The sequence below is a fragment of the Impatiens glandulifera genome, chromosome 3 (genome assembly GCF_907164915.1).
Source record: "Impatiens glandulifera chromosome 3, dImpGla2.1, whole genome shotgun sequence".
Lineage (NCBI taxonomy): Eukaryota > Viridiplantae > Streptophyta > Magnoliopsida > Ericales > Balsaminaceae > Impatiens > Impatiens glandulifera.
The window spans coordinates 11899144-11971232 of NC_061864.1; the positions used below are offsets into that span (position 1 = coordinate 11899144).

At 29.7% G+C, this 72089-nt stretch overlaps 8 protein-coding genes across 10 annotated transcripts in view; 4 read left to right on the forward strand and 4 right to left on the reverse strand.

Moving 5' to 3' along the window:
* Positions 1 to 16003: 16003 nt before the first annotated feature.
* Positions 16004 to 18487, forward strand: LOC124931725 (sm-like protein LSM2). The gene is made up of 3 exons (XM_047472271.1): positions 16004 to 16122; positions 16215 to 16373; positions 18155 to 18487. The coding sequence occupies exons 1-3, from the start codon at positions 16120 to 16122 to the stop codon at positions 18272 to 18274; spliced, it is 282 nt and encodes a 93-aa protein (XP_047328227.1). The 5' UTR covers positions 16004 to 16119; the 3' UTR covers positions 18275 to 18487.
* An 815-nt stretch (positions 18488 to 19302) lies between these two features.
* On the forward strand, positions 19303 to 29376 carry LOC124928654 (mediator of RNA polymerase II transcription subunit 33A-like). The gene is made up of 12 exons (XM_047468895.1): positions 19303 to 19682; positions 20596 to 20706; positions 21034 to 21381; positions 21507 to 21826; positions 21934 to 22025; positions 22922 to 23282; positions 23800 to 24010; positions 25323 to 25437; positions 25548 to 25709; positions 26133 to 26799; positions 27870 to 28076; positions 28149 to 29376. The coding sequence occupies exons 1-12, from the start codon at positions 19405 to 19407 to the stop codon at positions 29258 to 29260; spliced, it is 3984 nt and encodes a 1327-aa protein (XP_047324851.1). The 5' UTR covers positions 19303 to 19404; the 3' UTR covers positions 29261 to 29376.
* A 590-nt stretch (positions 29377 to 29966) lies between these two features.
* Positions 29967 to 37996, reverse strand: LOC124931692 (CSC1-like protein At4g02900). The gene is made up of 12 exons (XM_047472219.1): positions 37662 to 37996; positions 37070 to 37406; positions 36849 to 36998; positions 36350 to 36485; positions 36134 to 36235; positions 34702 to 34821; positions 34489 to 34569; positions 33064 to 33404; positions 31863 to 32108; positions 31355 to 31679; positions 30455 to 30688; positions 29967 to 30352 (listed from the first exon to the last, which is right to left on the reverse strand). Exons 2-12 carry the CDS (start codon positions 37381 to 37383, stop codon positions 30125 to 30127), a joined length of 2277 nt encoding a protein of 758 aa, XP_047328175.1. The 5' UTR covers positions 37384 to 37406; positions 37662 to 37996; the 3' UTR covers positions 29967 to 30124.
* A 5214-nt stretch (positions 37997 to 43210) lies between these two features.
* Positions 43211 to 44222, reverse strand: LOC124931893 (EID1-like F-box protein 3). Its single transcript, XM_047472471.1, has one exon. It carries the CDS (start codon positions 44177 to 44179, stop codon positions 43415 to 43417), a length of 765 nt encoding a protein of 254 aa, XP_047328427.1. The 5' UTR covers positions 44180 to 44222; the 3' UTR covers positions 43211 to 43414.
* A 3208-nt stretch (positions 44223 to 47430) lies between these two features.
* LOC124930198 (probable glutathione peroxidase 4) lies at positions 47431 to 48656 on the forward strand. Its single transcript, XM_047470556.1, has 6 exons — positions 47431 to 47615; positions 47693 to 47769; positions 47856 to 47917; positions 48025 to 48143; positions 48226 to 48393; positions 48470 to 48656. The coding sequence occupies exons 1-6, from the start codon at positions 47562 to 47564 to the stop codon at positions 48503 to 48505; spliced, it is 516 nt and encodes a 171-aa protein (XP_047326512.1). The 5' UTR covers positions 47431 to 47561; the 3' UTR covers positions 48506 to 48656.
* A 794-nt stretch (positions 48657 to 49450) lies between these two features.
* On the reverse strand, positions 49451 to 53548 carry LOC124930197. Of its 3 annotated transcripts, none has more exons than XM_047470555.1 (11): positions 53383 to 53548; positions 52999 to 53055; positions 52323 to 52452; positions 51906 to 52166; positions 51647 to 51819; positions 51212 to 51544; positions 50680 to 50853; positions 50470 to 50586; positions 50186 to 50365; positions 50048 to 50094; positions 49451 to 49954 (listed from the first exon to the last, which is right to left on the reverse strand). In XM_047470555.1, the coding sequence occupies exons 2-11, from the start codon at positions 53044 to 53046 to the stop codon at positions 49636 to 49638; spliced, it is 1782 nt and encodes a 593-aa protein (XP_047326511.1). In that variant the 5' UTR covers positions 53047 to 53055; positions 53383 to 53548; the 3' UTR covers positions 49451 to 49635. The 3 variants fall into 3 exon arrangements, with proteins under 3 accessions (XP_047326511.1, XP_047326510.1, XP_047326509.1); XM_047470554.1 differs by having other exon boundaries at positions 51212 to 51478; positions 51545 to 51819; XM_047470553.1 differs by having other exon boundaries at positions 51212 to 51819.
* A 5055-nt stretch (positions 53549 to 58603) lies between these two features.
* On the reverse strand, positions 58604 to 59970 carry LOC124932494 (adenylate isopentenyltransferase 3, chloroplastic-like). The gene has a single exon (XM_047473133.1). It carries the CDS (start codon positions 59934 to 59936, stop codon positions 58923 to 58925), a length of 1014 nt encoding a protein of 337 aa, XP_047329089.1. The 5' UTR covers positions 59937 to 59970; the 3' UTR covers positions 58604 to 58922.
* An 11994-nt stretch (positions 59971 to 71964) lies between these two features.
* The window catches only part of LOC124929727 (TVP38/TMEM64 family membrane protein slr0305), a 1794-nt gene continuing 1669 nt past the window's right edge, over positions 71965 to 72089 (forward strand). Inside the window, exon 1 of the mRNA XM_047470120.1 lies at positions 71965 to 72066. Within this exon, the coding sequence (XP_047326076.1) occupies positions 71965 to 72066 (102 nt within the window). The remainder of the gene's footprint in view (positions 72067 to 72089) is intronic.

The window sequence follows — 72089 nt, forward strand, 5'->3', positions numbered from 1 at the left end:
ATTGTTTAATAAATATTTTAATTAAAAAATATATACTTGTATAATAAATTAATATCTATATATTATCTCACAATTTATTTTCAAAATTTTATATGTAAGTTTTTACTTTTCATAATATAATTTTTATTTATAAAAATAATTACATCATTCTAGATAAGGATTACGTATAATTTTGTTTTTAAATGATTAATAAAATTATTAAAAACTATTTAAATGGAATAAAACAGAAGATAAAAATCTAATAAAGTAAGACAACAAAATCATTTACTTACCGGAACTTGACAGTGGACATTGCTAAGTTCATGCGTCATCATCTCGACCGTTGATTTAGTTGACGAATAACGTAGGTCCCACGGCGCAATGGATGGTCCAGAGAGTAAAGTAAGATGTGGGGCCCAGATCAACTGGGAGTGCGCACTGCGCAGCGCATTGGTGTCTTGCTACTTGCTCAAGCCTCTTCTTAGTTCGGTTTCAACTATTCTTTCTAATTTAATTTAAAAAAACAATTATAATTTCATAATTAATTAAATATTATACTCATTTTATGAAATCAATCATTCTATATCAAATTCTTTAATTTCTTGAATAATTCTATTTTATAAAAATGGTTTTGAATTCGTACAACAGATACATCGAACCCATTTAGAATAAAAATATAATACAAAATTTTGATACAGTAAAATATATATACTTTATTCAAAGAACCTAACCAACCTTATATACAACCATATATATTAATTAATTTTTATCATTCATTAAGATTTTTTCTTAAAATATTAAAATTTATAGGTTGTGTTATAAGTTAATATTTATAGTCTTTAATCTATTAAATATTTTTTTATTTATTATTATATATAATAAATTATTTTAAATATGAGAATCACTATGTATATGAATAAATTATTTTTCTTAAATTGTTGTTGAAGGTTATATTTGTTGAATAATTTAATTAATTATTTATATTTTTTATAGTTATTATTTATTTATTTTCATATTTATTGAATAAAAATCTTATTATTATTATTTATAAAAAATAATTCTCATTAAATTTAAATATTTATATGAAAAATTGATTAGTAAATAATATAAGATAACATTTATAAAATTAAACTAAATTATTAATAATCTAGATATTAAATTGTATTAAAAAATATTACAAAAACAAAACTCTCAATGAAAAAATTCAACGACCAATTTGTTGTAGGTTAATCTAAAGATGAACTCATACGAGTTTTTGAACGATAATTATTGAAATAGAGTAAGACAAACAAATCAACGCGGTTTCAGAAAAAATTTTACAAAATATTTTGAGCGGTAATATAATTTATACTTAATTGAAGATAGGTAAACAAAATTATGTCAAATGAAAACATATCATCTATATATGACTGAAATAGTGAAAAATTCATACAAATCATGAGAATTCATGTAAGAGGTTCTCCATATAAAATATCAAATTTAATAAAAAAAATTTGAAAGTGAAAATTAATTTTAGATCCGATTATTTTATCTCATTTGCTGTTAAGAAAAACACAGACACAGACTCGAGAAAAGATCACGAACACAATCGGAAGGTGTGGTAAACAACTCATCAATGATTATGAGTATTATTCGAATTATAAAAATTTAAAACGGAAATATTGATCCAGATGAACAAAACGCAACATCAACTCCAACCCAACCTGTGTGATGAAAATAAAAACGAAACCTTGTGATGATAAATCATCTAAGGAAACTAGAATAATAAAAAAATCTTATTCAAACAATTATTATTTATTACAATAGTTATATCTTTATTTAATAAGATTTTTTAAAAATATTATATTAAATTTTGTTTAGATATTGTATAACTATTTTAAAATTAGTTTAGAAATATGTTCAAACTACATGTTAACTTAATATATGATATATCTAGTGCTAGTTAAAAATAATTTAATAATAGAGGTTTATAAAAAAAATTTATATTATGACAAATGAAAATTATATTTGAATCCTTATAAAATTCAAATAATTCATGGAGTAAAATTTGTCAAAAAGACCAATTTAATAAGATCAGCTATTAATCTTTGTTATGATTAATATAATATATAATTAGATTGACATTTATTTTGAGACTAATCCAAATTTATCAAACTCAACAAAAAAAATCTAATTAGGATTATTCTAATAACCAGAAAATCAAACATCACTTCACTTCCCTTCTCGTTTATCAAATCACTCAATTCATTCACCAAAAATATTAAAATACATTCTATTTTAAATTATTTTATTTATATATATCAATACCTTTTTAAATCTTTTTATCAAAAAAATATTATCATCTCTTTAAAATCATCACCAATCATCCTATTTTTCTATCTCCATGTTGTTATTTAAATAACCTGGACCGATTCAACGACATAAATTAAGAAAATATTAACTTACTTCCCTCTCATTATCACATCATTAAATTTATTAACCAAAATACTAAAATATTTTTATTTTAAATTATTATTTTTTATCTTATCTTTATATATTAATAACCTTTAACTTATTTTTTTTTTAAATTCTTAAACTCTTCGAAATCATTATTTTTTTAAATAATCAGATTATAACACTAACCCAAATTCAAGCAAGACATAACTAAATGATCTTTCTGAGAAAAAAAAATGTCAAAATTAAAATTAAAATTTGTGTGTTGTCGAGGACGATGAATCCAAAGTTACAGTAATAAGTGCACTGATGAAAGTTTTTTATTATACACGGTCTTTAATGACTTAACTGCGTTGAAATATTTCATTGTCATTTTATTAAGAATTCAGGGACCGAAATCATTTAATTTCCCATGTCCACTGTCCAGTCTTGATCGATCTGTTTTTTTACTCCATAGTTATTTCCAATGTCGAGTCTTCAATTTTTGGTTGGAAACTCCATCTCAACTTTAAATATATATATTTATATATTTAAGAAAAACAACTCAGAGTTATTTTAATAATAAAAATCAAATTAAGAAAAAATCTAATAGAGTTTTACTAAAAAAAAAACGCCAATAAGTGTTACCGTTTGAACAAACGTTATGCGTTGACAAGATATAAATAATTTTTATGTGAGACATTACTACAAGTTGTTCGCTAAAATAATTCCATATAATTTTTGTTGGAAAACACTTTAAGAGTCAAAGATTCTACCTAAAATCTCGCTCTTTAGATGAAACGTTATTAATGGTGTAATTCTAACGGATGATTTGTGAATGAAAAAAATGTTGTATTATGGCTAGTCGTATGTATCACGAAGATGTTGAATCGACGACTCTCTTACTTTTGTATTGTCGAGGGGTGACTAGTATTTGAAGTTTTTTGTGGAGTATAACTGAGATTCATTAGGTGATGTCTGAGTTTTTGGATAGTTGCTGGAAAGTTTAGATTGATGCGACTGATATGACAAACCTAAATATTTGGGTTATCATTTAAATTATTTTTTGGTGAACTATCTGGTTTGAGAGAAATCATTAACTTTCAATGATCATAGTCGTTCGATGTTGTATCATTCATAATACTATTATTATGACGCTTTTTGAGATTCGTTCAGGAAAGTCAGTAGAGTCTGTCGGGGGAGTTAATATTTATTCTCGAAAATTTACGAGCTCGATAACTTATTGAGTATCGTTTTTTTATGTCATTCTTTGTTGTTGCACTTAAACGAGTTTTTTCATTTTTAACATACATATAACTTTATATATAAAAAAAATTCTATATAAATTTAAGTGAAAATAAATTAAACAAACAAAATAATCAAACTTAAGGGGTTCTTAATTGGTCCAAGTATGAGACCACTCTTCCTACTTTTAATATTTTTTTCTAGAATTTAAAATCCTTGACATTTTCAATAAAATTATTTTTCAAACTTTCCAAAATGACTAATATTTATTTTACAAGAATTCTACTTATTTTTTCCACACATTTATAATCAGAAAGTCTCAATTATATAGTAAAAAGTGATTGTATACAAATAAACATAACTTTAAAATTAGTAAATAAGATATGATCTCATTTAATAAATGAGTTTAGAACAAAAATAATGTGTGTTGTCTTTATTCCCTAGACATGGGAAAGAAACATGAAAATATGTTTTTTTCTTTCTTTTTTCTTCCAAAGTACACTACTACTATTACAACCACAACTTTTTATCTACAAGAACCTTAATCTCTTCTTCCAATGAACATTGACAGGCTTTTGCAAAGTATGTTCTTGGGACCAATTTTAAATTATTCCACCAGCTATGGTCGATTCGAGTATTGTCACACTGATGTTCGAATTCTCTTGCTTGTCTATGAAAGAAACAAAAGAACAAAAAGGGTTTTATTCATATATTATCGGATCAAAACGATATAGTTTGAACTCGATTCTGTAATAGTTGCCAAAGAATGGTATTTGAAGACGATAAATCATTTAATTATATATAGATTCATTGTTCGATTGTGTGAGAATATTTGGGTTATGTTATGGAATGTTATTAATTTATATATCTTGTTTTCTAGATTGTGGAAGACTTGGATTGGTTGGTGATTGAAAAACATTATCCCTCAGTTATCATAATCATTTAGTAGACTATTTAGTTTGAAAGAAGATGATAATTTTTTTGGGTTAGAACTTCCCGAGTTCAAATCCTTACTATCTCGATCTTAAATATACTAGCTGAGAATTTTTATGGTTCTTGAGTCTTCTCCATTCTGGCTATCACTTTGACACTTTCGTCTTCAAGAAGTTTATAATCGATTATTTTTTTGATTTTTTTGTTTGATATGTATGTGGTAAAACTTTAAACTTTATCATTTATTTTTTCGTTTTCATGTAATTTCTTTACTGTCCTTTTATGCAAAAATAAATAAATAAATTATGAAAAGAAAAGCTTTATTTCTAAAAGGCAATAAGATCATATGATCTATACAAGCATTTGACACCTTTATTATTCTCCCTTACACACAAAAGAACACAACCAACCATTTTTTATTTTTAGAAAAAACCTTTTCTCTATCTAGTAAGTGCTTTAGCTTTATTAGATTCTAGGGTTAAAAAAAAGAAAGAATCAAAATGAACTATAGTTAAAATGTGACCATGGTTAAGCTTAGCTTTTCATGCTAACCAAAAGTAGGAACAATTAAGGCAAATGGGTTTCAGGTTCCATACTTTTGAATGCCTTTATGGATAGTGTAAAGTCAATAGCATTTCACATGAGAGGCCACTCTTAATTGCCTTCTCCTAAGCCTTGCCAACAAATTGGATGGTCACCACCATTTCATACCTTCATCCACTATACACAATTAAACAATATTATATTTTTTATTAATTTAAACCCAATTTTTAATTAATCCTAATATATATATAATATATTGAAAAGTTCAATCTAGTGATAACAAAATTGCAGTTAAAATGTTTTCTTATAACACAAATAAAGATAAAAGAAAAAAGAGAATAGAGTTTTGGGAGAGATGAGAAGACAATTAGGAATGAGTAAACTTAGGTCAAAAAACTTGATAATGAAAGTTATGACCATTAAATATTAAAGTTAATTATAATTCAAACTTATGTTGTTTTAAAATGTTAATTTTTTTTAATCTTTTATATTTCCATTGTTGTTTAAAACTTTATTATAATTAAGTAATTATAATTTTATAATAAATGCATGAAATTATCAATAGCTAACTATCATATTATTTAAATACGTGACAAAAAAAAAATAACATCAGGTGAAAATAACCTATTTAAATAATATTAAATAAATTCATAAATTTAATTAAAAATATAGAAAGTAACAACTAAATAGTACAAATATTACAACCATCTTAAATAATTAAGTGTGCTTCAACCAGAGTTGAGTAAATAGAACGGGACCCTTAAAAAGTCATTTTGTAGCTCATCTTTTTCTTTTTAAAAAAGTTGATTTTTATTTTAAAATTATGTAGTAAAGTGAGAAAAAAACAATTGAGGTGGAGAGATTAAAAAAGAATAAAGAAGTTAATTTTTAATAAGTTGTTTATTTTAAAGTGTACATAATTTATTAATAATTTGTATATATTTTAAATAGAAAATTAGCATGATTCCACTAGTATAACCTCTATTTCAGTTGACATGATAGCTAAAATAGAGAGCTAAGTACAAGTATTAATAGAATAACACAAATATATTAATATGTTTTTTCGTGTTAACTGTGATCAATTTTTTGATTCATCACATTAATGCATCGATACTCCTGGGAAGGATGTTCTATTTGCTTGTAGCTCTCGTTTAATATTGGATAAATCAAACTTGGTTTTTGTTTTTCTTGTGATAGACTTAGGGCAAATTTATGTATGAGCTCAGTTGGGTTGAAGTCTATCCCAGAAAAAAAAGAAAATTTTTTTAAGGTAAAAATATGACATTACCTCCTAATTTCTTAAAATATTTCAATACAATTAATTATTTGTGTATCCAATTATTAAAAAAATAATAAAACTTAACTTTATCCACTTAATTTTATCAATTTTTTCTCGTAATTCTTTTAAGTCAATTCAAATTTTTTTAACCCACTCTAACTTTGAATTATGGATTTGTGCATGTCTAAAAGAATAAGAACATGTCATTACTTCAACTTATGATGATGGTCTGAGTAGAAAAAATATATATAACTAGGTAAGAAAATTAAATACATCATTAATTTTAAGTCATTTTTATAAATTCAACTAAATATTTTTTTTAAAATAAAAATCAATAAACAAATATAGTTTTTTAAACATACAATCCAAATCAATATAACTTTATTTAATATAAAATAAATAACATGTTAATTAAATAATACCTAAAACTGTTTTAAATTTAAGGACATGTTTTTATTATTATTTAAAAATAATAATATAATTTTAAACTCTGGTAACTTTTCACTTTGATTTAAAGCTTATTAAAAAGGAATTAAACTTAATTTTTATTATTATTTAAACTATAGTATTGAGTTACTTTAAATTACAGAATTCTAACAATTTTGGGGGTTTTTTAAAACAAAAATTGGCACACATCTGTTTAAAATTAAACATGAATATTTGTTCAAATTTACTTGATTCAAAATGAAGTATTATTCTATTTTAAATAACTTCAATATTCTTTTTCAGGGCCCCCAAAAAGAGAGAGAGGAAAGAACAGAACACCTCAAGTTGGATGGTCCAAGTTTTACTTTTGTATTCTCTGAAAGCAAAAGGAGGAATAGTTTAAAATATATATTAATTGGATGATAGTTTAATTTAGAGCATATATATATATATATGATCAGAACAATATTATTGTGGATTGAGCATATTCTCTTTCTTTTCAGCAATTTTATTTTTATCACTTTCTATTACAAGAAAATTAATAAAACCAAGTAAAAATGCCCACCGCACATTTCATTTAGCTAGCTTACATTAATATTTGATTTCAACCTACTCTCAATTCACAAATCAAATATTTATTTGGACCCGATAGCGACGAATACTTCAACCGTCGCTATTGATCAATTAATACTAATTTTATTTAAATTCAGAGAAAGAAACGGCTGGTTTAGTATTAGTGCTTCTAGCTTTAGGGGTACATTGTTTTTGTTTATTGCATGTATACGTGGATCCTTAGTGTTTTGTTTTTGTTTTTATCAATTTTTTGAAATATATTATATAAAAAAGTGTCCATATATTTATTTGTATTATTGTTACATAATAAAGTGGTTTAAATAATGTTAATTATGAATTAAATAATAATATAAAAATATCCTAAAGCAGCCAAAAAGTTATTTTCATTTATCTAGAAAGGCACAAATACCCAAATTTGCTTATTATCTACACAAAATATTGGATGCTGCGGCTGCCTGCCACAATCATTTATCTGGCATACTCAATCATGAATATTGCAAATTGTATTGCTAAATTGCAAAATAGCTGTTTGGTTGAACTACTCTACAAACCAAACCATATCCATTCAATAAATTACTTTTTGATATATTTATATGTTTTTTTAATCTCAAAATGTATTTCTCAAACTCAAAAAAATTAAACAACTTTTAAAAAGATAATTTACTTTACTTGCTGTAATTAAATTGATTTGGGTGTTTTGGTATGTGATCATGTTATCCTATCTAATTTGAATTTGTTCTTTTAAAAGCTTAAATTCAACTTGTGATTCAAATTAAAGTTTTTTTTTAAAAAAAATCAATAAAATAAAGTATTTTTAAATAAACAAAAACTCAACAAAGTATATTATTATATTAATAAGGTTGGTAACCACTAACTTGTCATCCAAAGATGTCATCAGAATTTGGTTAATCTTGTTTTAAGCTTTTCCAATGGATATTATTATGATTTTAAACATGAAAAAAAAAACACGAGAGAAAAAATTATGTAGATAATTTAAAAACGTAACAAATTAAATTAATAAAAAAAATAGTCAACAATATGTAATTTCAACACTTTCTAAAAGTTTAAACAATAAAACGAATTTATTGTATGTCAAGAAATCAAAATTAGTTTTAAAATGCAAGTAAATGAAACAAACTGAAATTGATCATTTTATATTTATTGAACATATTGCTCAGTCTACTCACTAATTTATAAATGAAAAGTTTATAAAAAAAACAATTTATATATAAATAATTTAAACTTATTTTTAGAGAGTTAGTAGGAATCCAATGTAATACCCTGTTTCAACTAAAGTATGTTTTTTTTAGTAGGAATAATATACGTTAACATTGGATCTGATTTATTTATAACTTGTTAATTATTCAATCATTAATAAATATTTGACAAAAACACCTCACTTTTTCATATTCAAATATTTGGCAAGTCTTATTTTTTAAGTAGATTTGAGCTGTTTTTTATTTAATTTTGTATTGAGTTGTTGAGTTTAATAAGGAATAAAATCGACTAATATCGATGGTTGGAGATTTGTAAAAACCTACGCCAATCAATTATGCATATTAGTGTAAAAAACGACTTAACTGAACTTTCTTTATACTCTTACGCCTAATGTGTAGATTTTGTCGTTGTTCAAAATACCCTATTAAGAACGCACAATTCGATAAAAAAAACATTTTGATGTTCCATTGTGCAAGACATTCCTTAGTGTTTTTTTATAAAACTAAGGAGAATTAGCACAACAATCCACAACCCTCTCGGCTTCCGTTTAAAACTTTGGTCTTTTAGGTCGTCGACTCTTTCCACATGATCACCTTAGTGTAAAAGACAAATATAGCAATTTATCGATATATCAGTCCGAATATTTCAGCGATTTTGTTAGATTCAAACATATCCTTCAAAACCCTCTCTTGGAGACTTTAAGCATAACTAGCTCCATGATATGATCATGTCTTATTCGAAATCTTATGTTTGCCTTGAAATCCCCACCAATCTGGTCAATCATTTCTTTAACCGGTTCAAATGGCCGAGTCTAGGAGCTTTGGAAAAGCCGAAGCAAAAGTATTGTTATTAATATTACACCATTTATCATTACAAATAACACTTTGAACTTTGAGTTATCTTTAATTACTTCTACTTATTGTTGATACCTTTCCAAATATGGAAACCATGGGCGCCATTGACTCATTTGGTGGATCGTATTCACTAATCTTCTCTATACTTGTTTCAAATGACCTTCACCAAAGGTTCTCTTTCACTTCATTTGAAATTGATGGAATATATTTTTTTTATAGAAATTAACCTATAACCAGCCATGAAAAATCATTTGATCAACTTCTAAAAACAGAAGCAAAACTAGACACGAAACAAATTGAAAAACTAGACTTTGATTTTATTTTTTTAATTATAAGTGGCAAAGAAAGACAATAAAATGATATCAAATTGTATAATGTGAAATTTGTGATGGTTGGTTGAAATTTGAAAATTGAAGAGTTTTAATTTGAATTGGAAAATGCTTCTCCATTTGTCAATTTTTTTTAAATTTTCTGATTTTGGGATTTATATGGTTGGTTGGAAATTCAATAATTGAGACATATATTATTATTAATTGAAGCATATATATCTCACCCCCTCTAGATGGTTGTATAAATCTAGAAGTGATCATGGGGTTTTTGGCTTCAAATGAACCATAAAGTGATCTTTTGAACAACTTTTATTTAAATCAAAATCAACAATAAAAAGCATGAATCCCATGATCTCTAAAAGAGATGTTTCTTTTCTAAATACTTTCAATATCTTCAACTAACTTTATTTTTATTTTTATTTTTATAAATGATTTTGTAATTCTATAAAATTTATTAAAACTTATGTATATATATATATATATAGCAAGCATATTTAAACATGGTTTATAAGAAAATTCATTGGTGCATTATCTGATTAAAATATATATAATGGAAGAGTTTTTCAAGGAAGAAAATCATAACATGTGAGAACCTTTTGCTCGTCTTATCATTATTTTTTTCTCACTATTTAATTTTGTTCATTTTAGTTTGAGCCCCAACTCTTATTTTATTTTATTTTATTTTTTTTACAATTATCTTGTGTAATATTATTATTGTTACTGTAATTTTTAATACCTACAACGTCTTCTTGAAAGAAAAAATAAGAAAATTTTAATAAACTTCATATGTGCTCTTTTTAATTTTATTTTAGAAATAATTAATTTTTTATGATATTAATAATATTAATTTAAAACATGTGTAAAGTTTTATCTTAAATTCAACAAATTTTAACAATATACATTAATTAACTATAATGATTAAAGTGATGAATATTTAGAGCGATCATACCACAATTCTCATTATTTTAATAATACATTACATACATCTACTTTCATTTAAATACATTATAAGTGATAATTAAATTTGTGATATGATATTTTAGAAGTCATTGTTTCCACTTGAACTACCTCAATTGAGTTGCCCGTCTTAAATAGTATTTGTTATATTAAAAAACATTGTACTATTAAAACTTATTTTGTTTTTAAGTTAATATTTCTGCTCCGTAAATATTTTATTTTCTTAGTTATCGTAAAATTATTACTGTGTCATTATATTTGATTTATTTAATTTTCGTTTTATGGCATATATTCTTTTCTTTTCCTTTTAATTATCTATATAAAATGTTAAGCAAGTTAAATAAATTAGTTTTTTTTTAATTATATATAATATAAAAGAAAAAGATAATTCGTCATCAGTCACAATCTAATTAGGTTATCAATTATTAAAATTAGAAACACATTACACTCAAGGGAGTCCCACAAATACGGTCCCTATTGTTATTTTAATTGATTGTTGTTTTTAATATAATACAAGTTAGCTTGTTCATTTTGACATTCCCTTTCTTCAAACGTACCATTTTTTAATTTATAACATTTGTCCTCTAATTTATTTCATATTTCTAATATATCCTTAAACTAAAGTGATAAAAATCTTTAACATAAGTTTCATTTTAAATAATGTTTATTTCAATTTCATTTAAAATTGTTGTATAAATAAAACAATAAAAGTCCAGAAAAAAAAAAAAGCAATGAATAAAACAAGGAGAAACTGTTAATAAAATCACAAAATAAAAGAAATAGACTTTTATGCCAATTAGTTATGGCACATTCATTAATTACATCTTAGTAGTTAGTAATGTCCAGTTTAAGAAAAGGTAATAAAAATATGATTTTCCATTTAGAATTCTTTAAAAAAAATTACAATGCATCCAATTAAGAGGATCGATATCTATCCTCCATGTTGTACATACCCTTAACATGGGTGGTAATAAATAAAAAATTAAACTTTAAAGAATTATAACTGTCTTTTTATTTTATTTTTGTCAACAAAGATTCTTAAGTTTTTTTTCTAGTTAAATGATCAATTAAATGATAATAGTAGAGAGGCATTGAACAATACAACCCAATATATTCGTACTTTGCCACATCACGGGTCATTTGTGAGGTGCTTACTATTAATATTGCACAGTCCATCTGTTTGTCATGCCTCCTCACACAAAAAATTGTTTGTTTTATTTTTATTTATTTTTAATATAATTCTTGTATATTACATGGAAAAGTTTTCGTGAGCAGTCTAGATTCATTGTGGGGATGATTCTTCGATTAGATTTTGGGACGACATTTGTTATAGTGTTTTAGCTACGACGTATAGTGAGCTTGCTTCCATTGCTATATATAATAATATCACAGTTAAATACATGTTTGATCCTTAGTCTAGGGGTTTTGCTAGCCGAATTAGATATAGAAAGAGATTAAACATTATGGAGAGTTCGTCCCATAATAGAGTTTTACTTTTGGTAAGACGTAAACAAGTGTCACTGTCTGAACAAGACATTATGCATTGGAAAAATATTGATAGTTTCCATGTGGGGCATTGCTACAAGTTGTTCGCTAAGATGATTCCATATAATTTTTATTGAGAAAAATTTTGGGAGTCAAATTCATTCAAGATCTCATTTTTTGAATGTAGCGTTATTCATGGTGGAATTCTAACAGATGATATGTGCATAAAAAAAAGTTGTATTATGTCTAGTCATTGTCGTATGTGTCAAGAAGAGGTTGAATCGACAATTCACTTACTTTTGCATTGTCGAGTGGTGACTAATATATGAAGCCTTTATGGAGTATTACTGAGATTCATTGGGTGATGTTCGAGTCTTTAGGTAGTTGTTGAGAAGGTTGGATTGATGCAACTGATATGACAGACCTACATATTTGGGTTATCATCCCAATTATTCTTTGGTGGACTATCTAGTTGGAAAAAAATCGTCGAATTTTTAATGATCGTAGTCGTCTGATGCGTATCATTCGTAATACTATTATTATGATATTTTTATATATTTGTTCAGGAAAATCAGTAAAGTCTGTCGGAGAATTAATCATTCTTCTCGAGGATTTACGAGTTCGATAACTTTGTAAGTATAGTTTTTTTTATATATATATTTTTCTTTGTTATTTTCATGTAATGTTTTAGTGTTGTGTTTAAACGATTTTTTTCATTTTTAATATAAATGAACATTTTTTAAAAATAAAATTAAAATATAATTCTTGTATGTTCTCAAATTATAGTCAAGAATCTAAATTTTTTTAAACCATTTCAAATTAAATTTTATTATTTAAAATAGTTTGATCGGTTTCTATATATAATATATTCACGTATTAAAACCAAATGTGCCTTTGTTATTAATGTCGCGTCACATATCATGTTTTATTCGTGCAAAGATATCAAGAAATTATAAAATCCGTTGTCTAGTGTTGTACTTATTTATTTTCATTTGTGTTGTGTCGAAAATATAACATGATTAAGTATCCAACTCTAATAATAATTAAAGAGTATATTCTCTTCTGGACAAATTTTTCTTACCCATAACATATCAATTTCACAAAATCTTAAGAAAGACTTTAAGATGATTCATTTAAATAGTTACAATGCTTTACAATCGTTTATTTCTCCTCAAAACATAAATGATATATGATTTATAGGTAAGTTATCGTAGTTATTAATAATATATTATTCTAAAAATATATTCAACGAATAAAAACAAGAATTCCAACTAATAAACTTTTGAGTTTTGTCGGTATGGTTATATAAAACTAGTTCTTGGTTTTTAAACTATTAATATTCTAAGTTATATGATATTCTAATTAAATTATTTTTCAAATTCTCTTATAGGTAGATGACTATAGTTTTAGGTATATTAATTGGGAAATAGATTTCAACATGATATTAAATTGAGCCAAATCACATGTAATATAGAAATATAGAAGTATAAAAACAATACAATCCAAGTCAATATCAGCTGTCTATTATTAATTTTTTTCTCCTTCTGTCATTCTGCATGCCTCTTCTTTCAATGTCCTTGAATTTGATATTTTCTAGATTGTGAATATTCAAGTTTGTATTTAATTATTTGAACCATTAAGTAACCATTGGAGCCCCAAAGGGCATTGACCTATGCCTTAAATGGATTCTTTTTCTTTATTTTTTTCTTCATGAATAGACAATTTATAAAAATACAATCAGAAAAATCTGAAAAAGCTACAACAAAATGATAATAATCTTTTAGCTTTTGAATCATTTTCATTGAATTTTTTTTTACTCTTCTTGGAATTACTGCTGTAAAAAACATAATAGCATGCCTAAGGCCTCCTTTACCAAACCCAAATGGACTTTGATATAGAAAAAGGAGTTGAACAAACTCAAATATTTCTTTTAATTGTTTACTTTTTTTTATTAGGTCTTACATAAATTAATTTATAATAATGATAGTTAACAAATTTTAAATTCAAATTTAAAGTAACACTAAAGTTTTTAATATTGACACTACCTTTAATCTTTTAGATAAAACTTTTACCACTTGACCTAATTTGAAATTTTATTTATTTTATCAAATCATAACTGATAATTTGTATACAAAAATAAATCACTCTGTTATAAATGATTCCTAAGAGTTAGTTGATTCTTTTAACTAGCTGTATTTTGATTCGTATTTGGTCTGGTATTTTGATTTGATTTAATAAAATAACTATTGATTTGTAATATTTTGTTTTACCTGATATATATTTTTTTAAAGGATGTGTTGTAAGTAATATTTAAATACATTAAAAAAATATGTCTTTGATAGGTGATTGATAAATTCTATATTGGGGAATTATTTTATAGAGTTGAACTGCGCATGCCACAAAAGGCTGATAGATGAGATCATATATACTTAATTAAAAATAAAGAGCCTAATTAAGAAGCATTTGTCTCTAAGAGTAACCCAAAAGTAATGTCAACACCAATGAATGTGTCCATAAATATTATTATATTATTTATTGCATACAAAAATTATTATTCCCTGTAAATGGTCAATGAGGCAAGAGCCAAAGGAATCTCCACTAAGTCCCCTATAAGACTTAAAAAATAAATTAATTAAGATAAATATTAATAAACACATAATCTTAACCCTGGACTGGAAAATTGAACCAGACATGGCCTGGACACAAACCATTACATATTTTCACTCAATTGCACGATGTTTAATATGATCATCATTAAAAAAAGGAAATGTAGATTATCTATCATTAAATTAATTTTCTATGACAAGCTAATTATGTTTGTAAGCAATATTAATTAATTGATGCTTACACACCTAAATTTCTAAATTCAAAATGAATAAATTGATAATTGGGCCAAATTAGGCAAGTTCAAATTGTGGTAGCCTAGGCCCTAGACTTTGTAATTTGATCTACAAGGTCCATTTGTTATAAACATAGGCTTAAAGTCCATTTCACATCCCCAAAGGGCCATCTTGGTTTCAATCTCAATCTTGGTGATTTTTCTTTTACAATTCAAATACATTTTTTTTTCAAGTTTTATATTTTAAAAATTAATTAATTTTATAAAATTAAAATTTATTCTTTTGAAGAAATATAATTGCACTCAATAATCTTGATTTTCATTTTTTAATCTCAAATTTATTAAAGAATGAGTAAGAATATTAAAAAGAATGACCTAATATTACACTTAGTTGGAAAAAAGAAAAAGAAACGTGAAGAGATATTAGAAGAGATATTATATATATATATATATATATATATATATATATATATATATATTAACATTCCATAAAATTGCGTCACATTATTCCATTTCCTATTCCTTGCTCCAAATTTATTCTTAGCCTAAGATTTACAAATTCAATTGGGTTCAGCTTATTGTGAAAAGTTAAAATTGTCATCCCCTATAAATGGATATGGACTACATCTATTTTTTTAAACAAAAAAAATAAAAATGAATAATAATTTTATTAAAATAAATAAACAACAATGTTTATGAATGTATTTAAATGAAACAAATTTTATTTATTTAAGAAAAAATCTTATTCTAACTTAAATATGTATAAGAATCACAAATACAATTTCCACTTATCTAACAAAAACCAACTTTTTATTTATCTATTTATCAATTTGGGCTTAAGAATTGAACACTTACAAATAGGGCCAGTCGTAGATATTTTGGGCTCACAGATATGAAGGCCCAATTTCTGTGTAGCCACTTTTGGTTGACTGAAAATACTGACACCGGCAAACTCCAAAAGGAGAGAGAGAAAGAGAAGCGTCTGTTTGCGCGCCGAATAGCAGAGGGGTTTTGAGGACGACGAGCTTGAAAATATAATCGGAGAAAATGGTGATTCTACTTTCAACTTTCTGTATCGTTTTCTCTGTTAGATTTATAGTACACGATTGTGATGATTTCGTCTGGGTTATATTTTGTTGCAGTTGTTCTTCTCATATTTCAAGGACCTCGTGGGAAGAGAAGTGACTGTGGAGCTGAAGAATGATCTCGCTATTAAGGGTACTCTTTACTCCGTTGATCAGTATCTCAACATTAAGCTTGAGAATACTAGAGTTGTAGATCAGGAGAAGTATCCCCATATGGTATTTGTCTTTCTCCCCTTTTCTTTCTCTAGGTTTTATTCGCTTTCTTTTTTCATTTATCATTAGTCATTCCGCTTTGTTATCTCTTTGTCTACCCATCTTTTCATTCTAGGGTTCATGAGAATTATAGATCAATGATATAATTCTTTATTTAAAAGCCCCGTGTTCGCATATAATGTTTTGTGATCTGGGTTTGAGTCTTCCTCATGGTTTATGAATGAGAAAATACCAGAGCTTTAATCGATTTTATAAGGATGTTGCTTCAGATAGGCATTCTCCTTTGAAATTCCTGACTTATATTGAGGGAAAAGGTGAATTTAGGCAATGATCTTAGTGTTTGAGTTGGGGTTTCTTTTGGGCTTTCAAAAGGTGTTTCAGCTTCCTCATTCCAACTATAACTTCCTGAACCTTAATAATGACATTAATGATCTACTGAACTCCCTAATTCCTTGCATAAATCTTCTATGGTATCCAACCAACCTACGAAATTCTGTCAAAGTCTTGATATTAACTGGAGTAGGGCATTTTACTATACATGCCATCTTTTCTGGGCTTATGAGGTGTCCCAAGTATTCCAACTCATCTTGGCCAACAGAACAATGTGGAAAGCTTCAAAGAGTTTGTTTTAATTTTCAGCACAGTTCCCAGGTGTTTTCGATGTTCTTCCATCTCTTACTATATATCAATATGTTATCGAAGTATACCAATACATACTCTCTCAACTAGGTCTGAAAAACTCATTCACTAGAGAATGAAATGTGGCTAGGGCATAACCTTCCTGAATGAGTTCTAAAAGCAGTCTTTTGTACATCCTCATCTCTCACCCTAGTTTGATGATATCCTGCTCTTAAATCCAGTTTTGAAAAACTGCAGGTCCCTGTCTAATTCATCAAGTAATTCATCTACCCCTGGAATATGATTTATAATTATTTCATTTAACTTTCTATAATCCACACAGAAACACCACCTCCCATCTTTTTTTACTAACAAGAGAATGGTTCTAGCATTTCATGGAACAAATTTTCAATTTCAGTTTTCTGCACATGAGATCTGTAAGGCCTTTGATTTTGGTGGTTTACTGCCTGACACGAATGTGATGGAATGATCTGTTCTCCTTTTAGTAGCAACTTGTTTGGTTCTGCAAAGACTTTTGGATATTATTGGATGACTTCTCTCACTGTCCCTTCTTTTGGTATCACTGATTTTGTCTCCTCTGATTTCATTGAGTATATTGACAACAATTATCCCCTTTTCTTCAAACATCAAACTCCCTGCCATTGGTTTGCATTCTTCTGCCTCATCAATCCCTTCTATCATGAATCGGTATACTTCTCATCAAATATAAATCAGAGACCCTTTTCTTCTCTTAGCTTGTATCTCCCCAAATGTAAGGGACTTGTAAGGTGTTATACTGGTCGATCACTTAGGTGAAGGCGAGCGAGACTCTTTCCACTTGAACTACCTGGATGGATTTTAATTGCCTTTAACTACAGCTGAACTGTGGCTTGAACCTTCCACGACTCACCCTCACCTTAGTTACGCCGGACCTCACTAGCCTTATGATCATGTCACAGATTTAAGCAACCAATTTTCCTTGAATGATTCAAATTAAAGCTCCCACGCCCACTTACTAGAAGAGACTAAATTATAGAGTGGTCACATATAAATGTATTATTATGTTGTTATAGACTATTTTGGAATGCCTTGGGCTCAATCATTTTGCTTTTTGACTGTTGGAAATTGGCTGTCTGTTTATATATTTCTTTTGTTATTTATGGCAGCTATCGGTGAGGAACTGTTTCATTAGAGGGTCAGTTGTTCGATACGTTCAGTTGCCTCCAGATGGAGTCGACATTGAACTGCTTCATGACGCCACAAGAAGAGAAGCAAGGGGTGGCTGAAATCCTCATCACTACTATCCTTTTAATACTTTTATTAGATCTAGTTTCAATATCCATTTCCCTGTTTTCATGATGTTTCTCTTCTCTATCAATGCACATCATCTAATGTAATATTTCACTCGTGTTTGGTTTATTTCCTGTTTATTCAATGTTGATTACAAATCTGATTCATATTTATTTACTTTTATTTACAAATCTTCAAATCTTACCTTACATATTGAAGTTTTGCTTAAAAATCAAATGTTTCATGTTTAAATTTAGGGGTCTCAACAAAAATTTAATTCCAATTTTAATTGACAGATTTTTTAATTAATTTTTAAATAGTTCTCCATAGTAAAGTTCACAAATAACCTTATTTCTTTGAAAAGTCTTTTTATTCCTTTATTTGGCTATTGGCGTGAGCTGTGAATTATTTGCCGCCTTGTTTGCTATGGATCTATTTCTAATTAATGATTTTTATTAGTTTTATTCAGAGGTGGAAATAGAGTGAAAATTAATTGATTCTTTTATAGATAATTTTTGTTGGGGAAAGTTTACCCCATTTCTTAGAAAGAAACACCCAAAATAAATAAATAAAAGTTTGCTTTTTTCTACGTTGAAAAGTCATGACTCATAACCGGTCTTCATTGTAGCTTGTTTGATATTCGGTTTTTCACATTATTTTAATTAAATTATTGGTTGATTTTTTTTTTTAATTTATTGTAATAAAATAAAAATATTTTAATAAAAAAATGAAGTGATTTAATAATTTTGGGTATTTTTTTTTCTAACCCTTTAGATCTTTGTTTATTTTGGTTTTTTATCCAACATCCATCATCACTTCATATATCTTATTATTTTTTATCCTTAAAATTTCAAAATTATTCTTTATTCTTTATTTAATTATTTTCTATTCATTCAATATATATATATAGAAAAAAACTGGACATAGTTTTGTCTTCAACAATAATAAAAACTAATTTTTTCTTGAAAATTTAATCAAACTAGGTTTAAAAAAAAAAACAGTACAATCCCATCAAACGAGCACTAAAGCCTTTCTCTCTCTTCTTACACGCAGGAGAGACTAGAGAGAGAGTCACAAACACAGTCTTGTATGAAGGTAAATTAGATCTGCAGGCAGGAAAGCAGCCATGGCGAAATCCATAAAACATTCAAGTATGTGGGACAGCGTCCTTGAACTCACCAAGTCGGCTCAGGATAGTGGAAGTGAATCCCTCCCATGGGCGATTCAACTCTATTCATCGCTAACCTCAGCCGGTGTTCCTCTCCCTTCACCGGAGCTAGCCGACTTGCTTGTCTCTCACATATGCTGGGATAACAATGTTCCTATCGCATGGAAGTTTCTTGATATGGCACTGATGATGAAAATCGTACCGCCGACGATTGTCCTAGCCCTTTTATCAAAGAGGTATGTATGTTCATCTTCCATGCACGTTCTCTCTTTCTATATGCCTTTGTCTGTAAATAGCTGGACTGGAGCTCGGTTTTAACAGAAAAACGTTATTAATTATCATAAACTTATGTTTGAACCTGTGTGCTCCGAACAATTTTGTGAATGATTCTCCATATTTTGGGTGTATGAAGTCTGTTGCATTATGGGTAGGCTAAAGTTTTTCTTTTTTCATGTAATTATTGTATGTTTTGGTATCCTATTTATAAAACATGGGCGGCTCAAGATACGTTATCACTTATTCAATACATCTGCTTACCTCCCTTATATGGATATCTTACAGAATGCGTTCCTTTTAAAGACTTCATAAATTTTCTCATGAAATTTAGGATTTGATATAGTGTGTAGATTAGTTTGATTAGTGCACTATAGTTTCATAGTCAATGCTTTTTCGATGTGAAATTTTCTTAGTAACTGTGGATTTTACATTATACTTGTATATTGCTGGAAGTTCATTACTTCTTCATGAGATTCAGTTTTCTCCAATAAATTCCCAGTACCTGGTTGTTAACCTTCTATGGGAGCAGGTCCGATCAACGTGTAGATACTGGAAAAACACTTCTAAGTAAATTTAAGTTTGCGGATGACATTAAGAGACTTTCATATCCATTTTACTTTGAATGGTGTATACACACATAGATCTAAATATCTTTGGTGGATATAAGAAGGGGTGATCATATATTACGGGAATTTGAAATAAACTAATTAACATACCATAGCTTTAGAAGTATTTAAGACTCGGGTTTTGAAATTAACGACTCCTAGTAACATCCTAACAGATTACCAGTGATACAAGTTAGTTAATTTTTGAAACGCGCCAAGTAGGATACAAGTTAGTTATAACTTCCTCATTTTTCACTTTTGTGTGCAGGGTAGTTCCTGTTCGGAGGCTCCATCCTGCAGCATTCAGGCTTTATATGGAATTGCTTAAAAGACATGCCTTTTCATTGTCACCTTATGTCAACTCTCCTGATTATGAGAAGTGAGTCCAAGTCAATTTTGATTACTGAAATTTGATTTTGTGCTGTCACCATTAGCATGTGATTTTAGCAGTTTAGAAACAACTTTTAATTTTACTTTGTCTGCCAAGTGGCACAGGCTGTTTGGATTATGTTTCCCCTTCTGTGCCTTAGCTTCTATTGATAGTCATGCACAATTAGGTTACTGTTGGTAATGTCTGAATTATCCTCTTGTAAATGTGTTAAGAGTAGCTAAACATTCTGCACCATCTCATTAATGTGTTGTTTAAATCGCAATACCTGGATCTGATGTTAGAGTTTGAATTGATGATGTGTGCTGCAATTTGCAGGATCATGAAATCAATTGATGATGTTCTTCATCTTTCTCAGATCTTTGGTCTTGGGAATCCTGAACCAGGAATACTTTTGGTGTTATTTATCCTTTCTATTGTATGGCAGTTACTTGATGCATCATTGGATGATGAAAGATTGTTAGAACTTACTCCGGAAAAGAAGTCCAGGTGGTTAGCTATGCCAGATGATATGGACGTTGACTGTCATGATAACTTTGATGAGAAGAGGAGTGAAAATCGTGATAGCATGTACAAATCAAATACAATTATGGCTATTCAGTTAGTTGGAGAATATTTAAAAAATAAGGACACTTCAAGAATTCTTTTCCTTGCCCGAAGAAACTTGTATGTTATGGTCCCTTTTCCTAGATGTTATAATATATTCTGCTGCCTAAATTTTTTCATTGGATGAAATTGTTCTATTGGTTAGAAAACAAAGTTGATACTCTAATTTTTTTTTTTCCTTCCAGGCCATCACATTGGGACTATTTTCTATCAAACATAAGAGTGCTTGCTGCAAAGTCATCAATATTAAGGAATATGAAAGATATTACTCCTGAAGGTCTTCTACAATTAACATCTGATACACGTAGGCTACTGCACCGTCTATGCAAAGCAAATCCTCAGCAACAGTTGCATGCAGTACTATCGTTAGGGGGACAAATGATTTCAGCCGGTCAATGCCATGGAATTAGTCGTTCTGCACTTTGGCTTCCTTTTGATATTTTTTTAGAAGATTCTTTGGATGCATCGCAAGTGGCAGCTACCAGTGCTGTTGAAGTTCTTACTGGTACATTTTTTGGTGTTATTGTTGCTCTCCATTGTTTGGGCTCAAATCAAGAGGAGCTTAATTATGCATATTTGCTGGTTTTAACTGATGTATGTATATGTTGGTAGGTTTGGTAAAAGCTCTTCGAGCTATCAATCAAGCCTCTTGGCATGATACATTTCTTGCTTTGTGGATTGCAGCTCTACGGCTTGTTCAAAGGGTGAGCATCTTTGAAAATGTAGTCAATCAGTGACTATAAGCTGTGTATAAAGTATAGATGTTAGGATGCAAAATCTACAATTTGTACAAGCATGGGCGGATCTATGTAGGGGCTTTATTGTGCTTAAGGCCAACCTGAAAAAGAAATATATTTATTATCTGCTAAATATTTATGTATCCAAATAAATCTTAAATAGACTAATAATCTAGTGGTATTTAAGATAAATAATATATATTTTGCCCTAGGTTCGATTCTCCCCAAGTCCATGATATTTTTGATTTTTTTTCTTACATTAAGTTCAAATCCTCCTAATTTTTTTCCTTACATTATGTTCAAGCTCTCCCTAACTCTAGTTTCTAGCCCTGTCCCTATATACAAGCATACTTTTTTTTTTCTAGTTTCATTGTAACATTGTGTAAGAGAGATGATAAAGATTTAGAAGATATGACTTTCCCCAAAACCAACTATACAAAATGCTTTAAAGAGTTTGTTCAATTCCATTAAGAATGTTCTTATTTCATGATAAACTGCATGAAAATGTTAAAACTTCTCCCCCAATGCTTCCGAGTTGACCTATAGGCCACTTGTTCAGACTATTCTTTAGCTATGTAAGGGAGATTATTCCTATTGAAAAAATCTCCCATCCCATATTTTCTTAGATTATTGTCGTTAAACAACTCTCTTTTTGTTACTTTTGCATGCTTTCTTGTCACATGCAGAAGTTAGTCTTTTGATCTTCAAGTTGACTGAAGAATTTCTTTATCAATGTTTTGGTCATTTTATCTATCTGAGTTGTTTAAACGGTGTATTTTTTAGTTTAGCCTATTTATTTCTTTATATAGTTGCTCTGCTTTATCATTATTTTTCCAATGATTTCACATCTTGTTTAAATTTAGGAAAGAGATCCCAGTGAAGGACCTGCACCTCCTCTAGATACATGTTTGTGCATGTTATTGTCTGTGACAACACTAGCAATTTGGCATATTGTCGATGAGGAAGAAACATCCCTGATTAATAATGCTGATTGTAGCTCCACAAATCAAAAGAAAGAGAAACAGGTCCCTGGAAGGTGCAGGAAAGATTTAGTTTCCAGTTTACAGCAACTAGGTGATAATGAAGGCTTGTTGAGTCCACCTCTTTCTGTAGTACAAGTGGCCAATCAGGCTGTCGCAAAAGCAATGATGTGCCTTTCAGGCCCAGCTATTGGAAGTGGATACCTTGATTGTGTTAGCTTAAACGACATGCCAGTCCACTGTTGTGAGTTTGAATTTATTTTCCCTCGAATAATCTGTTCATGATGACTATAAACTTTGTTCATATTCTAGTCTTGACATTCATCATCATCATTGTTTGTAAATAGGTCTTCTGTATTCAACTAAAACATATGTAGTCTTTGAAGTGAGTAACTTGATATTGTTAGTTAGTATTTAGAAATAACTAATTTATGTCACTTATTGCTGTTGTTTGGCCCATTCACTATTCTCAACCTCCCTTTTGTTGGTACGACTTCGAAATACTTCAGGCGCATGAATACATTTTTGATTTTCTTAGATGTTTCATGCTTTAAATTTTAATTTATAGTTTGCAATTGTTAGTTTATGAAATTTTTTAAGCATGAGTTTGAGCTTTATAGCCATGCTCCTTATATTCTTATCAAGTAGTTCATTAGAATCTGGAAATGTCTGCTTTCCAAAAATATAGGAAGACGAGCTTCATGCGATGTCATGACAATCTAGATTCAGGAGTCCTCTGACCAACTTAAATTTTCTTTCAGCTGGAAACATGAGGCATCTCATTGTGGAGGCTTGTATTGCTAGAAATCTTTTGGATACATCAGCATATATGTGGCCTGGTTATGTGAAAGGTCGTGCTAACCAGCTACCTCGCAATCCAGTGGTACAAATGCCTGGTTGGTCATCATTTATGAAGGGGGGCCCTTTAACGCTTGCAATGGTGAATGCCCTAGTTGCATCTCCAGCTTCAAGGTAGGGAGTCACATATAATTTCTGTAACTTATTTATCACTCTATTTTGGTTCCTTTGATGTAATGAAACTCATTAGAACATTTCATAATTTCATTTAATAATCATCCTATTAAATAGGAAAGCTAGTTAAAACAAAAAAAAGGTTAAATAGGAAAGCTAGTTAAAAAAAAGGTTAAATAGGAAAGATAGTCAAACTTTTCATTCAACTTATTATATGTTTTTATACTAGTCTAATCCTAAACTGAAAAAGAAGAATATATCCTTTTAAAAGGACAGGCTGGACAGCTAAATGCTATCCTAATAAACTAAAAAGATAAATACTATCCTATTAAACTAAAAGATAAATATCATCCTTTTAAATAGGAAAGACATTATTCAGAGTAACTTATAAATAACAATAATTAAATATAAGAATCATAATACTTTTAATTTGGGATTTAAATGAACAAGAGTTGCTCGCGAGCTATTCGAATCTCGGCTCAGGGTAAAAAGCTCGTCCGAGCTCGTTTGTTAGTTTTAACGAGTCGAGCTCGAGCTTGTTTAAAAGCTTGAAAATTTAAACGAGCCAAGTTAGAGCTTATAGATATTCGTCTCGTCAGAGGCTCGTTAATGGGCTCATGAACAATGTTCATTGAGAGGCTCGTGAACATGTTCGTTGAGAGGCTTGTGAACATGTTCGTTTAGAGGTTGGTTTAGGGTTTAGTTCTACCTTATTATTTTCCCTTGCAAGATATGGATTCTACTTCATCCATTTTTTGGCATTGGTGCAAGAATAATTTAAGTTCCTAAGAACTTTGTTCAAGTAGCTTAGGTCACTGACAACCAGACTGTAAAATAAATTTGTGTTGTACGCTCTTAATCACTGTGTTTGAAATGATAGCCTTCAATTTCATGAAGTCAAAGCTTTACTAACCAACTCTATATGCAATCCTCAAATGCACTTATACCTTGGTACTGCTATTAAGTGTTGCATTACTGAAAAAAGGGTCACTTGGCTTGGTACATCACTATGCTAATATACATGTGGATGTAGTAAGAAGAAGCATGGGCATAGGGCTCTAGCTGGTGTAAGTTTAGGCTGGAGTTTAGGTATTTAAATCGCCTTGTATTTTCTGAGAGCTGACCCTCATATTTAGACAATGTATGAGTACCTAAAGAGAATAACTTCTTTTTTTCCTTATCTATAACCTGGTCTTCAGCCAATTTTTCAAACCCTTCTATTTCCTGAAGCCAGGTGCATCAGATGCTTTTATTTCTTTTGTAAATTACAGTCATAAGGCAACTGAATTTAAGCTCATGCATTTGATGGAAGCTTAGCAGAAATTGAGAAAGTATTTGAGATTACAATCAATGGATCCGATGATGAGAAGCTTTCTGCTGCTGCTATCTTTTGTGGTGCATCTCTGACACGTGGTTGGAATATACAGGTAATTTATTGCTTAATACTATGAACTTATTTTTCCATTCTCTTTTTCTATTTCTCTTTTTCCATTTTCATGATCTTACATCCTAGTATAATTTTCTATATGGGTTTCAGGAACATATCATGGTTCTGATTACAAAGATGCTGCAGCCTCCTGTTCCAATAGATCATACTGGGAGCGAGAGCCATTTGATACGTTATGCTCCATTTTTGAATGCTCTTCTCATTGGGATATCATCTGCAGAATGTGTGCAGATATTTTCGTTACATGGCGTGGTACGTTGAACTTGAGTAACAATCTTCTGGTTATGGTCTCTATCCCAAGCTTTTCTTTGTTCTGCAACAAAGTCACAATCTTATTAACATTCTATTTTTGGATCTGAATCTGAATCTAGATGAAAAACTTTTGAATTTATTAATGACAAGTTTTGTTTCTAAACGTGATATGGATCCACATTCGTATAAGATATCTAACAAATTTGTTTTTATTCCATATGGGGTCATATTTTTATTCCATATGGGGTCATATTTTTATTCCATATGGGGTCATATTGTTATTTGATATTAAGCATGATCTCAGAGTTAAAATGAGACTGGATACATGAATGACTTGTGTATGGCTGAGTGGAAGTAGTGAGGGAGAAACAAGGTTAACATTTGTTTATTCTTATTCAATTATACTGCTCTGTTGCGCCCCAGGTTCCTTCACTTGCTGGCACTCTGATGCCGATCTGCGAGGTATTTGGATCTTGTGCACCCACATTCTCATGGACTCTTCCTTCAGGGGAGGAAATATCTTCATATGGCATCTTCTCCAATGCATTTACACTCCTCTTAAAACTGTGGAGATTTGATCGACCACCTATTGAACATGTTAATGGAGATGTTGCTCCAGTTGGATCTCAGCTAACTCCCGAGTACCTTCTGCTCGTAAGAAATGCACAGCTGGCATCCTATGCAAACACACTAAAGGATAAAAATAAAAACATGAAACTAACGAAACATGCAACTCCAACATCACTGGAACCAATATTTATGGACATTTTTCCTAATTTGAAGCGCTGGTATCGCCAACATCAAGAATGTATAGCATCAACCTTATCGGCTTTAGTAAATGGCAGTCCAGTGCATCAGACTGTTGAGGGTCTGTTAAACATGATGTTCAAAAAAGCTAATAGAGGTGGTGGTGGTCAGCCACTTTCCACAACATCTGGTAGTACCAACTCAAGTGGATCTGCAGTTGAGGAGGTTCCTCTTCAACTTCAATTGCCTGCGTGGGACATTCTAGAAGCAACTCCCTTTGTTCTTGATGCTGGGTTGACAGCCTGTGCTCATGGTAGATTGTCTCCACGTGAACTAGTGACAGGTTAGTCTGTGTTTAATAATATAGTGTACATTTAATACTTATTATGCATGATTGATCACATTCTCGGATTCTATATATCATCTATCTATATGCATAAAGGAACACTTCTCTTTTCCTATAATGAAATCACGCTTTATAATGGTTGTGGTATGGATAAAACTTCAGTTCTTGTGCTTGCCTAGTTGTGACTAATTTTAGTTATGTGCTCTTCCTCCTAAGCTTGAACTTTGAAGTTGTTGAAGTATGTTTATTGAGTTATACATCCCCAAGAGAAGCAAGCGGTCTAAGGTTAAACTTATCTAGCGGCACATGATTAAAAGACAGCTGTCTTTGGCTTAAACTGTCAACCCATAATGGGTATAGCTTAGATGGCGCAAGAGGTTGGGTTGTGTTTAATAATACAACTTATCAATTAATATAAGTGAAAATGCTTATTCAAAATTAAATTCATTTTTTTTTTTAGTTTAAGCGGAGGACCATGGCTGTGGGGTGTCACGCTAGTTCTCTCTTATTCAAAAAATTAAAAATAAAAATGAATAACTTAAATTCATTTTTTATTGCTATTGTTTAGTAATATATAAATTATTTAACACTGTAATGTTGCTGTAAGAGTGTCCAAAAGACAATTTTAGCTCCTGAAAATTAATCAACTTATGTTGTTATAAGGGTAAAGACGTAAAGTAGTATTTAAGTATTCTACAAGATTAGTTCTACATTTGATCAAATCAACTTAAAATTACATAAAATTTAGATATTTTTATTTTGGTTGATTCAACTTTCAATTTCCATAGACTTGACTGTTTCAAAATAACTATATGGGCAGTTATAATTCATTATTCAACAAATATTTTTCAGTTCTATCAAACAAACCCTAGACTAAGGGGTTTTTACCACCATGTTTGATTGACATTCAAAACCCAGATTAAGTGTGAAGTGTGCAACCTCCTACAATGATTAGTGTAGCACAAACAAAGAACTGCTGTTGTCCTTTTCTAACATCTTGTACTACATTGTGGACTGGTTTTAGCATAACAGATTGTGAAACCTTTACTTTGGTAATGAATTATCAGGTCTAAAGGATTTGGCTGATTTTCTCCCTGCATCGATGGTTACCATAGTGAGTTACTTGTCCGCTGAGGTGACTCGTGGTATCTGGAAACCTGCCTCTATGAATGGCACTGATTGGCCAAGCCCTGGTGCCTATTTGTCTACTGTTGAACAACAGATTAAGAAAATTCTGGCTGGTACTGGTGTTGAAGTTCCAAGTCTTTCTGCAGGTAACATGGTGTAAAAAATATTACCTTTGGAATTGTTTATATATTTTAAAATCGTTATATATTCTACAACAGGAAGTTCTCCGACAACTCTTCCATTGCCTTTGGCTGCTCTTGTGAGCCTGACGATAACCTATAAACTAGACAAAGCCAGCGAACGATTACTCTTCATGATTGGTCCGGCTTTAGACAGCCTGGCAGCTGGTTGCCCTTGGCCATGCATGCTCATCATTTCCTCACTGTGGGCCCAGAAAGTTAAGCGTTGGAGTGACTTCCTAATCTTCTCTGCTTCCAGAACAGTCTTCCATCACAACAACGACGCAGTTCATCAGCTCCTCAGAATCTGTTTCAATTCCACTCTTGGTATAAACTCTTCCCTAACTTCCAGCTGCGGCGGCGTGGGAGCCCTTCTGGGCCACGGATTCGGTTCCCACTACACGGGAGGAATGTCTCCGGTGGCCCCAGGAATCCTGTACCTAAGATTCCATCGAACGCTCAGAAATGTAACGTTTGTAACAGAAGAAATCCTGGTTCTTCTAATGCGAGCGGTGAAGGACATCGCAACTAGAGGAGGAGGAGGGCTGGCTACGGATAGAACGGGCAGAAGAAAAACGAAGCTTGGGATGCGATACGGTCAGGTCTCGCTGACGGGGGCTTTGTTACATGTAAAGGTGGCTGCTTCTTTGGGGGCTTCGTTAGTATGGGTGGCGGGTGGGTTAAGCTTGGTGCAGTCTCTGATCAAAGAGACGTTGCCATCGTGGTTTTTATCGAGTCAAGGAGCCGAAGATGGAGATTTGTTGATAGCGATGCTGAGAGGGTACGCACTCGCATATTTTGCGGTTTTGTCGGGGACTTTTGCATGGGGGATTGATTCAGTAGCGGCGGCCTCCAAACGGAGGAGGAATATTTTACGGACTCATTTAGAGTTTGTGGCTAGCGCTGTTGATGGGAAGATATCATTGGGGTGCGACAGTACGACGTGGCGGGCTTATGTGTCGGGGTTTGTGAGTTTGATGGTGGGGTGTACGCCAACGTGGATGTTGGAAGTTGACGTGGAGGTGTTGAAGAGGGTTAGTAAAGGCTTGAGGAAATGGAATGAGGATGAGTTGGCGTTGGCTTTGCTGGCGATTAGTGGTGTAGATGCCATGGGGGCTGCTGCTGAGCTGATTGTTGATGCCAAGTTTTAGAAACCTTTTTTTTTTTTACTACGATTGTATCATTTGTGACTTGAATTTTTATGGAGAATGGTAATATATACATTTTTTTTTGGTATAGTTGAAAGTAAATTAAATGATCTTCTAAATCATTGTAGTTTGTTTCAAGAATTCAAATCTAGGTGTGGCCAAATTGAAGAATCCAACATGTTAAGAAAAATAAAATTTAGATTACATAATTTCCAAATTTTGAATTTTTTTTCTCTTTTTCACATTTGAAGCTAATCTTCTTAATTTTTATGATTAGGTACCAACGATAATGTTAATGTCTTTTTATGCTTTATATTTTCCTTTGTTTTTTTTTCATATATTATTTAACTGACTTTTTTTAAATAAAATTGTAACTCACAAAGATAGACTATAAATTAATAGGCAGTATTTTTAAAATATGTATACTCTATTAGCTTCACTCTGTTTTTATTCATATTGCTGCCGACTCAGTTGTTTTGTCCGACTCGGACATTTCTTGCCAAACTTTCAATCGTGTCGTGTTAATATACTCATTCGTGCAATGCTAACTTATGTCAATGTACTCATTCGTATCGTGTCTCACATTTGTGTAATGCCAACTTGTGTCAATGTACTTATTCGTATCGTGATAACTCATTATTCATATGTCGTATTTGTATATTCACTCACCCCCTACATGTGGTAGATCTGTCTGAAATGATTCTTAATGATAGTTTTATAGTACCAATTTGGCTCTATAGGTATGTGGAAAAGGAATACCATTCTTATCCATATATAAAAATGGAACAATTGATATTGTATATATATAATCAATGTTAACCAAATGACATTTTCTATGATTTGTTCTTTCTTTTTGGTGGGAAATTTTCAACAATAGGAGCTCCCAATACTGCTCTCAGCCGATTCACGTTTACTTCCCTTTTGAGACCTCTTGGTGGGAACGAGCGAATGGTCATCTTCCTCCTCTATCCATTCCGGCGACTGCTCCAACTCAGTCACCTTGAAATCAGGATGTATATATGCACCACGGAGATACGATTTCAAATCAAAATTCGGGTCTGTTGCTTTCTCTAATGTATCCTTTATCATTGCATCCTGCATTGTCCAAATCAAACAAAAAATAATAATTAATAACAAAAAAGAAAAAGAAAAAAGAATAGACTCAAACCGGAATTTTGTAGCGGAATTTCTCATTACCTGTAACGGGAATTTTGTGAATACAGACTCAAACCGGCCCTTGCAGAAAAAATGGAACCAAATGGTTAAAACCGGAAGTGCAATAAGGGCTGGTGTTGACTGTGATGCTTCTTTGGTGCTCAACAAGCCCATTAGTAGAATCTGTGATATTCCTAGACCAATAATAATGCGTCGATGCACATCCGGCCAAAACCTTGCTCCACTTTCATACTTTTGGTCATATACATTGATAATCTTGCAACAACACAAATCACTCAATTCAGATTCTCATCATCACTACAAATATAAGAATCCGTATCAAACTTGAAGATATCATTTCAAAACAAGGTAAATAACATGAATGAATGAATGGATATATTGGTAGAGACAGAGAAGCCCAAGTTACTATGTTGATTCAAGTAAGTGTGACTTGCGGTTTTATGCAGTAACTCAGTTGGAAATTCTGAATTGAGTAAGTTATGATGCTGTTGATTTTTTATTTTGCTTATTCTGAATTGTAGTTCGTGTACTATTTCTATGTGGATGTGACTTTCGTTCCCGCTGTAGCTTTAATAAAAACTCCAAACGTTTCAAGAAAAATGATTAAAAGATGACATAACTCTCAATGTAATGTATCGCCTTGTTTGATCTAGGTTTATTTGAATAATCACCTAGTTATTTTCAAATAACCCTGTTTGATGTAGGTTATAAAAAGATCAGGGGGGTATAATATATAATGAATAAATAAATTTAAAAAGAATAAGGATATTTTAATGATGATTTGAATGATGCTAGTGTCAAATAGATAACCCACAACGAACTAGGCCTAAGAAGATAAGTTTTTTGTTGTTAAAGAATGAAAATAAACATATTTTGATGCATTGATCAGAATAAGAAGATTACTTGAATTTGGAAGCATACCTGATGACGATAAACCATATAGGAAAATGCAAAGAATACAATTATGAACGGAAGAAGTACAGGTGTGACAGCAGAGTACACGAGTCCCAGCAAGAAATAGAGTTGCATTCGAGGTTCAGATATAGCAAATTGCAGGCAACCCGGATCCATTGCTTGCTCCCTGTCTTTTTCTGTTTTAACCAAAAATGTATTCTTTAAGTGGAAGATAACCAAAGGAACTAATCTGACAATCTCCGCAGCTACTCCAGCCCAACCATCAACCATTATATAAGTGATAAAGAATGTGGCACTCCTTGGAACTGCTATTCCAATTATTTTTGGGATCCTGTGACAAGATTGGAATGATATGTGTTCAAGACTTTTGATTATAACAGAATATATCCATCAACAGAAGAGAAGAAAAACATAGCAGTTGAAGGCTTACAGACCTTACTTAGTGCTAATCAAACCCATCTATGTGATTTATTTTCTCTAAATAAAGAAGCAAAATAGAATATTAAATACATACTCAGATGGAGGTTGATTCAAAAACGAATGCAGCTGGTCAAGTGCTGTTCCCGCAATTACGCTTACTAGAAAAACATTAATGAGCATGAACAAATGATATTTTCCTGCTGATCTTCTCTCCAAGAATGAATGTGATGTGAATCCTTCTATTTTGGACATAATCATCAAAATTGTCGGAAGTAAAATGAGGAATATCTTTAATGCAAGGCCTGGTAGAACACCTTGAATGAACGAGGCAATAAGTTTCCTGAAACAAAATATTTCAGAATTGAATATGTTCATCTTCTCTATTCATGCAAACAAAAAAAACGTTATTTGCAAAAGAGAAAATGCATGATAAATGAAACCAAAAGAAGTAAGATTGCATTTGGAACATGTTAAAAAATACACTGCCAAAATCATATCCTGGAAACAGTACATTTAACAATGCCATTTAAGAGTTGAGAAATATTGCAGAAAGGATCGGGATCCCCTCTGTTCCCCCTCACAGGGAGGGGCAAAACGGTCAAAAAAATTATTTAGTTATTTTTTAAATATGACCATTTTGTCCCCTCCCTGTGAGGGGCAAAACGCTCAAAAAATAATTATTTAGTTATTTTTTAAATATGACCATTTTGTCCCCTCCCTGTGAGGAGGAACAGAGGATCTTTTCTGGAAATATTGCCGTGCTTTAATAAAATGATTATTAATTAAGAATAGCAACAATGTCAATAGTATAGTTCCATTGTACAATGAGATTATAACTTTGTAAAGGATGAACCACTTCATAAAATTAGCAGCAGTTACTTCTTAGAATCTCCATGTGTGATGAAATAACTATTCTTCAAATAAACAGATATTCTTGACATTAGGTAAGATAACTTCTTTTTTATTTTTTTATGTGCATATCTATCTTATGCATTTAGAACATAGAAGTTCCTTAATCAATACCAAAAGTACTATAATGAGAAATTAGATGATGCAGTAGAATAGGTGGACAAAGAGATTAGGAAAAACAAACATTATAGAGGGGCAGCAGTTCAAGATAAAAGACAGAAGCAGACAAAAGAGATCATATAACATATTTCACTTTTTCTCCATACGCATAAAGTAATTTTAAAGTAAAATAGCCATTTAAGAGTTTCATTAGAATAACATGTTAAATGATAAAGGTTAACCGCCAAAACGGAGGTTAATCAGCTAGAGGCAATTAGATTACTTACTTTTTAACAAGTGGCTTCATAAATGGAAGGACCTTCACAATGCTATCCATGTTGGCTAGAGACTGAACAAAAGTGATAGGGATCATGAAAAAGAAAGTCAGGAAAAATAAAGCAACAGCCATGAGCAGTCTCCTGATAGACAATGAGATGTATGGTATTGCAAGGTTATTCCAATACACGTCACGTGGCTCTGGAGCCCATTCTGTCAACCAAATGGTAGAATTGCTTGATTGTTGAGTTTGAGCACACACAGCTGCTCCCCATCGGGATCTAAATGAAACAAAAGCAGCAGGGACCACGGCTGTAGAATCACTTAGAATCCTTTCTCTTTCTACCCTTTCCTGCAGATATAAATTTCAAAAGATTTATAACCCCAGTACTCAGTGACATTTATGATTCACATGCAACAATGTTCAATTTATGCTTTAGATGCATGTAGTATATTGAAGCTGAACAGCCTCTAGGAAGACAATAGATCTTGTTTCAAAGTATCCTTATCAACTAATCCATCTTCATCCAAATTGCAAGCAGTGACAGAATGTGACAGAAAATGATAAGAGTCTGGAAGAAAAAGTGACCCAGTTAACTAATCAGCATGTATAAAATGCCAAGATAGAAAAGAAGCTTGTCTCCCATGTGGTATCTCCATTAAATGAAGGATGTTCCTGAGATCCATAAAAGAGAAACCTGCTATGTTTGACTTGAAGTCAAATAGCCACTCTAAGTTGCTGGAGTCGGACTGTATTCCTGTTACTCATGAGCTTATACCATGGGGCAATCAGAGGGTATTTCACAGAGGAAACCAGAAGTAACTCATTTATTTTTCAATCATCATGAATTGCAAAAATTCTCCAAAATCGATAAATTCGTTTATAGAAAAGATGAAGCAAAACTATCCAAAGAAAAAAGGTCTGGAGCACATAATTCATAGTAGAAAATTTAGATAAAAGCACAGAACTCTTTCACAACCTTCTCTGAGGCCCAGTAAGCCATTCTAAGCATTCTGTGGTGGCTTCCTAGTTCAAATATATTTTCTTCCTATTGACTAATAACTATTTTAAAGGTATCAAGCCCTTATCATTTTATTTTGCAGTTTTGTCATAACAAAGAATATAGAATTCACTTTCTTCACTTTGACAATTCACATGCTTTGTAGGTGAATTTGCATTCAATTCCTCTCTCTTGATTAGAAGAAATGGACAAAAGTGAACACCAATTTTGTTTGTCCATCCATTAGGCTATGCACGTCATTATACAAGGTTGGAAAATAGGTCAGTAAAGAAACTAGAAACTGGTCATATCCATAGTTGAGTATTGAAACCCATAAATTGCTACAAAAATAACTTATATGTACAAAAAGTAGTAACATATTGTATTATGCTCCGAAGCGAAACAAACGGCAAACAATTTGTAATTTAAACTTACTTCTTCACTTAATCTATCAATTTCAGCAGCATAATAATTGATTGCGTCCACAGTTTTTCCCCAAAGGCTACAGAAACCTGTCTACAAATGTCAGAATGTGAGATTATCATTTTTCATATCTTGATGATAATACATTTAGTCTTAAAGACCTACAAGTAGGCAAACATTGACTAATTGAGATAAACAACTAATCATACTTATAGAGGAATTTACCTTTGTAGTTGGCCTTTTAGAAGGATATTTCTCATACTTGTTTTGATAATAGATCAGCCAATTTTGCAAACTCTTCTTGTTCTCTACCAATTTAGCAAGTTGGTTTGCATTGCGTACAACCTACAAGTGGACATTGCAGTCATTACAAGCTTCATGCAGATATCCAATAACATGAATCTCAGGCACAGCAACTAATTCCAAAATACAGTTTTTCCAGATATATCTTGTATATGGTCTATCGTGGTTTTGAACCTTTTATTTTTTGACCAATGTAGTGTAGCTCAGTGCTTTAAGTGAGACGTCTCTGATTCGACCCTTAGTGCGTTTAAACAAAACCTTGTTTTTTTATAATTAAAAAAAATTGATTTTCAGCAACAATAGAAGATCTTTCAGGGATTACTTATTTCTCTAGCTTATTAAAAAGTATAATACAATTTCTTGCTCTGTTTTGCTTTTTTTTTCCATTTTTTCTCCCCACCCCCACATGTAATCTTGATAGCCCTCAAATATTTCATTTAATGAAAAGTTGACCTTCTTAAAAAGTATAATACTAACTTTAGGTAGAATAGTCTAAATTTGAAGGGGTAGGAGTGATTACATAGAAAGCCTATTGTGAAACTCAACACCATCCGAATATTTCTATCTCTAGCGGACAAAGATTGAAAACTACATCAAATCGACGTAAAAATGTTTTACTAAATGGAGAACTTGAAGAAGAAGTCTACATGAATGTGCCTTCTGGTATTATTGTTTCACCTAAGAAAGTTTGTCGCCTCCATAATTCTCTCTATGGTCTCAAACAATCACCAAGGTCATGGTTCGAAAAGTTCTCAATCTCCAACATCGAGAATGACTTCTCTTAATGCCAAGCCGATCACACTATGTTTGTCATGATTGCTCCGAATAAAAAGACCACAATCCTCATTGTCTACATTGATGACATCATTATAACCGAGAACGATGAAAGACCTTAGAAATTTGAAAGAGTTCATTAGTGGCCGATTCGACACCAAATTATATATCACTCATTTCTCATGTAAATTATAAGTTGATATTTGAATAACATTATCAAATTTCACTATCAAGAGCTCAATATTCTACAAAATCAAAGAGATTTAAGCCTAAATTTCATTTTATACCACAATTTCAAATGAATGTTGCCGAAGAATATTGAGGATCAAATCTTATGCAACAAATACAAACTCAGAGGACATAACTTCAACTTAAGTGCTTCTTGAACAACTTCGTTCTCTTCCTCGGACTGTGGTCAATCGACTCAATTACATTGACCTTTACCAGGCAAAAGATTGATCCATACATAAATAGTATAGGATCATCTTGCTAGCAAAGTAATGTTTCTCAATCAACTTACCTATGTGGATTTATAAAAAAACTGAAAAACTAAACAAAATGTCTTAATAATTAAGCATACCTGATGTGTAAGATAATGATCAGGATGGTTTACGCAAAAGAAATGTTCAACATGTTCATTGACTGACTCATCAGGATCTGGAGGAATATTTCTCACAAGAACCTGTATTAGAGTTTCATATACCAAATTATAAGTAGAGATGGAAAACAAGCTCAAAAAATGAAAAAATCCATACAAATATTGTGATAACCTACAATTATAAAGATATCAAATTACCGTGAATTGATCAGGACGGCGACTCTCTGAAGCAAGAAACTGTAGTCTCTTACTGGCCACACTCTTGTATTCATTGTATAACACTCGAAATGTCCAAAATGTGAAAACATAAGCCATAATGACATGGGCCCAAAATCTAAAGGAACAATAAGAAATGGTATAAATCAGTCCCTATATTTGGAAACACCTCTTCATATTTTCGTGTCTCAATATGTAAATTAAAGCTATCAGATATGTTAATTTCTACTCAAATTTAGTTTAAGGTTCTCACATATCAATAGTTGGATTAGCCATGTAAAAAGGATGAGAAAACAACAACAAAAATATATGGCTTCAAACTGCAGATATTAATAAAAATGAATATGAGAATACCACTACATGAAATGATTCCTTACCTTTTACTAACAGCATATAAACAAGATCATGTTTTATACATACAATGTGAATACAGAGTGCTATGATATTGGAAATAGACATATCAATAACCAGACACCCTCACCTCTTAGATCCATGAGGTACATTTGATATTGAGAGTTTGTCAATACTACTCAATCTCAATGCCCCAATACGTGGCACTGTTTCCGCAGTCCAATTTACAGGAGCCAAGACCATGAAGGAAAGGACAGTTATAGGAAAGAATATTTTCAACCTGCAAAAATTCACAACTGAGCAGTCTTCCAATAATAAACGCCAACAAACTTCATACACCAGACAACTCACCCGAGAAGGTAAATCCGAACAAACATGGCTGAATCTAAACCTGCATGCTCTATAAGCTCCGGTTCAGGCATCCTTAATGCAGCAGGCATCCAATTCAAAAACCTTAAGTAAGTATTCAAGTCTACATTAATGAATTTGGACATAAAAGCTCTGTTGTGTGCCGGACTGCCTCTTATACCCTTAAGGTACCATTTTGGAAAGTAAACTCTATCATTAATAGGTTGAAGTCGTAATACAGCAAAAGCCACAAGGAATGCAATTGCAGAGAGGATGTTAATTGCAGCTGAAAGGCCGATATCTTGCACAGTAGCCATGTTTCTCAAGGCTTACCAAATTCCTGTAAATTGAGCATAATAACCTAAAGTCATTCAACACTAAAATCCATTCATTGATTAATGCAATAATTTCCTAAAATACTATTGCTTGTACACTCAACGTTTATCTTTGAACACAGAATCATAATACAAGCAGTTGCATGAATTCCAACAAGTACGCAATTATGAAGTCTTAGCTTCAGTCAAATATCTTGAATAAATCATCACGTATATAAACAAAATAAATAAATAAATAAATAAATAAATAAATCACGTACCTCGGGATCAACTATGTATTCAACGAAGGTCGCAGTGATGATGTATAGCTGGCGGAGTCACCTGATGTTGGAGGATCAGGAGACTCCGAGCTCTATGATCTCTCTATCCCCTTTGTTCTCCGTTCGCCCCTCCGGTTTCTCAGAAATGTACACCGATGAACTTTCAGGGTGATATTAATGCATGAAACCCAAAAACGAACAAAATGATGTATTAATATTCGATTTGCTTCAATGAAGCTAGGGTTTTTGCTCTGTTTTTGGGTTCGACATCGAAGTTCGAGAACAGGAGAGAAAGGAAAGGAAAGGAAAGAGTGAGGAGGGCGGCAACCAACGAAACGGTCTGAACTCTCAAAGCCTTAAAATACGGGTCACTCCGATTGTATCGTTACAAATAACAGTATATTTCAGACCCTATAATGTCCATTTTACCCTTTCCTTAAAATATATATGGAAAATTTGATGAAATGATTCTAATAATTGTCTTAATGTAACAATAGTGCAAATGATTATTTTTTATTTTTCGAATAAAAATATTTTTGTCTCGTTACGGTACACTCGACGAATTAGAGTATTGTCGCGACAGGATATTTTTGTCCGAAAAATATAAACCGGTCATTTACGCAATTCGCAATTTTTATTAAGCACGGAACATCTAGGAAGGGAAAGTAAAGCACGCAATTTTTATCGCATTTCCCATATATATTATATTTTTAAATAAATGTACCTTTCAATTGCGTACTTTATTTTTTAGTGTATGGTACAGCTTTCAAGGAATAAAATTGATTGGTCCAAAAAAAAGCATGATGCCAAGGACATTTTGGTAATATTTACATGAAGTGCTTTTATGTCAAATAATGCCGCGTCTCAAGATAATGCCAGATAAAATATATAATCTTTGAGGGTCCATGGCTTCAATAAATCCAAATAATTATGAAGTAATTTATTATATACTATTTATAAATTGTTAAATAAATTTATTTATTACACAATTTTTCGAATAAGGAAAAACATTTAACAATTATAATTGTTCGTATTTAAAATTTAAAAAGTTGTTAAATTTGTATTTGAATACAAGTACTAATTCCATAAATAAGTAAAACTAAGGTAAAGTAGTTTCAAATTTAAGAATGTTTCTAGTATCTTCTTTTATATATAATATTGATATAATAAATAAGAACAGCTAGCATTTATATAGAAGGCATAACTCTAGATCAAAGAGTGTTGCGTGGCTATGTGTTAATTATTTTTAAAGTAAAGTTTTATATTAAATAAACCTAGCAGGAAAATCACTTCTTTTCTCTAAAAAAAAAAAAGTGGAAAATCAGTTCTACTTTTGGAATTGGCTCACTTAATGGAGCCTTTTTTAAACTTTCATGTTATTTTCACTTTTTATTTCATAAAATCAGTTCTACCTTTTACTTTAATAATTTTAAGAGTGATTATAATGGTAACGGTGATAAAATATAAATTTTTAAAATAATATATATATATATATATATATTTGTTTTATTGTTCAAATATTATTATAATTTATAATTTTAGTCTTAAATTGACTTTATTGTTTCAATGTGTCTATTAGAATTTATAGTATTATAAAGTAATATGACTTAATTAATAACTCTTTTTTTCTTATAAATTTACCTAATTTGTAAATTCAGCTCAGAGTCGGTTCCGTGTTTTTGGCTGTCAAAGACACAATTAGAAAAAAATATTGAAAATATCGTACCGCAATATATTGAAAATATTGATTTTTAAGGTATACCGAAAAAAATGTAATGTATGATACTGATACCAAAATTATTTGTACAGTAAAGGTATGAAATTTTTAAAATTCTTGTATAACGAAATATACCGAAATAGTATTTATAAGTTAATATATATATATATATATATATATATATATATAATATTTATAAGAAATATTAATTTAATTATAAAAATATAACTTTTGAATAATATCAAAATATAATTATACTGAAATGTTATTTAATATATACAATCTCTACCTTACCTATACCTTACCTATGAGTTAGGTAAGATTGATTTTTTTTAGTTAATATATTTTTTTAGGTATCAAAGGTATAATATCGATACCGTACTAAAATTTAGGTATACCAAAATCAAGTTAAAGTAATGCACGAATTTTTTACAACCGAAATTTTTGATAAAATATAAAGTATGGATAAAACATTAAGATATACCGTACCGACCCACCCTATTCTGACAGAAAAATTGATATATTTTTGTTGCCCTTATTATAGTTTAAAATGTGATAAAAAATATATATATAATTTTTAGTGAAATTTGAATCCATAAATCAAATAAAAGTTTTAATTTTTTATTTTAAATCACTGAACTACCTACTTTTAAATAATTTCACTAAATAACTTATTATTTTAATAAAAATGGACTGTGATGGGACGGAGTAGACGGGCTTATTGCAGGCCTTGAGTTAGAGTCTCATTTCAATTAGAACCATTTCTTGTTCTAACAATGTTTCAAACAATTTTTCTCAAATTACTCATTTTCCTCTAAAATATTCACATTTTATTTCTAAAATATTAATTAACCCTTTAATTAATTTCTCTCTCTCAACTTATTAATCAATCCATCTCTCTTAACTATTAATTAAACTCCAATTTTTTTTAAATTATTAATTAACTCATTTTCTCTTAATTAACTAATTAAATATATTATATAAATATTAAAATAAAATAACACATATTTTAATTTTACTTAAATTTATAAATATAATATATATACTATTTTTTTTACATTATAAATTTTACTTCAATTTATAAATATTTATATACATTTACTATTTTTTCTTACATTATTTCCATCTAGATGTTATTTGAAAAATTAAGATTTGAACAAATTTATTATTTGGGACTATAAGTTAAATTATTAAGTAATTTTTATATTTAACATCGATTTTGTTTGATGATAAAACAAGATAAAATGATTTAAATTAACAATCTATTAAATAAATTTATAACAATAATAATAAATCTGAAAATAAATAAATAATATTTTAACATCTTGAAAGATAAATTAAATTATACAATTGATCAAAAATATTATAAATGAATTAATTGAGATTAAATTCAAATAATTTAAATAATGTAAAAAAAAAAGAGAATATAAATGTGTAATAAAGATTTATAAATTTAAGTAAATTTTATAATGTAAAAAAAAGAATATATATTATATTTATAAATTTAAATAAAATTAAAATATATGTATTATTTTATTTTAATATTTATATAATATATTTAATTAGTTAATTGAGAAAGAGTTTAATTAATAGTTAAGAGAGAGGGAGAGTAATTAAAGGATTAATTAATATTTTAGAGAAAGAAGTTGGGTAATTTAAAAAAATGAATGAAAAAATAGACAGTTTGTGGAAAATTATTTAAAATATGAATAGAATAAGAAATGGTTCTTTTAATTAGTGGGTTTAAAACTAAAAATATTTATCTTTTTATTAAAATTTTGTGTTTTTTAATTATTATTATTAAATATATATTTTTTAATTATAAAGAGTCAAAGACCCGCTGTCACTCAGCCAGTTTCATTCATCCAAAATAAGATTATTTTTTTTCCTTTTTCTAGATAGGGAATTGACACGGCCGGCTCTATCAAACACTATATCCTAGGCATCGTTTGATCTTTGGTTATTTGAATAAAATTTAGGTTTTATCCTAAAACCCAATCATCACATTTCAAATCAAATTAGTCCATTTATAAATTAAAATACTAAAATTACCTTTAATTAAATATTTTATTTTATATTATTAAAAAATAATATTAATATATATATATATATATCTTATATTTATTTTATTACATTATAAAATTTATTTTCATATAATTTAAATCAATAAATTATTTCATTTTAAAAAATTATATTAATTATATTAAATAAAAATAAATTCAAAATATAAATAAAATTATAACCAACTATACTATCTAATATACCATTTAAAATTTAAATTTATTTTAATAAATAATTATATTAGAAAATAAAATTAAATATATTTAAATAAAAAATATTAATTAATTTATAAATATATCTCATTTAAATTAAATATATATATATATATATATATATATTTTTGTATAAATTAAGTTAAAATTATTCTTTCAAATAAATACTATAATAGATTTGTTTGATTTTTGGTTATTATATTATAAAAAAAATTTCATTTAAAATTTTATATTATTATATTAAATAAAAATAAATACACAATATAAATAAAATTATAATATATTATATTATCTTATATAATATTTATTTAAATTTTAATTGATGTATTAATAAAAGTTAATATTAATATATATATATAATTTTTAATATTTATTTTATTATATTATATTTTAAATTTTATTTGAATATAAATTAAATTAATATATTTTTAAAATGTATTGAGAGAGAAAGAGGAGAATAGAGCTAGGAGGTATTATTGATAATAAAAATTAAAAAATTGGTTTTTTCTTAATTTTAACAAACAAAGTTATTTGGAATAAATCCCTGATAAAATCCCAATAACCTAAGATCAAACAAGGCCCTAATTTAATATATATATATATATATATATATATATATATATATATATATATATTTTTTCTCATTTCACATAAAATAAAATTTGTTAGCATGAGAAAAAAATATCCATATATATTTTAATTATTGGATTTACCACATTTATATCCATTCAATTGAACATTTGTCTAGGTCAAGGACGGTTCTACCAATAAGACTATCTAGGTTAAAGTGGGTGGCCCAAAATAAATTAGTATAAAATAGGCAATAATAATATCTTTATTATTGTTCGTTTTCGCTGCTAAAAGAGAAATAGTAATGGATAGATCTGCCCATTATCCTTCCATAGAATCATACCGATAGGGTATAGAAGCGAAATAGACCGAAAGCGCCTTTACCCTACCCGTTTTTTTTATACCGATAGGGTAGCAGGTTCCTCAAATAGATCTTTAGCCACGCTATTGAGTGGCTCTCCGCATTCGCATGGGCTAGTGACATGATGAGAACTACAAATGCGGTTTATAAAAGTGTCCTGAACCACGCCAGATACCAATTTTAGATCCGGTGCGCAGATAGCTGACGGGGTTTCGAGCAAGGGTGACGGAGCCAACCCCCACCAGGCAGAAAATCCAATCATAAAGCAAGCCGCTAAAACAAACCGGATATCACTCCGAGTATACGATTCCGTCTACAAAGCGAAAATCTTTTATCCGGGAAGTTTCCCGGTTAATATCCGCGAATCCAGGACTTCTATCAATCATCACTCACAACGGCAAAGAAAGGGTATATTTTGCTGTATGGTTCATCTTTAAAGCTCGATCCAGCTTAATAAACAATAGATCGTGTTCTTATATTTAGTTTTGAGTAACTTATAGTTTATAAACATTAAAATAAAATAATATATATGTGAAACAAAGACTGAATCAGAATCATCATATTTAGTTTTGAGTAACTTATAGTTTATAAGCATTAAAATAAAATACTATAAATGTGAAACAAAGACTGCGTCAAAATCATCATACTGTCGGGATTGTTTGCAACAAAATTAGTTACCTTAGCTAAAAAGCTTTAGTAACATAATTAATCAATCTCATCATCATAATTCAAACAAAATTTCATTATTGTTCTTCTAAATGCAGGAAGAGACAACGACATAAATATATAAAAAAATAAAAATAAATAAATAGTCATCATTCCCTTAATTAATTCACACTTCTTCATCATCCTCCTCTTCCTCCTCCTCCGATGAAAGTGGTACCAACCAGCATGCCCCGTAAAAGTGACCGTTAAGACAAACAAAATACTCCAATCCCCCGTCCGACCCGAGTCTCTTAGCGGCGCTCCTGGGTATAAGTCGGGCTGCCGTCATGCTCCAAACCCGAACCCTACAATACGGGCATCGGGTACTCTCCTCTAAAGCTACCTGTCTCGATATCAAACAAGCTCTAGTCCTAGATCTATTAAATCCCCGAAATACCCCTCTGTAAATCCCCAAATCATCCTCTCTCGCCCCCGTCGGAGGATGCTCGCACGGATCACTTACATATAAAAGATCTCCCCTGCACTTCTTCGTCAAAAAACTCTGACCCGATGTTTTCGAAAACCGGGTCGCGTTCACAAAATGACCCGGTAACTGTTCGTTGATAGGGAAATTCCTAGTCGATTGACAGCCGCAACAGAAATAAAGCAGCTTAGCCAAAGCCGGCCATCCGCCTCCGATTCGGACATTCGAGCTGACTTGACCCGTCAATGCGCCCACCATCCGCGGCGCCCGGTAGAAACAGAGGTTTTTCCAGAGGATTCGTTTTGAAATAGCTCGAAGCCGGCGGCTAACCGACGCCGTTTGGCAGAGAGAATGGATGTCCCATTTGAGAAACTCGAAAACGAGGACGAGAACTCGTTCGTTGAGAATTCCTGACTCGTCAGATGAGTCGGTTTCTTCACTCGGTCTGGGTCTCTGATTCGCACTCATTTTTTTTCTTCTCCAAGGGTTTTACGGCGGCGTGAAGATGGAAGGTTTCCGTATATAGAACTTTCAAGAAATAATTAAGGACGCGTGGCGAGTATTAATTCGATGACGGACTAAACAATATCCCGCACTCATTTCTAACACGTGTCGGATATCGCGTGGTGGATTGGACACGTGGTCTGATCACATTGCTTTCTTATAATTACAATTTTAAGATTAATACAAAATTTATTAGGGGATAACACGTGTCTTATCCAAAAAAACATTTTTATTGGCCATATATAAATATCTAACGCGGTAATAATACGTGGATTTAAAATATCTGTAGAGAGGTGACTGGTGGGAATATTATTAATTTTATTTTTTAAGGAAAAAATAAATAAATTATGATGATTGGAGGCGTGGCTTCTTAAAAAGGAGACGCGTGTCCCACCTTGACTTTAGACATCTGTCAACGGTGGTGGGACTGTTTGGAATCTCTATGATTGGAGGCATAAATTTAATGGAGGAGCTTATTTCAGCCATTTTTAATAATAGATAGTTTCATGTTCGTTATTTGGAGATAAAATTAGTTGTTTTTTTTTTTATAAAAAACTCTGTTTTATGTAAAAATTAAAAATTAATTTAAAAAAAATCTAATTACTTATAAAATAATTAAATGATAGAGTATTTTGTTTGTTTATAATAATGATTTAATTGATAAAAAAAAAAATAGATAAAATGTATAAGTTTTAAGGTTAGATTCCCTTGTCCCACAAAAAAAACTTGTTTGATCTAAATTAATTGGATTTGAAAAACAAAAAAAAAAACATGTTTGAACCTAAAATTATCTAGGTTCATTTATCATTTTCAGGTACCTTTAATTTGTTTGATCTTAATTAATTGGATTTGAAAAAAAAAACATGTTTGAAAGTAAAATTATCTAGGTTCATTTATCATTTTCAGGTACCTTTAATTTATGATAAATATAGTTATAAGAATTGACCGATCAAACAAGTTTTAAATTTTTTTATTTTTTATCATTTTATTAAATTTTTTTTTACCTAATTTAATTTATTAATCAAAATATTAAAATATTTTTATATTAAAAGGTTTTGATTTTTATTTTATAAAAAAAAATATCATTCAATTAAATCAATACTAATTAAACAAATTTAAATATGAGTAATGATAAAAAACAAAAATTTGGTTTAACGAATGGTGTTGAAAATAATGTGGCTAAGTTGAAAAATATAATTTCTCTTAAATCTAATTATATATTGTCATGTTGACACATTCTTAACACCAAATTTAAGTTCTCTATCATTACTTTTTAAATAATTTAAAATTTATTAAAATAAATTTTAATTGAACACTCATAAGTTTAATATGGCTGAGTTTTCTTTTATTAAGCCATAAACACTACAAGTTTATTGATTATAATCATTATCGCTACGTGGCGTTTGATCCAATTAAGTTTAAGTTGCTGCAATTTTTACTATTGATATTGTTATGTTAGCTCAATCGAAAACTCCATTCATTTTTTGGGAATCAAACTAAGCCATATTAGTCAAGAGGTTGTTTGTCTCGGATTAGAACCAGTCCAGACCACAATAAGTGGGTTTTGTCGGGAATCTCCGGATATTTTCCTTTGTAAATGATTATTTTTTATTTTTTATTTTTAAAAAGAAAAATTTCTTTGTAAATGATTTTTTTTTTCAAACCAAGGGCTCATTTGATTCGACTTATAATCACAGCATTTAGCATTTGCATAATAAATTAATGCATAAATTATAATTAAATATATTTTGTGTGTAAACACAATTTTCACTCCAACTTCATATTACGATGAATAATCTGGAACGAATAAGTTAGTATAAACTAATTAAATCCTATCAAACATAAACCAGAGTAAACCGAATAAACTGAATATAAGCTTATGAATATTAAACTCACAAATAAAACAAACATCATTAATTAATTGATAAACTTGTCCAAAAGGAACACATACTAATTAGATAATGCCAGCGTTATTTACAGGTTAAGAGACAAAAAAAAAATCAAGTCAAACTAGATTGAATTAAATATTTGTATATTATATTAAATATTGAATTTAAATAAAGATACTACAACTTTAATTAATCATATATTTCATGGTGTTTATAAGTTTATCATATTTTAAGTTTACTATTTAGACAATAATCATATAGTCTAGATTTTCATTTCAGTATCATCGTCTCAATTATTCATAATCTCTAAAACGAATTTAGTAAAAATCAAAATCAAAATCAAAATCTATCTTATACAAGTCAGTGATAATTAAAAATTGTGTTTTGAACAAAGATAAATAAATAAAAATGATAAATTGGGACGTGTCCAATGCCAAATAAAGTTATTTGATATCTAATATCTTATTCAATAATTTGCAATTGAAGATCTGTAGAGAATATTATCTTTAATAAAGTCAATAATATGGTTAAATGAAAAGTTAAGGGATCCACGTGAGAAATTAGAGTACTAATCAGGGTCAAAGATTTAATTATACTATCAAATTTAAATAAACTAAAGTCTTTTAATTTATTTTCTTTCTTAATTTCATATCACTTTATTTATTAAATAAAATATTAAAATCTTAACAAAAATAATATTTTTTATATATTAATACTTTAAACTTTTTTACTCTAAAAATTTACTTTTGTTAGTTAAAAAATTTGATATTTATAATACAGGACGTCAAACTGAATTAAACATGAGAACTATATTATTTGACTTTACCGCGCTAAATCAAATTAAAATAGAGGATATTATTGTCATTACCCGCGCTAAATCAAATTAAAATAGAGGATATTATTGTCATTACCCGCGCTAAATCAAATTAAAATAGAGAATATTATTAACATTACCCGCGCTAAATCAAATTAAACGGGAAGATATTTAACGACTTTACTTGATAGTTGACTTTTGAACACTAACAAATTCAAAGAAAAACCCCCAAAAACATTATTTGATAAGTATGAATATAAACCAGGTGAAACAAGTGTCAAAAAATATATATAAAAAGGATGATTTGAAGAAGAAAAAATGGCTTTATTCCTCAAAGAAAGAAAGAAACTTTTTAACCTAAAAAAAAAAGTGTGTAACGGACGGACATATATGAGTGAAAGCTAAGGAACGTTTGTTTGTTTGTTTGATTGTTTAATTGGGTGTTGTCATATTTTTGTGGAAGCGGTGCCTGCCGTCACCATTAAGAATAGGAAGAGGAGTCAAACGTCAAAACAGAGATTCATTGTCTTCTTTACCTGTCTGCCTATCTGGATCGTGCCCACTGAGTTGTCTTCAAAAGCAGCGGTCTTAAAATAAGTTAAAAAAAATCTTTGCTTTCGAGAAGAAGAAGAGATAGATCGAAATGGGTGCCTCTGAATCAGTCCCACAGAATTCCATCCATGAATTCACAGTCAAGGTTTTCTTTTCTTTTCTTTTCTCTAATCCCCTTCTTCAAGTTAAATTCCCAATCATGTTTTGTTGTTGATGGTTCAGAATAGTCGGGGAAAGGACGTGGATCTCAGTGTCTACAAGGGGAAGGTGGTGCTCATCGTTAACGTTGCTTCCAAATGGTAGATTATCATCTCTGTTTCTCTTTCATTTCCTTTAATTGTGTAAAGGGTTTTCAATTTGCTGATTTTGAGTTTTTCTTAAACAGTGGATTGACTGATTCAAACTATAAGCAACTGACAGACATTTACAGCAAGTATAAGGAGAAAGGTAGAAACTTTACTTTACCTATTGTATTTTCTTGTTTTTTCCGCATCTGGAATTAGTATGGACAAATGATTTTGTTGTTGGTTGGGTCATGGATTGTGGGATTTTAGGATTGGAGGTTTTAGCATTTCCCTGTAATCAGTTCTTGCATCAAGAACCAGGTACAAGCGAGGATGCTGAAGAATTCGCTTGTACCAGATACAAAGCGGAATTCCCAATCTTCAAGAAGGTGTTATATCTTTTTTTGTTTTGTTTTGTTTAGGAAAAAGAAAAGTTTAATGTATGTTTTGTGGGGGGCGTGGCATGTACAGGTTCGTGTTAATGGAGCAAATGCAGCACCCATATACAAATTCCTGAAATCAAGTAAAGGGGGATTTCTTGGATCAAGAATCAAATGGAACTTCACCAAATTTTTAGTTAACAGGGAAGGAAAGGTTGTTCGTCGTTATGGCCCAACTTCAACTCCCCTATCTATGGAGGTTAGTTCATCTTTCTCTTCTCTACCGTGTTTTCTCTATGTGCCCTTCATAGTAATATACGATTTCTTCTTTACAGGGAGACATTCAGAAAGAGTTGGACAAGAAGATATGAGTTGTTACTAATTAGGTGTGAAGAATGATGGTTTTTGATTAATTTATAATAGATTGTTCATATTGAATGATGTCCATGATGATGATACACAATTATATATTTTCAATCTTCTTTTCTAGCTTATGACAGAGTAGAAAACGTTTTCAACTCACTCAAATGATGGTTTTTCTTGATGATTGATGATTATGATACATATTTGCAACTAAATCTAAATGGGGTCTTATGTTCTGTTGTAGATTTAAGATTCCTATTTATATGCATCTCACCAGTCTATGGCTTTAGTTTGATTCAGCTTATTTGATCTAGAAGTTTATTTGCATAGTTATGTCTGTTTTAGTAAGCTTAATCACTAAGAAGAAGTAGATGTTGCAGGCATGTTTGATTCATCTTATTGGCAACAAAAAGTTATAGTTTCAAAGTTTAAGATGTGAATCAAACTTGACATGTATGACCAAGGAAGTAGTGATCATTGCCTTATGCATATATGCTGATTCGTATGTAATAATATATAATAGTGTTATAAATACACTTTCTTTATATGCACTTTAGAGAACAAACATACTATATATAATTCAACAGATCTTTTATTACAGTATTTTTTTATCCACTTTTTAACATGATATTGTAGATATGTTCTTGTTCTTTAGCATACCATTGATAGTTAAAATATATTCCCTCAACTTACCGTTTTTATCATGCAAAGAGAATTAATATCAATAATCAAAATTAGTGGTTGAATTTCTTACTTGTTTGTCTCAAGTAATATAGTATCCATATCTTAAATTTTATAAATTGAAGGAGGATATGTTGGCATATATATAATATATAATTGAAAATACAATATTTTAAGATAATATCATTAATATATTATCATATTCATTTCTTTGTAAGGCTAGCTCTACTATGAAATAAGGATACAAGTACAGCAAACCAAGCAAAAACATCTGTACAGAAGAAGATAACAAAACTTGCTTCAAAAACAATATATGTTTTAACTTTTAGTTAATTCGTCTCTACTAAGTGTGCTATACAACAATACCACACACCAACAAGCTAGCTGATGAAAAGCTTTTATTTATTATTAACCAACCCAACATAAGCAAACAAAAAGTTCCAATCCTCTCGAGATCTTAAAAACCATCACACGGAAGTTCAAGCTCGTGGTTATCAAAGAAATCCCAACCGTCCTCCACAAGAGAGTCTACTTCGCTACCAGAGGGGGCTATCTTTTCTTCCACAGGAGATGAAGGACTATCCTCAGAAGCAATTCCAACTCTTGGGACTGTATTCTCTTCAGGTGAAATGGTGCTGCCCCCCTTCAGAGACGAGTTCGAAGAAGCCAAAAGACAGCTTGTCTGGCTTGTACAGAGAGATTTGCATAGTGGAAGCCTCTCATCAAACTTCTGTTTCAGCACTTTTACATCCTTACATATCACTGATATCTCTCCTCTGCAATTATTAATTACCCATATAATTAGGTTGATGAAGAAGGAAGTAAAATTAACTTTCTATCCTAATAGTGAATAGAAAGTAATAACTCACTGCAACGTGTCAACAACACGACCACGGTCCATGAGAAATTCACTCAACTGCAAGATATCAAAATCCAAAGTCATTGTCGCTCTAGGTACAGCCTATATGATTCATACACAAAATTTTAAAAAGATTGAGACATTATACCTTGGTGTTCTCTTCGGCTTCCTGCTTCAGTATCCTAGACTCTTCCACCACCTTCTCCATTACGAGCTCTTGCTCAGTAAGAGCTCTTCTCGCAACATTTTCTTTTACCAGCTTTTCATTCTTAGCTGTATTTATCGCTCTTTCAGCTTCTAAAGAACGCTGCTCCAATGCTTCACGCATCTATATGGAAATAGAGGAAGTCAAAGGGAGATACATTTCTTAACAAAAAAACAAATTAAACAGTTTAATTCCCAGATTCAGAAACTAGTAGAAATATAAGAGACCTCGTTTAAAACATTAAGAGAATTGTCCCTTTCATCAGACAAGTTGAAAAGACGAGATTGAAGCTCCTTCACTTCAGTAGCTAAGATGGCTCTTTCTCCATAAACTTCTCCAGCATGCTGCAACAAACAAGTAGCTAAATCAGCACAGTTTAAGTTGAGAAATTTATATAAAGAAAAAATAAAAACCAAAACAAATATCTAGAGGACAACCATCTCATTTGCTTCCTTTGCGTGCAGCAACATTTCCTTAAGTTCATCAACCCTGGTGAGAATATCCAAGCCTCCCTTTGCAGCTTCTTTCCTGGCACAATCTGCAGCTTGTTCTTGAAGCTCTACTTCTTTCATCAAGCCAATTACAATCTCCATTGATGTAAACAAAGTTTTCTGCAATAGATTTAATTATTAAAATCATAAACAGATTGTAACACCATATTAAGACTACAAATCCTTATAGAAGAATATAGATGACAACTCCATCCTTCTTTCATAAAGAGATAGAGGTGAACATCAATTAATTTGAAACGTTTGTATATATTTGAACACATTTGGAATTCTAGTTTCAATAAAGAGCTTCTGATAAAAAAAAATATACAACTCCTATAAATATGTAGATATTAAATCAATTAAGTATAAATATTTCTAGATATTTCCATCTAGAGCTTCTGAACCAAAAATCAATTATTCCCTAGTCGGATGTAGAAAACAATTCATTTGGTAATCCAATAAGACAAGACCAAATTACCTTGTTATCTTTTGCATCTTCAATGATATCCTCAAGCATATCAATTCTGCAAAGTTGGCCAGAACGTGTAACAACAGTATTCAAGGAATGTTCACTCTCAAAATCAGCCACTTCACTAATTGTTGCATCTCCAGCAGAAGCAACAATTGGTTGTGATTCCTCATTCTCATTAGATGAATTGACTTTTTGTGATTCCTCATTCTCATTAGATGAATTGATTTTTTGTGATTCCTCATTCTCATTAGATGAATTGATTTTTTGTGATTCCTCAAAATCATCACACCTAGTTGGCTCTTCCAGACAATTTTCTGTTGAAGTGTCTGGTGTGAATTCCTCATTCTCATTAGATGAATTGATTTTTTGTGATTCCTCAAAATCATCACACCTAGTTGGCTCTTCCAGACAATTTTCTGTTGAAGTGTCTGGTGTGAATTCCTGAGCAGGCACTTGTGGCTCACCAGACATGGGATTCTTCAACTGATTGGAATCTGAATGTGAATTATCTAAAATATCTTCTTGGACATCCATCACAGACAGTTCACCAAAATCTTGCCTATCAATGCATTGATTACCTTTCTCACTTCCATTATCACTAGAAGTGTTGAAGTCTGAAATGGGTGGTGCAAAATATAAACCTTCAACAGAAACAAACTTTGATGTTAATATTAAACAACAAGGAAAACAATATCCTCACCTTTCAGATCAGACTCGACACTGTTTTCATGAAACAAACTACAATTGACTACTGATGATATAGGTGTGCCAAAGCTTTCTTCTTGTGTTCCCGATGAAACTGATTCTACAACCACATCTTCAACATATGATTTACTCGAATCACCTATAGCACAAATATTGGAAGATCCATCTGATGCATTAGCAGTTGCAGCAAAGCTTGGGAGCTCAACTAAATTTCTATCATCCCCAAGAGTAGGCAGATTTGGACGTTGCTCCACACCTGGGGAGTATTAAGTCCATAGAAGATGAGCATGAAAAGCATTGAAGTTCTTATAAGGTAGCTAAAACACAAAACATCCAGAGAAAGAAACTTCTACGACCCTATACATTTAATCAAATTCAGACAGTTAAAGCAACAACTATAGATACAACTCACCAGAAGGAAAGCCAGATGAAATATTCTTCTTGGTCAAATAAGGTATTATCTCAGTGAGAACAGCTTCCACAGCTGTGGTTGCGTCCTTAGAATGCTCAATGGCTACAGCTCTTAGGACACGTGTGTCTATCTGTTGACATTAAACATTGCAAAATTGTTGAAGGAAATAATAAAACATGTTTAATAATGGAACAATTCATCATTTCTTTCATTGTGTACAAAGGGTACAAGGGACTAGTGTTCATCATGGAACAAAGGGAAGAGCATTGTTACATGTGTTCATTTCCTCTAATACATTTATATTTTTATTACATGTGTTTACGTTCATCGTAAGCAGGGGAAAACAGAACATATTAACAACATATACAGAAGCTAGTAACTAGAAGAAAAAACAATTGAAATCCAATAAACGAATTATTTGAGTAAATATACAGTGAGCTAATACCAAAGCAGATGCAATCCAATAAAATATGAACCTCGATTGTACCATTACAGACATGAGCTGCAGAGGACACTAAATGATTCAACAAACGACCTCATATGACTATTTATATGGTTAATCATATGTAAGAAGGTTATACAGCCATGATAAAGATAGCCACTACCCTAGATTATCAAGAATATGTAAGCAACAGATCAATGGAAGTTGTACATCACAATAAAAAAAGGGATGTACCTCAGGAAAAACCTCCAGCAAACTATTATAAACCGATTTGAAATCCATCAGGAGTACCTGCACAAATGAGGTTAATATTATCAATAACATTTGAGCCAGAAATGCAACATACTATTATTTGTATGAAACGCCCTAGAAGAAACAAAACCCAAATGCAAATAAGAAAACCTAGGCTATTCAAGCGTGTTCAATCGGGAAATGAGAACCTTGAGAGTATATTCTAGATTGATCGAATGATTGAAGAGGCGAAGAAGAAGAAGAAGACGTAAAGACACAACATTAATGTTTTTGTCAAACAATAAAATACAATCCCATGATGAAAAAACCTCGCGGGAAACCTAAAAAGAAAGAGATGGAATTGCATATATATATATATATATATACCTTTTGATCGCAGATTTCCTTTTCCCTTGATAGATAAAGGAAATGGGGGATAAGAGCGATTAGAGGAGAGGGGGGAAACGCAGCAATAACAGAGTCCGTCTTCTGGTGTCTCCCTCCCTTTCCTTTCTCCACCGGTAAAATGGAAGAAGCCGTAAGGGCTAAGCTAAGCTAAGCTATTCATTGCCCCTTTTATATTTATATTGTTTTATATTACTCATTCTTTTCCAAAATTATTATTAATCTTTTTGGTTTTTCGGGTTCACTAAGATATAAGAAAGCGAAATTGCCCACCAAATTACATGGGTTTATATAAGTTTGAAAATTTAAAAACAAACTATAGACTAAGCCTGCCTGGTACAATAGAAACTTCACATTTCACTTTCAATCGACATGTATGTTCCTTGTTTTTGTATTATTGTTTATGGTTTCATTTATATCACTTGTTTCTATTCATAATCATTTAACTTCTAAGACTTAGAATATGAGTTTCTATTCTTATAATTTTTTTTCTGTACTAGTTAGAAAGAAATCAAAAAACGTGTTAGATTCGAAAAACTTATGAATTTGTGTTGAGATTTTATTGTTTTTTTTTTAAAGATTCTCAAGTCAATTAATTATTCTAATGTATTCTATTTATAATTATTATTTTTTACATGTTATGTTTTTATCGTTTGTTTAAATAATTTTTTTAATAAATAAATATTTTTTAAAATTGTTTGAAAATATTTTTTAGAGTTGTAATTGTGTTTTGAGTTTAATAAAATACATGTCAATAATTATATGTGTTTTTAAATGGTCATTAAGTATGTTTTAATATAAGGGCATGTTTGGATTTATTTAAGGTAGCAAATATAAATAGATAAGCTTGGCTACTATTGTTTCCAGTTAATTTGACTATGGTTACTTTTTGTTTTATTTAGTTTGGAAAATTTATGTTTTATTTCAAATCTTAGTTTAATTTAATTATATTCTTTAATGTTTTATTTAGTTCATTAATAATGTTTATTGTTTAGTTTGGGAGATTGTATGAAATGACCCTTATAACATCTAAAATTTCAAAAATAATCTAGTTCAAAAATTTATTGCAAAATGGACCTTTATGGCCTAACAAATGACTTATTTACCTTTAATGTTTTTTCTTCTTCTCTTTTGTCATTTCTTCATTTTTTTTCTTTTCTTATTCTCCTCACGATTATTCCCGATCAAGCAAAATTTCCCTTTTCCGCGATTATTCCTAATGCACAAGAGAACACAAAATGACCTTAAAGCTGATTGGGAAGTTTTGTTTGTTCGGGATAGTAAAAAAAAAAAATATAAAAAAATAAGATGAAGAAAAAAAAAGAAAAATATTAAGGAAAAATGGGTCATTTATCAAGCCCAAAAGATAATTTTTGCGATGTTATAAGGTCCAATTCCCTAATATACTCAAGTTAGTTTTGGGCAGTAGTATACCAATTTTAATATAGAATAAGACTAGTAGTAATCTCAATTAAAATGTAAAATATAATTTTATTAAATATAAACAACTTTAAAATTTAAAAACATAAATGAAAGCTTACCTAACCTACAATGAAAAATATAATAATTTTGTTATTATTAACTAAGTTGAAGAAGAAGACAGATAATAAATGTTGAAGAAAGATAGTTACGAGCAATGTTGAAGATGAAAGGAGTATTTCTTGTTTGTTAAAAAAATGATATTAACGTGAAAAGTCACTCTAACACTGAATAAAATTTAATATATTTTTAATATTAATATAATTAGATATCGAATTTTAGTTTGCACACTTTTCATTTCGTAACCTTCCCCCATCCTCATCCTTGACCCTGAACCCGATCAGGTAACCTTCTCCTCTTCAATCCTCATCCCTGACCCTTAACCCAATTGGGTAACCTTCTTTTCTTCCCTACTCTGAACTCAATTTAAAATTCCCGAATTTAACTATCAGGTATACGGGTACTCATTTGATATCCCTATAATAAGTTATAACAATCAACGTTTTTATACGAAGTTTGGTGTGTTTTTATTATTGGTACAAATTGATATCATTATACAACATATACTTAATGTCTTAATAACTCATTTTTTATTTGAGGTTCAAATTTTTACTAAATATGGTTCAAACGTCCATATGTGACTCGAATTATCAAAATTTTAGCCCATTTTTTTTTATCTAAATTGACAAAACGTCCACATGATTTTAACGTATTATTTTTATTTTTTTAATTAATTTGTCACATTTTTAAATGAAATAAAATTTAAAGACGTTTTGTACGTATTTTTTTAAAATTAAATATTATTTGGGGAATTACACATTCTAATCTATCGAGTTGGTTTGACTAACTAAAAAAATGTGTAGTATAATAAAATATTTGAAAACTTTGAATAGAGATAGATTTTTTTTATTTAATTTTAAAAAAACTTCAAAACAACATAATTTTGTGTACGGTTTAAAAATTTGGACATTTGTGTTTTAAATTAAATATTTTTTTTCGAGATATACGCATTCAAAATTGACGAATATGGTTTGAATGTTTTAAAAAAATTATTAGAATAATTAAAAAAATCGAAAAAATAGAGAATTTTTATTTTGTTTTTACAAATATGATAAATTAATTCATAAAAAGAAAATACTAAAAAATCTCGAGTGACTAATTGTGATAGTTTAAGCCTTATATCGCTCAATTCAAAGTTCAAACCACATTTGATAAAAACTACCCAAATTCGAACTCTAAATAATAATTGAGCATATATTTAATATGTGATATAAAATTGTAATTACAATCTTTTTATACCACTTGAGTTTTAACTTTAGATTATATATTTTATTAGTATTATTATTACATAATATATTAAACATAATTCAATGCTCTTATTTAGTGTTAAAAGACAGGAAATAATTATGTTGATGGTCATAGTGATATTTAAACACAGGTTCTGTGGTCGTTAGGATACAAAACATTGTCATCTCTGTAACCGTTAGGACAGTTGTAACGAATAGAGTCATGCTCGTCGTGTCGATGAGAAATATATAGTTATTCAAATTTTCGCAATATATATTATTTACAAGAATCCTTTAATCAAATATTCAATACAATACACATTATTCACAATAATCCTCCAAGTAAAATATACAATATTACAATAATCATCCAAAATATAAAATATAATAATCTGATCATATTAACTATTGAAAAAATAATGAAATTTGGATATGCATGGCCATATTACAAAATACAAAATCAATTACATCCTTAATTAATTCCTATTCTTTGATTTAACTAATGGACATAAACCAATATGTCCCAGAAAAACAATAATTAAACATGCAGGTTCATATATATATAACAAGTGATTGTAGGTCAATGATATATCTCAAATTAATTTATAGTTTCCTCAAGATTGATCAGATCACATATTCCATAATTCTTTACTTTTTGTGGTCCATATATGGTTGACTTATTTGAGTGCCTGCCGCTTGCCCTCTCATTTATGGGAATTAACCTATCTATCTATTTGTTCTTTGTGTCTTCTCCCAGGGACTCCCTTTGCATAATGGACGAACTAAAAGCAACTTTTATTTTTTCAGATGAAGACAATAGAATTTTGGACCCCCTTTTAGTTGAAGATATATATATATAATCTGATGATGATATTCCCATTTAATGGTGTACGTAATGTAGTCCCCAATTTAATCAGATAGGCACATGTACTGGTTTCCACTCTCCATACTTTCCATTGTCCATTCATTTGGCTCGAGAGGAACATGACAACCTTTTCCAACAAGGTGAGACCTCCGTGTTTTGATATTAACTAGTCTTTCGAGAACATCATTGACGCGTGTCTTGATGTTTTGTTTCATTGTCGTTACTTAAACAACCATTTTTTATATTCATTTTTCCAAGTCTATTCAGAATATTTCTTAGTTTTTTGGTTCAGAAAGTCCAATAGAGTTATTTAGAATCTATTATCATATTAACATATAGTTTTCTTATAAACTTATAAATATAATGTTTATATATTAGAAATAACATATACAATTCGTATAACATTCAATACAATAATACCTTTCTTTTCTATATTCTAACATAGTAATAGAATCTTGTTTTTGTTTTTCAGTAGCAAACCGTCATAGTCATAGTCATAGTCTTAATGTTATCTTCATCACATCAATAGTTACTCTAACCATGGCGGAAAGACTAATAAATTTATTAGTACATTTCATTTAGATTTTCTTGTTGATGTTTTTTTTTTCGGTTCTCATAATCTCATAATTTATTTTTAATTGTTGTTTCACCATACCATTTTGTTTTTATTAGATTTTATCTTCTTTTCTGGTTTATTTAATCAATACACTTTGATAATGTTGTTAGATGGATCTCAGCACTATTGAGTTTATTAAGTTTGAAAATTGAGTAATGATAGGGTACCGGTAGCTAAAATTTTGTAGCGAAAGTGTAACGAATTATGTGAAAAAGTGATTAGGATCGATGACTAAGCCTAATTCAAATAGTAATGATAGGGGGAGCGAAAGATTTGTAGTGAATGAGGAGGATCATTCGTCGTTACCCATTCACTACAATTTTTCGCTTCCCCTATCATTACTTTTTCTAAGGTGACATGTGCATTGCTACATCGTTCGCTGCCCCATTCACTACAATTTTTTTGCTCACCCTATCACAATTACTCTTGAAAATTATATATCCTTAACATTTCATAATATCGTTTTCAACCTCAAGTTGTCAAAATGCCTTCCATCTTAAGTTTTTTAAGTTTCTGAAGGATATTATCACAATATTAAAATATAATATGTTAGTTTTCTTACCAGTTTAATATAATTTCTATATATATTAAACATAACTTATGAAATTCTATATAACCTTTAATATAATCTATTAGAACACAAATTTTGTAAAACCAACCGGCACCACATGCGAGAAGAATGGAATAATCAATAATAATATTGGGATGGATGATGACATGAAAATGACAAGGGCAACATGTAATGTAATGCAATGGGATGGGACCCCATGCACAATTGATCGAAGTGTCCGTACTCTTGAAATTAAGGCTTGATCACTCAAAGTCACAGCACATGATGATCCTCCAGCCAGCAAGCTTCTAATTAGTTAACAATATCTAGATCAGTGTTAGATAGAGACCCACCACCATTCGCACTTTTTGTTCCTTTGTCTTTTCTTGTTTATTTATTATTCTCATTCTCTACCGCATAAAGAGAGCTAGCTAGCTAGCTAGCATCATTGTGAGGATATATTATTTTATCACCACCATTTACTTAAACTTATCTTTGATTCTTCACTCAGTGAAAAAAAGCTGTTTGTCACATAACAACACTAAGTTTCAGATCAAACTTGACAGCAAAAAGCATTATTTTACACTCGATCGATCGAGTGATTAAATGCTGGTGAAAAAAGCACCAAAACTGTGAGTCTCCTCCTTAATTTGTTGCATGTAAACTTCTTCTTCTGTATTTTCTCTGTATTTTGTTTTGTTTTGTTTTGTTTTGTTTTGTTATGTTTCAATGAGCTGCAGTTGCAACTGCTGCCTCCATGGATTTGATTTGTCTAACAGTTGCTGGTCCTTTCTCATAAAACATGTTATTATTAGGATGTCTGTCATGATCAAATAGAAACCGTCTTAGGATCGCCATGCTTGGCCGTGCTACATGTCTCTCCCACGCTTCCTCCTCTGTTCCTTCACCTTGCAATTCGAACACTCTTGTCGCGTCAAGCCTGTGTAACTTCCACCCTTTTTTATCCTTAAGCCGATAAATCTTGTCCAATTGACGACAAGATAATTTACGTGTATTTCCCTTCACTTTCTCTATGGCCTCTTTTAGAAGAAGCTTAGAACAAGTTTCCTCCCCCGAGAGGCCTAACTCCATCGACCTTCTAAAGTAGGAATCGAACTCAGGCACGCCGATGGCTTTCCTTATTCCTCTCGTGTAATCATGGTTTTCATAGTCAAAAATCTTTCTCACCTCATCAACCATTCCTTTCTCGACCATCCTATCGACTCGATCAGAAACGAAAGAATGCAACACCCGGGTGGAAACATCCACCCAAAGGAAACAACACTCATACATGGAATGAAACTCGTGATTATTTTCATCGAGCAAGGCCTCAATGTAAGAGTTGGATCCTCCCGCAATGATGGGAAGTAATCCTCTGCTGGTAATGGATTCCGTGGCTAGGGTTGCCATGTGGCGGAAATCACTAGGGGTGAAGTCTTGGTCATGGTCCAATACACCGAGGAGGTGGTGGGGTACGTTGTTCATTTCTTCATGGGTCAACTTGTTGGTGGTTGTGTTTAGACCCTTGTAGGCCTGTATTTTGTCTGAGTTAATAATTTCGGCTGGAAAACGAGTTGCGATCTCGAGGGAAAGGCGCGACTTTCCGGTTCCTGTGGCGCCCATGACCACAACCACCTTCTCCTTGGGCTGGACCCGGAGAAGCTGAAGGTTGAGTGTTCTGTTATTATTAATGAAGGGTGGTTGAATAATTTGGTTGGAAATAAGTGTTGATATTACCATGATGGTGGTTTTGGTGGGGTTAAATGAAAAACTATACAATCGAAAAGGCACAAGTCATAATGGGAATTAGTTGATGAGTTGTGGTATTTATAATCTGTCCTCGATGTGGAATTTTTTAAATAGTCAACACCAAGTTGCAGAATAAGATTCATAATATGTAGTGCCCCTCCTTTTTATATATTGTTTTTATATGCATCCTTCTTTAGTTTGGAGTTTTTCTACTTCTTTCTTTTTGGTAGATTCTATGGTTTCATTTCAATAAGCTTCTTTGATGTGGCCCACCTTTCCAATTGGAGTCAATTTATTCATATAGAGAAAAACTGTCTCTTCAAACACATGCCTCTGTTTTTCTTTTCTTTCTATGAACTAAATTAAATTTGTAAATCACAAATGTTAAATTTGAACACCATAAGAATGTAGATTCACCTGTTTTTATGAGCTCTATGTGGGTTAATAATAGGGTATTAGGGTTTAAACGATTCTTTTAATAGATAGAATCAAATTTGTGACTTTTTGGTCACTTAAGTTAATTCTTGCTACTGAAATTATATTGTTTGTTTTATAATATATATATAAATAAATTAATTATGTGTTGTTTGTTTCTCTTTAATTTATATATGGTGGTTGAAAATACATTGAATAAATATTGGTGAGTGTACGGGGGTTTGACAAGATTATGATTTAAATTATAGGCTTATTCTTGGAGTTTTGTCTTGTCCTATTTAGATCGATGTTATTATTTGTTTGTATGTTCATGCCACTAATTAACCAGTACCTGTCTATTTGTTAATTATTGGTGAGATAATCTTGTTAATTATTTCTGTCCTTCACTCTCTCGGGGAGCCAAAATGTCCCTTTCATATATATATATATATATATATATATATATATATATTATACTTTATTTTTTTATTTTAAGTAAGACTTTTCATTAGTTACTTCATTAAAAATTGTGGTGAAGAATCCTAATAAGTTTATACAAATCTCCATGAGAATAAAATGTCCAATCTTTCATATTTTATGATGTAAAAGATATGTATTGGTCAAAATTTAATGTATGGTCACAAATATAATTTGGATCATAAGTCTTCTAAAAACTGCTCTACTATAATGTATTAGGGAAGCAGACGAGTCTAAGTTCATAATTTGGATCAATCTAAAAACTACTCTACTATAACGTATTAGAGCATGCTCGGTCAAAACTCGATTTGAGTTTGACTTTGACCAAGTTCGAGCTCATATAATATTTGAGTCTCGAGTCCATATAATATTTGTTCGATAACTTGTCGAGCTTTTTCGAACCTGATAATAAATAATATATATTTTTATTTATTTTAATATTAAAATCTAAAATTAAAATAAATATTTTTTTCACAATATTTGAAAATTTAATTTTAATTCAAGTTTTCAAGTGAACTTGAACTCAATTTTATAAACTCATTCGAGTTCGAGTCGAACTAATAAATATTCCACTCGAAATCAAGTTGACTTGCCACGACTTTTCTCATTTGCGGCCCTAGTCCTAGTCCGGATTATGATTAAAAAAAATCTGGTACAAAACTGAGACTTAAATGTAACAGTGATTATATAGCAAAATATCAAATTTTTAAGTTACTCAATGTCATGTTACTTTGAAAGTGTGTTGACCAATGTGTTGACCTTCTTCTTCTTCCTTTATTTAGTAATCTTTAAGTTGTCACATCATATAAATTTTTTTTTATCACTATTCATAATCATTGGTGCAATAATATGAATGATTAAAATTCTTAGTTAGGCTCTACTTATATAAGCATCTTTTCTATACAAAGAATAGAAAGCTCTAAGTTTGAATACTAAAAAATATGTATTTGACTTTCATAAGTTGTTGTTTGAATGAATATTTTCAAATCGGCACTAATTGGTAAACTAGTACATACGATACGATGTGAGATTTGATGAATAATGATTGATAATAATTTTGAAGATAGCATTAACTTGGTTATTTGAAAAAAATAATGATTGATAATAATTTTAAAGTGATGGAGATTTATTTTTTTAAAGACTTAATAAGTATTAATTAATATATAATAATAAAATAAAAAATAATAATTTAAAATAGATGTTATTTTAAATATTTTTATTAATAAATTGAGTGACGTGATAAATGAAAGGGAAAGTAATAAATTTTGGTTTTGAATATTCAAATAATTCAAACCGAACCATGCCTAAGCTAGGCAATAAACAATTCGAGGATAAGATAGATTATAAACCATTTGAATCTTTAAAATTATTATTTCCATACAAATTTACTTATGACAATATATATCTTATTTTGTAGAAGTGTGTTATTTACAATACTCTTTTACTGTAAATTAATGAAAATATTTATTTATAAGAAGATGTTGTTTAGAATAATGTTCTAAATTTTCTATTTGTTTCTTTTTGTTATCATTTTTCTATTGGCTTTACTGAAATTAAGATTAGTGATAAGAGTATGACGTAACCTCTTGTGTCTTTTTTTTCCAACTAGCTATTAAGATACATTAAATAATATATAAGATACAAGAAAGCTTGGTTAAAAAATTACAATGAGTATTGGAAGTATTTAATTATATATAGATACTAAGAGAATATTAGTAAAATAATATTTAAAAAAATGGTTTATTTTTAATTGGAGTTTGGTGGAGGTTTAGGGTAGGGTTTTGGACGGTGGAATCGAACATATTAACCTTAAAAAGTTTTGACTATGCATGGTTGTCAACTCATTTCTTGATTCTGAAAACGACATCTCTTTTTTCTTTTTTCTTTTTTTTTTAATCTGTTAAACTTATTCTGTCCACATATAATGTTACATACTAATTGCCTCAAATAAAATATTTACCTTTTGTTCTATTTTGCTTCCTTTTAATTTTCTTTAAAAATAAAAAATATAGGGCTGTGATAGGGAGGCCGATGCTGGCCTCCGACCATACAGCGAATCCTCCGTGGCTGCCATGTGTACTTTGCCAGGCTGTAAAAAAAATGCCACATAGATTCGTTTTATGATCTGAGAAAGAAATATAAACGCACGGAACTACTTTCTCTCTTTTCTCTATCCTCTCACAGACAACCTTTCTTGTAAACCCTAGAATAGATTCAGTTCTTCCGGAGAACCTTATCGACGACGGCCGGGATATAACTCGATATAAATACATTTCGACGGTGGCTGCTCCGGAGAACCATATCGACGGTGGTCAGGTAACTCCATATGACTACTATGTTTTGATACTGTGTTTTTTCATCATTATCTTTAATCGTTATCCTCACTTTATCTTCAGATCAATACAACTTTATATTGACATTGTTCGGGTAACTCCATATGACTACTATGTTTTGATATTGTGTTTTTTCATCGTTATCTTTAATCGTTATCCTTCCTTTATCTTCAGATCAATACAACTTTATATTGACATTGTTATATTGAGCTCAATACATCATTATATTGATCTCAATACACGAATATATTGAGCTCAATACACGGATATATTGAGCTAAATACACGGTTATATTGAGCTCAATACACATATATATTGATCTAAATACACTAAGGTTAGATTGAGGGCTCGAGGTAGGCCACTAACGAAACGAAAATTATCTGCCGTAGAAAAAGTAATTAACAGGTCCAACATTCAACAAAGGTTAGTTTTACCTCATTGAGTTGTTATATTGTGTTAGTTGCTTTGTTATATTGAGCTCATTTACTCGTTATATAGAGTTCATTGCCTAGTTATATATTGATGTAATATATTTAACTAATTGCCTTGTTAAATTTTGTTATAGAAAAAAATGCGGGATGAACCAACAGATGCGCAACAATTCAATGACCCAACTACTATACCACAAACAATAGTCTTCACTTAATTCTCTTTTACCACATTATTGTAGTTATATTGTACTTGTTGATTCGTTATATTGAGATCATTGACTCGTTATATTGTACTTGTTGCTTCGTTATATTGAGATCATTGACTCGTTATATTGTACTTGTTGCTTCGTTATATTGAGATCATTGACTCGTTATATTGTACTTGTTGCTTCGTTATATTGAGATCATTGCTTCGTTATATTGTACTTATTGCTTCGTTATATTGAGATCATTGACTCGTTATATTGTACTTGTTGCTTCGTTATATTGAGTTGATTGCCTCATTATATAGATCTCAAATAAATTATTTGACTATGATACCACAAACAATAAACTATAGAGCATAATTCAGCATTATATTAAGTTTTTTTTAGCTTTACTCGTCAATAACCATATTTTGATGGTTGCTCAGACTCAGGGAACACATTAGTTTATCGAAGTGTTCAAACAAATACATTGCAATTGAGGATGGCAATTTGGAGACACGTAAGGAAAGGAGAGAGCCGAAGCCGATGTCCTTGACAGCTTGCTTCTGGAGGTCCGACAGTCCATTCACGAGTTTACATAGGCCCTGAGGAGAAGTGCGAATGTTTGGAATCGTTGTTTTCGGCAATCTTTTTTTTTTGACAATTTCGAACTGAAAAAATGACAAAGGTGAACGCTCCATATAACTATTTATTACGATCCATATATCTACCTATTATGCTCCATATAACTACATATTATACTCCATACAACCACTTATTACGCTTCATATAACTATTAATTACGCTTCATATAACTACTTAGTACGCTTCATATAACTATATTTTACGCTCAATATAACTAGTTATTACGAAATATAACACGCAAAAGATAACTTACCTTCCAAAATCTTGGTTGTCAACATCGTTGGTCTTCCTCTTTCGTGCATTCGGAGTCGTTACAATGTCGGAATTAGGGGGACGGTAGATGGGATGTTGATATCGGTAACAGAATCCATTGATCTTAGAGAATAGATAACAAGAAGAGATTGAGTATTGGAGAAAACGTACGGCGAGAATATAAGAGGAGACGAGGGGCTTCCACAGCGAGACGGATAACAAGTGGCGGCAAGAAGAGATTGATGGAAATGGTTGAGCGCTTCCACGGTGAGACAGAAAATACATCACGACTCAACTAGGGTTTATACAGGAGGGAGCGAGAAGAGAGAGTAATGAGAGAGAATCAATGGTTAGACTACGGCTCGACTAAGGTTTACACAGGAGGGAGCGAGAAGAGAGAGTAATGAGAGAGAAGGGCAGGCGAATTAAAGCTATTTATTTTTTTTTTTAATTCAAAAAATCCAGCGTGGCAATGCCACATAGATTCGCTTTATGATCTGAGCCCCACCCTCGGCCCCAAATCATTATTCAAAATAAAAGTGGATGTATTTCTGCAATTTTCCATATAGATTCGTTCAAAATAAAACATGGATGAAAAATATCAATAAAATATGGAACAAGTGTATGACTAAATTTAAAATATGATTGAAATCTAACTATTATAACCAAATTATAATATATATATATATATATATATATATATATATATATATATATATATATATATATATATGTGGTATCAAATATAACAAATATGAGCCAATAATCAAATAAATTTTCTTTTTATGGAAAGAATAATAATTTATTAAAATAGAGACAAATTATTCATTTTTGTTAACTGTGTGTAGGTTTCATATTAGTCACTTCTTGGTAAATACCTTCACAAAGAAGGGGTGTTTTTGAATGTGACAATTTCTTAAATGATATCCACAAAATATATATAAAAAAAGAGAGTATAATTTAAGAATAATAAAAGTATGTTTTTTTATTCATTTATAATCGGTGTGAAAAAAATATATTAAATTTGTTATAAGATCGATTATAGATCCGAAAATATACAATAAAACTAAACAAAACCTAAAAAATGTTTAAAGTCTTAAGTTTAAAAAATCATTGTTCCATGTCAACATTCTCAAAGGTAGTTGAACGATAAAAATGATTAATTTTAGAAGAGAACTAGCACGACAATTTACACATATGGTTCCCGCTTAAACTTAAAATATTTTTTTTTTGATAAAATCGAATTTATAATATTTTGATCTCTTAAGTTGAATCTTACCATTAATATTTAAGAAAAAATTATATTAGATAACAACTCAAATTCTGAGAAACAATATTAATCCATATGCAAAATTTTGATGTGAATAATTTTATATTTAGAAGAAAAGAAACAACTTTGAGGGGAAATTAAAGCAAAATATAATGAAAGAAAGTAGAGATAATGCTGGATTCCATTTAATTTATGATCACAATCATTCAAAGTGCTAGCTAGCTAGCTATGTAGTGATCTTGTGTACGTGGTGGAGAAATAAATAATTAAATTTCTCGTCTACGAATCTATGCATCACATATCTATATATAGCTTATGAGATTACTTATGAGTTATGATCATCATTAAATAATTCATTATCAACATAATCTAGGCTTAAGAAATATTACATTAAACTTTACTCCTTTTTATCCTCTTAATATTTTGTTTTATGAAGGTGAATTACAACCTAACATGGTCAAGAGACAATCGTTTTTCTTAAAAATTTACGAGCTCAATAACTGTCTATCATTTAGACTACAAGAATCAACGATTCCTAATAGTTGAGTTACATTAAATATTGGATTTATAGTTGTATAATTTTTAATAATAAATAATTAATATAATGCTAAATTATATGGTTGTAGCGAGATGAATCTTAAAGAAAATTCTTCTAAAAGTATATGATGAACTTATTAACTTAATTAAATATTATTTGATAACAATTATTTAAATAATTATTATAATTTATTTATATTTTTATTAATTAAAATATTCTTTCTTTATTTTTTTTTTGTATTAAATATAAACTTTTACACAATAACTCAAAATTTCATAACCGAAATTAATCAATGTTATTTAAATAATCAAATTTTGTTTGAATGATTCATATTTTAGGTTGTTGCTTAATATGTTTCTTTCTTCAGTTTGAGGTTGTTTTTTTCAACTATATGTATTTTTTTTCAAAATTATTATTTTTACACTTATGATGCATTTGTAATTTAATATAATAGTTTAAGTTAAAAGATTTATGTTTTAAATGAATAAAAGTTATATATTGAATTCTTATTAATATTGTTTTGAAATGAAGTGAGAAATTATGACTATGAGATTATGTTTTTTTCTTTTTAAAATAACAAAATTAAAAAATTATGGTTAAAAAATTGTATTCAACAAATATTTTTACTAAGAAGAACATTTGTAAACTGTATTAAAATGAATAAATTTAAATACATTTACAAATGAGACAAAATTATATAACTTTTAATTCTGAATTGAAAACAATGATGGAGAAAAAGTGAGATAAATTAAAAAGAATAAAATAAATCATTATTAAATGGCAATCTTCTTGATTGTGACCTCTCTCGATTTTTTAATTGTAATGAGTCCAGATCTTGCATTATCTCTTGCTCCCCCATTTAATCCAACCACTTATAAAGCTACGAGATATTTTTATAATAAAAAAAAGTAGGGGATATACAAAATTATAAATTATAGTTAAAGTTTGAAATAATAAACCCCTTCCTTTTCGCCCAAAATAAATAAACTCCTTATATATATATATATATATATATATTGACAGGAAGTAAAACAGTGTTATTACTTTTTTTTTTTTTTTTTCTAAAATCATCTTCAACTAAAAATTTCTTTTAAACTCATTTGAGTGTAAATGTCATATCAAACACTAAATTTTCTCTAATCGAAAAATTCATTCTCAAACCCAAAATAATATTTTTATAATATTCTTACTTACATCAACTTTTATAACTTTTTAATATCACCCCATATATTTTACAATATTAAAAACTACAACATAATATTTTAATATCCCTCCATTATTTTAAATTTGATTATAAATAAATTATTAAAAATTTAAAAGTTACAATACACAAACTAAATAAAAAATTATGGTTCACTATTATAATGTTTTTAAACATTATTATAATATTTGAATATTATTATAATTTTTTTTAACATTATTATTATATATATATATATATATATTTGAATATTATTATAAATTTATGTTATACAAAAAATATTATATAAATGAATTAAATTGTATAAATAAATTAAGAATAATAAATTATATAAATAAGTTTAATGTATAAAATTGACCTAAATTAAATTTAGGGGTTAAATTTAAAAATAAAAAAGTTTTGAGTTCATGAATAGTGCAAACAAATAGGAGAGGGAAAATGAGAAAAACTCATTTTGAGTTTGAGTATTTGTATTCGGTTGAAGTTGCTCTAAAGTATAATCTTGATGATAAGTTCTTATAAAAGAAAAACTACAAATTATACCCTTGTAATAATTTAAATAGATACAGTTTGAATATAATTGAATGTACTTTTATTGAAATAAATGTAATGAATGTGGCATGTTACATTAGTTCTATTTTATTTTATTGTATTCCATTTTATTCTAGAGATTAAACCCTAATCTATACTTAATTTTAGGCTTTGTTTGGATTGTTTTGTTTTTTTTAAAACTTAGAGGGAGAAAAAAATAATGATTAGTGATGATTTTGAGGAGGTGATGATTATTTTTAGTAAAAAGACTTAAAAGGTATTGGTATATATATATAAAATAATAAATAATAATTTAAAGTATAAGGTATTTTGGTTAATGAAATTAGTGATGTGATTGTTGAGAAGTGAATTGAAAAATTGATTTGGGTTGTGTTTAAAAAAACAAAACAAAAAGAACAAGTCTTTAATGTTGAGGACAAATTTATGAATATTTTTAAGAAAATTGAACTTGTATTAAAATTGAGCTCGCCTAATGGTAAGCCGGACACATGAGAGTCATAGTCAATTCGCACAGGGTCACTCCCTAGACCAGTGTTTTAAAACCGGCTCGGCCCGACCGGTCGGACCGGAAATCGGGTTTCACTTAATCGAGCCAAACTTCAGATTGAAAATGCACTTATCCGTATTAAATCGGCCTTAACCGGTCGGTCGACCGATCGAACCGAGATCCAAGGCTAACCGGAACCGAGGGTTTCTCCACCTTGTTGCACGGATCTCTAAGTTTTTATTATTATTATTAACACTCTCTATCTACTCTAACTTCTCACTTGCCTCTAATTTTTACTTTCTCTTACTTTCTGCTGTTCTCAGTGTACTCACTAGCCACAAGGATTGTAAGTAGAAACACTTCTTTTTATACGTTGATTTGTGATTCTATATTTTTATTGTTGAGTTTTGATTTGGATAGTCTAATTTGTGACTATAATTTCTAATGAATGATGTTTAAATTTATATACAATGATGATATTGAGTTATTGTTGTTGGATTTGTATGAGAAGGTGTTTTGTGAGAAATAATATGTATTGTAGTTGAAATTAGATGGAATTAGATAATTATTTTGTTTGAGATGATTTTATTATTTGTTAAGATATTCGTGTTGTTTATGATTTTATAGAATTGTTTGAAGTTTAAAGTTTGATGAAGTTAGATGAATTTGATAAAAAAAATACCTTTTTTTAAATTTTGTGAGGTAGAAACCGGGTCTAAGTCATGTGATTCCGGTTTTAATCATGCGATTCAACTGTCGACCCTTAACCCAGTGACTCGGTACCTTCACCAAGTTGACCACCCCTTCCGGTTTTAAAACACTGCCCTAGACCCTTTCCATACCAACAAAAAATATATAATATTAATAATAATGTATTACTTAGGTTATTTAAGATAATCGTTTTGTTTTAATTTAGGATAAAAAAATTATTATATTTTTCTTCATTTTAACTTAAAATGTATAAACGAAACAATACTTTTTTTCTACTTTAAAGTATTGGGAACTTCTAGACTGCTAGTGTACGGTAGCCAACTTATCAAAACCTCAAGGGTTATTTATTTTCTTGTTATTTGTCTTTTGTCTTTTTATTATTCCAACCAACATTAATTTTTTTTTTTTTTGTTATAAAGATATAGAAAACGATATTAGAAAAATCTCATTCAAGAATCAATGCCTTGTATCATGGAAGCGTGTTTGACTCGCGTAAAGTTGAATAAGAAATATTGATAGATATTAGAGACCACTACAACTTATCTATTAATAAATTATTTACAAATTTAAATATATTTTCAAATTAAATTATAAACTTACAGTATTTAGTATGTAATTTTTATTATTTTTTTTTATTTTTTTTCAAAATTTGAAACAAATCATCTTGATAAAGAAAATTTTATCATATGTAATTTTTATTATTTTTTTTTATTTTTTTTCAAAATTTGAAACAAATCATCTTGATAAAGAAAATTTTATCAAAATATTTTTATGTAATAGAATCTAAATTTTGTGTGAAAATTTTATTTTTTTCATTCATTTTATATTTTAAAAAGTTTAATTAAATATTGTATACCAAATAAAAATAAAATTACTTCTATTTTATATTTTAATAATTTTAAAAATAATTGTAATAAAATATTAATTTAAAAAATTATTTTTTATTATTTATATTTAAATATATAAATACCATAGTTAGGATCAATTATCTTAAAATCTCAAGTTAACTCTTAAAATTTAAAAAATAAAGTGGTAAGATTTTATAAGTTTATAAATATTTTCGATTTCACGATTTTATACTATTTTACATTAAAAAAATTATATTTATATTTATAAATTAAAAATAAAATTATTATTTATTTAAATAAATTAATATAATTAATTTTATAAATATATTTTTATAATACTTATTATTATTTTTTAATTAATTTTTTATTTGAATATATAATTTTTTTTAATTGATTAGGTATAAAATAGTTAATTATATATAATTAATAATAATATATAACTAATATTTTTTAAATTAAACTATTACAAATTCAAATAAATTCTAAATTTTATGAGTTGATTAGACTATTTCCAACCCACAAATACATTTTCAAATCTAAAATGCAGTAAACGTCAAATTCATCTACAATCCAAAAACTTATTTTCAAACTCAAAAGAATATTTTTAAAATATTATTTCTTACACTAACTTTCTAACCTTATTAATATTATATATATATATATATTTATCAACTTTATATACTTAACTTTAATCTTTTCTCATTAATTTAATAAAATTAATTATATATAAATAATTCATAAACAACAAAATAATTCAATAATATATTTAAATAAACAAACATATTATATATAAAAAACATTTGGTACACATAAATATAAAATAAATTAAATAAAATTTAAGTATAATAAATTTAATGATTTAATTATATATTTAAAAAATATTATAATTTTGTATCTTAAAAGTAAAAAATATAAATTAAAAGATTAATTTACATATAAAAAAGTTAAAAATTATTAAAAAAAAGTGTAAGGGTCATTTTTAAAAATGTCTAAAATGGTGATAATGAACTGTCCATACGTATTTGCGTGAGGAGAGAAGACTCAGTCGCATAATAATTTTTTTTTAGGTGGGTTGGAGGAGAAAAGCGCACGCATAATGGGTTTTGCTGAGTTGCTCTTAGTGATTAAGATTACTATGAGAGGAAATACATCTAAATAAGAAGTGTGATGTTAAAAAATCAAAATAAAAATTTGAATAGAATCATAATGTAAAATTTCTCTTAATATATATCAATATTGGAAAGTAAATTTTATATTTAAAAAATTCAGAATATAAACGAAATAAATTAATGATAAAAAAAATTAATCTCAATCATTATTAAAAACAAAAATCTTAATATATAAACGATTTTATTTAAAGTTGAGACAAAAATTATTACAGAATATTAGTTTTTAAATAAGTTATATATTTTCATTGATTTATTTTTAATTTTTAAATCCAACCAACAGTTAACTAGTGGTTTTAGAAATAAACATGTAAATTGAAATTCAGTTGTAACGGTATAAACAGAAAGAGCGGTTGAAGGTGGTGAAATTGGAGATTTGGAAGACAGAAATTTGGAAGAATTTGACCAGGGCGGAGGAGGTGGATTGAGATTGAGAGAGGCGACCATCGCGCGTCCAACCCGACGACGGCCACAATTGCCGTCCTTGGACCGGACAACTCGTTTTCGCGATGGCGATATCTCTTTCTTGGTCCTCCGCTTTCCGTACCCTATTCCTCATCCTCCTTGTCACCGCCATTTCTCTCGCCTTCATCAGCCTTCCCTTAGAGAAGGTAGTGCCTATTTTGATATGATC

What these genes read in the sequence shown, in the direction of transcription:
- LOC124931725 (XM_047472271.1), top strand. An exon ending in AGGAGAAGTATCCCCATATG is followed by an intron (nt 16,374 to 18,154) that starts GTATTTGTCTTT and finishes TATTTATGGCAG; the next exon opens with CTATCGGTGAGGAACTGTTT.
- LOC124928654 (XM_047468895.1), top strand. Translation starts at nt 19,405, where the DNA reads ATGGCGAAATCCATAAAACATTCAAGTATGTGGGACAGCGTCCTTGAA. An exon ending in CTCTACGGCTTGTTCAAAGG is followed by an intron (nt 22,026 to 22,921) that starts GTGAGCATCTTT and finishes GTTTAAATTTAG; the next exon opens with GAAAGAGATCCCAGTGAAGG. An exon ending in TCCACGTGAACTAGTGACAG is followed by an intron (nt 26,800 to 27,869) that starts GTTAGTCTGTGT and finishes ATGAATTATCAG; the next exon opens with GTCTAAAGGATTTGGCTGAT.
- LOC124930197 (XM_047470553.1), bottom strand. Translation starts at nt 53,046, where the DNA reads ATGGATTTCAAATCGGTTTATAATAGTTTGCTGGAGGTTTTTCCTGAG. An exon ending in AAGATGCAAAAGATAACAAG is followed by an intron (nt 50,854 to 51,211) that starts GTAATTTGGTCT and finishes AATCTATTGCAG; the next exon opens with AAAACTTTGTTTACATCAAT. An exon ending in CTCTTAATGTTTTAAACGAG is followed by an intron (nt 50,366 to 50,469) that starts GTCTCTTATATT and finishes ATTTCCATATAG; the next exon opens with ATGCGTGAAGCATTGGAGCA.
- LOC124930198 (XM_047470556.1), top strand. Translation starts at nt 47,562, where the DNA reads ATGGGTGCCTCTGAATCAGTCCCACAGAATTCCATCCATGAATTCACA. An exon ending in TCCATGAATTCACAGTCAAG is followed by an intron (nt 47,616 to 47,692) that starts GTTTTCTTTTCT and finishes TTGATGGTTCAG; the next exon opens with AATAGTCGGGGAAAGGACGT. An exon ending in AATTCCCAATCTTCAAGAAG is followed by an intron (nt 48,144 to 48,225) that starts GTGTTATATCTT and finishes TGGCATGTACAG; the next exon opens with GTTCGTGTTAATGGAGCAAA.
- LOC124931692 (XM_047472219.1), bottom strand. Translation starts at nt 37,383, where the DNA reads ATGGCTACTGTGCAAGATATCGGCCTTTCAGCTGCAATTAACATCCTC. An exon ending in CTAAAAGGCCAACTACAAAG is followed by an intron (nt 34,570 to 34,701) that starts GTAAATTCCTCT and finishes TGACATTTGTAG; the next exon opens with ACAGGTTTCTGTAGCCTTTG. An exon ending in TTGAATCAACCTCCATCTGA is followed by an intron (nt 31,680 to 31,862) that starts GTATGTATTTAA and finishes ATCTTGTCACAG; the next exon opens with GATCCCAAAAATAATTGGAA.
- LOC124931893 (XM_047472471.1), bottom strand. Translation starts at nt 44,179, where the DNA reads ATGAGTGCGAATCAGAGACCCAGACCGAGTGAAGAAACCGACTCATCT.
- LOC124932494 (XM_047473133.1), bottom strand. Translation starts at nt 59,936, where the DNA reads ATGGTAATATCAACACTTATTTCCAACCAAATTATTCAACCACCCTTC.